This window comes from Alnus glutinosa, chromosome 12 (genome assembly GCF_958979055.1).
Source record: "Alnus glutinosa chromosome 12, dhAlnGlut1.1, whole genome shotgun sequence".
Taxonomy (NCBI): domain Eukaryota; kingdom Viridiplantae; phylum Streptophyta; class Magnoliopsida; order Fagales; family Betulaceae; genus Alnus; species Alnus glutinosa.
In genome coordinates this window covers 2,326,676-2,393,180 of record NC_084897.1, presented here as the reverse complement: position 1 = coordinate 2,393,180, position 66,505 = coordinate 2,326,676, and the positions used below count along the sequence as shown (strand labels likewise).

The 66,505-nt window shown below is 35.2% G+C and overlaps 10 protein-coding genes across 10 annotated transcripts; 3 read left to right on the top strand and 7 right to left on the bottom strand.

Moving 5' to 3' along the window:
* The first annotated feature begins 20,326 nt into the window (after nt 1-20,326).
* LOC133851011 (putative GTP diphosphokinase RSH1, chloroplastic) lies at nt 20,327-29,555 on the top strand. The gene is made up of 24 exons (XM_062287298.1): nt 20,327-20,657; nt 20,981-21,171; nt 21,910-22,089; nt 22,646-22,711; nt 22,822-22,914; nt 23,006-23,137; nt 23,240-23,341; nt 23,427-23,504; nt 23,586-23,657; nt 24,554-24,661; nt 24,849-24,946; nt 25,468-25,528; nt 25,636-25,698; nt 25,794-25,850; nt 25,951-26,052; nt 26,213-26,371; nt 26,486-26,617; nt 26,734-26,820; nt 26,953-27,024; nt 27,745-27,831; nt 27,918-28,350; nt 28,677-28,738; nt 28,839-28,907; nt 29,025-29,555. Exons 1-24 carry the CDS (start codon nt 20,633-20,635, stop codon nt 29,127-29,129), a joined length of 2,634 nt encoding a protein of 877 aa, XP_062143282.1. The 5' UTR covers nt 20,327-20,632; the 3' UTR covers nt 29,130-29,555.
* A 319-nt stretch (nt 29,556-29,874) lies between these two features.
* LOC133851012 (uncharacterized) lies at nt 29,875-31,737 on the bottom strand. The gene is made up of 3 exons (XM_062287299.1): nt 30,801-31,737; nt 30,654-30,711; nt 29,875-30,573 (listed from the first exon to the last, which is right to left on the bottom strand). The coding sequence occupies exons 1-3, from the start codon at nt 31,091-31,093 to the stop codon at nt 29,965-29,967; spliced, it is 960 nt and encodes a 319-aa protein (XP_062143283.1). The 5' UTR covers nt 31,094-31,737; the 3' UTR covers nt 29,875-29,964.
* Nucleotides 31,738-32,090: 353 nt separating this feature from the next.
* LOC133851009 (protein DMR6-LIKE OXYGENASE 2-like) lies at nt 32,091-34,853 on the bottom strand. The gene is made up of 3 exons (XM_062287297.1): nt 34,351-34,853; nt 33,438-33,765; nt 32,091-33,319 (listed from the first exon to the last, which is right to left on the bottom strand). The coding sequence occupies exons 1-3, from the start codon at nt 34,824-34,826 to the stop codon at nt 33,071-33,073; spliced, it is 1,053 nt and encodes a 350-aa protein (XP_062143281.1). The 5' UTR covers nt 34,827-34,853; the 3' UTR covers nt 32,091-33,070.
* A 1,855-nt stretch (nt 34,854-36,708) lies between these two features.
* Nucleotides 36,709-37,386, bottom strand: LOC133883094 (protein SEED AND ROOT HAIR PROTECTIVE PROTEIN-like). Its single transcript, XM_062322300.1, has 2 exons — nt 37,174-37,386; nt 36,709-37,088 (listed from the first exon to the last, which is right to left on the bottom strand). Exons 1-2 carry the CDS (start codon nt 37,358-37,360, stop codon nt 36,781-36,783), a joined length of 495 nt encoding a protein of 164 aa, XP_062178284.1. The 5' UTR covers nt 37,361-37,386; the 3' UTR covers nt 36,709-36,780.
* Nucleotides 37,387-39,428: 2,042 nt separating this feature from the next.
* LOC133852239 (protein SEED AND ROOT HAIR PROTECTIVE PROTEIN-like) lies at nt 39,429-40,480 on the bottom strand. The gene is made up of 2 exons (XM_062288950.1): nt 40,130-40,480; nt 39,429-39,982 (listed from the first exon to the last, which is right to left on the bottom strand). The coding sequence occupies exons 1-2, from the start codon at nt 40,440-40,442 to the stop codon at nt 39,642-39,644; spliced, it is 654 nt and encodes a 217-aa protein (XP_062144934.1). The 5' UTR covers nt 40,443-40,480; the 3' UTR covers nt 39,429-39,641.
* A 4,588-nt stretch (nt 40,481-45,068) lies between these two features.
* On the bottom strand, nt 45,069-46,013 carry LOC133850989 (protein SEED AND ROOT HAIR PROTECTIVE PROTEIN-like). The gene is made up of 2 exons (XM_062287273.1): nt 45,680-46,013; nt 45,069-45,575 (listed from the first exon to the last, which is right to left on the bottom strand). The coding sequence occupies exons 1-2, from the start codon at nt 45,966-45,968 to the stop codon at nt 45,238-45,240; spliced, it is 627 nt and encodes a 208-aa protein (XP_062143257.1). The 5' UTR covers nt 45,969-46,013; the 3' UTR covers nt 45,069-45,237.
* Nucleotides 46,014-49,554: 3,541 nt separating this feature from the next.
* Nucleotides 49,555-50,550, top strand: LOC133852788 (protein SEED AND ROOT HAIR PROTECTIVE PROTEIN-like). The gene is made up of 2 exons (XM_062289547.1): nt 49,555-49,919; nt 50,028-50,550. Exons 1-2 carry the CDS (start codon nt 49,631-49,633, stop codon nt 50,366-50,368), a joined length of 630 nt encoding a protein of 209 aa, XP_062145531.1. The 5' UTR covers nt 49,555-49,630; the 3' UTR covers nt 50,369-50,550.
* A 2,028-nt stretch (nt 50,551-52,578) lies between these two features.
* On the bottom strand, nt 52,579-53,516 carry LOC133850994 (uncharacterized). The gene is made up of 2 exons (XM_062287282.1): nt 53,167-53,516; nt 52,579-53,050 (listed from the first exon to the last, which is right to left on the bottom strand). Exons 1-2 carry the CDS (start codon nt 53,477-53,479, stop codon nt 52,935-52,937), a joined length of 429 nt encoding a protein of 142 aa, XP_062143266.1. The 5' UTR covers nt 53,480-53,516; the 3' UTR covers nt 52,579-52,934.
* Nucleotides 53,517-56,411: 2,895 nt separating this feature from the next.
* LOC133883064 (protein SEED AND ROOT HAIR PROTECTIVE PROTEIN-like) lies at nt 56,412-57,304 on the top strand. Its single transcript, XM_062322258.1, has 2 exons — nt 56,412-56,703; nt 56,795-57,304. The coding sequence occupies exons 1-2, from the start codon at nt 56,466-56,468 to the stop codon at nt 57,130-57,132; spliced, it is 576 nt and encodes a 191-aa protein (XP_062178242.1). The 5' UTR covers nt 56,412-56,465; the 3' UTR covers nt 57,133-57,304.
* A 2,583-nt stretch (nt 57,305-59,887) lies between these two features.
* On the bottom strand, nt 59,888-60,880 carry LOC133852406 (protein SEED AND ROOT HAIR PROTECTIVE PROTEIN-like). Its single transcript, XM_062289160.1, has 2 exons — nt 60,522-60,880; nt 59,888-60,421 (listed from the first exon to the last, which is right to left on the bottom strand). The coding sequence occupies exons 1-2, from the start codon at nt 60,808-60,810 to the stop codon at nt 60,084-60,086; spliced, it is 627 nt and encodes a 208-aa protein (XP_062145144.1). The 5' UTR covers nt 60,811-60,880; the 3' UTR covers nt 59,888-60,083.
* Between the last annotated feature and the right edge of the window lie 5,625 nt (nt 60,881-66,505).

Genomic DNA, 66,505 nt, shown 5'->3' with positions numbered 1-66,505 from the left:
AATATTAGCTTTTAACCCTGAATAAGAAGCCTGTTAGGGCTCATTCTCGATGTAATAAACCCAAACCCTTGAACACACATAGGGTTCGATCTTTTGACTCTATATTAATGCATACAGCAGAGAGTGATTTGATCTATGAATCAAAGTCCAACATGACTTTATTTATTTCCGAAAAACAATTCCAAAATTGGATAAATGCTACTTATCTTCGCACCTATTTTATATCGGCCGAAATGACTTGTTTTGAGTAGTCTTTCATATTATTCAATTATAATATTAGTCATGTCAATTGATGTGAAATGAGTGTGAATATCAATAACATTAATACTTTTTATAATTCTATTTCATTCCAGTGATCTGACAGAAACAACAGAATTAACCCCATATTCTCCTCTACATGCATTAAATCCCGTAATATATATTCTAACAAGGTTAATAGTATGAGAAATATGATTTTTTAATTTTTTGAGTTTGCCACCGGCCACAACATGACTGGGGATGCCTATAGCTAGAGCTAGCGCTGTCTGGTTTGTAGAATCCAAGCTCGAAATTGGAGGTACATAAATTTTGTGTGGGCATTCGATGGAACAGAGAATTAATTCATGTACATATATAGCCGAATTTCCGTGATATGTACAAAGTTGTTACAATCTGAAGTAAAATATTGGTTGATTCTATGTTGAACACCCTGTGAAGTGGCAAATCGTAGAAAAAAAAAAAAAAACACCAAAAAAGAGAAGGAAATCTTCCGGATCAATCAATGCTGGATGTGTGTCACTATAGTATATCATGGTGAAAACAAGGATCAGTACGAAGACCTAGAGGTACACCTTTTCTTGTATATATATTAAGAATGACGTCATATGTTAGTATGGACATGGTCGCTTGCCAGAACAGCTACCGGCCAGTCAATAAACCTTTTTTTTTTTTTTTTTAATCCTAAATAGGAAAAGGATCTAGGGAGAGCCAGGTGGCCTGATGATCATCATTTGGACAACGCCTCTATATAGAAGAATAGCGTTTGATGTAGCAGACTTTAATTTATGAGAAAAACAGGAGAAACGTGCGCGTTCAAATGCAAACTCAGGTCCGTTCGAACGCTAGGGTTGTACAAGCGGTTATAACCGGCGGTTATTGGCTAAAATCGCAACCGTTAACCGCCTAACGGTTATTTTCATTTTACCAACCGCAACCGCTAACCGCCTTGGCGGAGGCGGTTATTTTTATAACCGCCGGTTAGCGGTTATAACCAGCGGTTTGAAACCGCTTTCGAATTCCGGTTTTGGGCCGGGTTTAGACCGGTTTTGGGTCGGGTTAAAATCAGTTTTGGGCTATTTTTACACCTGTTTTGGGCCAGGTTTACACCTGTTTTGGGCCATTTTTTGTACAGATTTTTTGGGCCTTTTTTTGTGCATATTTTTTGGGCCATTTTTTGTACAGATTTTTCAAGAAAAAAATTTAATACTTTTTGAGCCTTTTGTCCTTTGTTACAAAATTACTAATCCAAACATATTCTAAATCCAAAACCAAACAAATCCAAATAATCAAATACTCAAAGACATTACAAATCCAAAATAACCAAATTCAAAAGCAAAAAATTACAAATCCAAATAACCACATAGGCACATACTCTAAATTCTAAAACCAAACAAATCCAAATAAACAAAACAAATACTCCAAGACATTACAAATCCAAAATAACCACATAGGCACATACTCCAAATTCTAAAACCAAACAAATCCAAATAAACAAATAGTCCAAGACATTACAAATCCAAAATTCAAAAATTACAAATCCACATAGTCACCGTCCAAGGATGCTTCGTTCCTTGATTGAGCGCAATCTACAAAAGAAGAAGCTTTAGTTAATTGAAAAGTAACTAAGTAAGTTTCAAAAATAATAATTGTACAAATGAAAAGTTACAACTAATTTACAAACATTTACCTTCTTCATCAAAGCTTTCCACAAATTCCTCCAACTCCCGAATGTCAATTGGAGTATTCCTTATCCAACATTCAAATCCCAGCAAATCCCAGCAAGCCCACACGCTACCTCCCATTCCAACATTCAAATCCCAGCAACTCTAACAGTCAAAAGTAAAACAACCATTAATTTTTCTCTTCTTCTAATTTTTATGAACCACCCTTGATCACTAGAGATCGAATCAAACATGTTAAATGTGAAAGATGGACTTACATCTGCTTAGATTCGATTTCTTAGGTTTACAAATTTTAGTTCACTTACATATTTGTGTGGACTACTCAAACAAATACTAAAATCCACCAAAATTAATTCACAGGTAGATAATGGCCTGTAATTGTTTGTGCAAGAGACAGGCTATCAAATACTGAAACAGTGATGGGCTGGCTATAAGAAATAGAAACAGAAAAAACTAAATAGACAAAAATAGATGCTCGTAACCCAATTGAAAGAAACAGAAAAAACTAAATAGACAAAAATGATAATAATAAAGAGATGAACATCTAGTATAATATGGAAGTCCTGAGACTCTGACCGTCCAAAAACTACTCAACAAACCAGATCTATACGACAGTGATGACACTACCAGAGGAGAGGAAATCCAAAAGGAAAAATAATAATAAAAAAAAAACACAGAATAAAGATATTTGTGCATGAGTCTACAAGGATTTCATTTCACTAGTTCTATATCCATATGCTCAATGGAAAAGAGAAACTCCCAAGCTGATAGACAACAGAGTTAAACAACTAATTATAGCACTGACATTGAAAAATTCAGGCATTCTGATGTCACATTTTGACCATTCAAGATTTAGACTACATAATTTCCTCTATCTTGTCAGATTCCAGTAGAGTTGCTATATACAGTTTTTTTTTTTAATCATTAAATTAAATCTACAAATATATTTATTCACAACAAAAGGAAAAAGGACTATCTAGTATCTACCAAAACTGAGAGAAACTTACAGTGTAGTGGCGGCGGAGACGACCGGAAGCGGAGACGAGCGGCGGCTGAGACGAGCGGCGGCTGAGACGAGAGAGACGAGAGGGCAGAGACGAGAGAGACGAGAGGGCAGAGGGCAGAGACGAGAGAGACGAGAGGGCAGAGACGAGAGAGATGAGAGGGCAGACTGCAGAGAAGCAGAGACGGCGTCGGCGAGAGGAAAATGAAATGGAAAGTTGGAAACCTAAACCTAAACCTCAGAAAATATGGTTTATATATATTACCAAAACGGCGTCGTTTTGGGCATTCAGCAATGCCCAAAACGACGCCTCTCAGGTCAGTTTTTTTTTTTTTTTTTTTTTTTTTTTTTTTTAATATATATATATATATATATATATATATATATATATAAGCGGTTAGCGGTTATTTATAACCGCTTTTAAAAGCGGTTAGCGGTTATAAGCGGTTAGCGGTTTTAAAGCGGTTATAACCGCCCCGTTTGAACACCCCTAGCGACCACTAGATGAATTCAAGATGGACTTTTAGGAAGTCCCAGTCTCCGATTGTTGTCGGTTCGATCACAAGGACTTTTTGAGAGGCTCGGTCGATTGACGGTCGATGTCCATTCGATCGAATGCTACAATTTTCGACAACTCGAGATGTTTGGTCTATAGCTAGTCAAAACTCGTTCAACCAAGAGATTTCATTGCAAGGTTTCGTTCGAACGAAACTTTTATCCGTTTGAACAATACTTTCATTTTATTATTCTTTCAAAGTAGGGTTTGGACTTGTTTTTCTATATAAACTTAACTAAGACGGCTTAGACTATAGCTGATGTGACATATATTTTCTTCAGTGACTTAGACTTCAAGGAGATGCTTGATGATCAAAAAGTGGCGACCAAGTTCTAGTTATCGAATAGCTACTATATGTAGGGCTGAGCATGGGGCGGTGGGGGGGGGGGGGGGATACCGCTTTTTTGGCATTTAAATGAGATAGATATTTTGTTAACGAAGTGAAAATTCAATTAAGAGAAAAATCACTCCGAGACAGTCAAACCTAAGAATTTTACTATTCAGAAGACAAAACTAGTGACAAGACAGTAACACTCACGCACTCCTATGCAGCGATTGTATCTTGCACTCTGACACGTAACCCAATATGAACGCTTGCCAACCAAGTCACCTACTTGAAGGGGTTTTCAATGGAATCATTTACCTTAATGCTCTTCCCTAAGATAGATTTCACACGAACAAAGTAACAGCACACCGGCAACAGCTAGAAAGCTAGCAGATCTTCACAATATCTCCATAAACACTCTCTCTAAGCTATGGAGAATTCAATACTGAATTCTATAAAAACTAAATGCCTAGAGGCCTCTATTTATAGGCTTAGAAGACCTAAAACGAGTCTGTTTCTGATTTCTCTAGGCCCCGTCGGATGGTGAACTGTGCAATCGTCTTTCCATAACGCGCTTCATGTGTTTCCATATTAAGGTTGCGTTTGGACTGTTGCAAATTGTCTGCACATAATTTCCTTATCAAGGACCGCGTCCGGACAGTGTTGCCCTGTTGTCCGGACATATGCAAGTTGTCTTCTTAATCCGTGTCTGCAAAAGAAATCTAAAATCTTCTCGAACTCTAAAGAGCGTCCGGACGTGTTGTCACGACGTCCGGACTGATGCAACTTGGAGTTGTTCAGAAGTTTCTCGACACTGATGGGCGTCCGGACGCATCACTAGGCCGTTTGGACGAAAACAAAGGATCCGACTTTTGATGAGTTAGAATCTGCACAGAATCTTCCTAGAACTCTGAAATAGCCTTCTTGAAGCTTGTGGCACTGAAACTTGTCATAATATGACTTTTTTCGTATTAGATACATAAACTCTAATAAACTGGAGATTCTGAATGAAACGACATTTCCGATAAAACGGTAATATTACATAATAGTGATTTTATCAACATAATGCAACCAACAAAACTAACAAAATATAACATATCTCAACCGGTGTAAAATAGGTAAAAATTGGTACAAGCTTTTGTCCAAAAGTTATATATCATGACAATCAAGAAAGGCCAAAAACACAAACTCAAGTAGAGACATCTGTCCTTTCTGTTTTCCAACTCTCTATTCTCTCTCCACCTGTATAACCCCTTCCTTAAACAGCCATTGGAGCGAACTCCCCTCATTTTCTCTTCTCTCCCTATTCTTTTTCCTTTTGTTTTCGACTCCTTTGAGGTCTCTATCTTGCTAGATTTTATTCTAGCTTCCTTTCGGAGGTTTATCCACTCCTGGGTTTTCAACCCATGGAGATATGTTTACAGCTTTCCCTCTGCAATCATCAGCCATCTGCTCTCCTCATTGTGTTGTTAGCCGGTTTTGTCAAGGTTTGTAAATCTTCGTTTTTGAAATTAGATTTACTCTCCTCCGCTAGGATTAGCTCAACACGCACACTCCCGCCGTGCTCCCTAGTGTCTTTTGCCTCCACCATCATCACCGGTGTCTCCATCAGCAGCCTACTCACCGGTGCGTGGTTTGCACGCGCCAGCTAGTGGATCTCACTCACTGGCGCGTGTGGCTCATGCCCTGCGGCTACTTGCGCTCCTCCGCCTCGGCAACCTCCTTTGATTTGCAATTTTAATTACTGTTATTTTGTGTTTGTTTTGTTGTTTTAATTTTCTAGTTTGGGCTTTAGACTCTTTGTTCCTGTTGGGATAGATCTAGTTGTGGAGTCTTTTGTTTTTTGGTTTCCTTCTTTTGTAATTGTACTACTTCAGCTTTTGGTAGTGTTTGTTCAGCAACAACCATCTTCTGGTAGTTGTTGTTTTTACTGGTTGGGGTTCTTTGAGCCATTTTGCCATTTTAAACCGCTTCATGTGGCCCCTAGGAAGGCCCGACTCATTTGTGGTTCTTCTTGAATCATAGGTGACAACCATTGCCTACTGTTACTTTGTGCTTGTATTTTGCTGCTATTTTTGTTGTGGTTTAGTTGGTGTGGGGAGCCCACCCCCTTTTCATTTTTAAGATCAACCATTTCTTCTTCTTTTTAGATCAGGAGTAGTAAAGATCCCTCTTTGTAACCTTTCCCTTCAATTAATTAGAAAAAAGAAAAAAGAAAAGAAAAGAAAAAAGAAAAAGAAAGGCAAAAATGCCAAATCCACTTGGATTGTAATGTACATATACGTACAGGTCTCTTTCTCTCTTTTTTCTCATATGGATAAACTACTAAATATATATATATAGCCATATGATAAGTTTATTTAACAACAAGTTGCATTGCTTCTATTTGGTGGGTAATAGCAAAGTAAAAGTGAACTAATTAATCTAGTAGTCATAGCTAGCAACATGAGCTTATGATCTCAAATTTCATGACGTCAGAGTAATCAAAAGGAATTACAAAGGTGCCGACTACGAGGATTCTCAAAATAACCGGCCGTTCTAAACAAGAATTGCTTAGCCTCAAGTCCCAACACTAAATCATATAACTTCTAGTTGTCTTTGCAGGCGGTTTGCTATAAGCATGAATCTTCCAGTGAGCAGAACAGGTTGCAAGATATCTTTTGTGAGTGATGATGGGGAAGCCTGGATTGATCATCACTTGGTTGTAAATGATCATTCGAGAATTTCAATTGTCATCACAGAAGTAAAACCACAAGCAAAATATCCGAAACTCATCAATGGATCAATATCCTTAGAGGAGGTGCCTATATATAATTACTTGGGAGTATCTCAACCTTATCCTGCGCCAGTACTTATTGCGAGTACAAATAGAGGAGGAGATAATTTAATGATGTCTGATCAGCTACATGGAGGAAGAGAAACTCTTAAAGAAGTGGAGCTTCCTAGAAAGGAGATTTCTGATCTTCGTGATAATATCTCCACAGAGAAATCTTGTGCCAATTTTGTGCTGCGATTACCAGTGCAGCTAAGCCGGGAAGTAGTTAAAGAAATAACATGTGGATTCAAGAAAAGGAATTTTGCTAACAGGAACAAGAACTTTATCTTATGTGATGGATTCCTGCCGGGTTATAAGGCCCGAGTTTTGATAAAGACATTCACAGGAGATTGTGGTGGCATTCTCGAAGCAGAAAAAAATCAGCCGTGTCTATGCACCATAAAAATATACTCCGGCTCATAGAATACCACAAGACTGAAAATACTGCCGTACTGGTCTTTCCCTTTGCAGAAAGAGGGAGCCTCGACAAAAATCTTCCGGGTAAGTTCTTGCTACCAGTAGTTTTCAAAAACTTCAATTCATCTGGTAGTAGAAATAGCTTATGGGTTTTACATGATGCTAGCTAGCAACTTCTGGCGAATATTTCCAGATTTTTCTTTCTCGATTTTGTTTTTTTTTTTTTGTTTTTTATAACTGGATTATTCGGTTTCATCCCGACTAGATTCCCGAAACACTGTGCAAACCACACCCTCCACACGAGTCGAATAAATACAGACTTTTGTCAAACTTTAAACCTGATACTTTATGAAACATGGAGGCTATTATGACAGTTTTTGGTACAGTGTGAACTGCGCGTTCTTTAATGTTTTTTTACACTCGCCAATGGGTTCTCACTCTGATGCTTAAATTAGCTTTTGAGAGAAAAGTATGCTCAATGCATAAAATAATCAATCTCTCATTCATACTTGTGGTATGAGCCTGTTTATAGGCAAAAATGTAGAGTCAAACCTGAACTAGGTTTGCTATTCCCACTTAAGCTAGAAATGCTTGAAGTTTGATTTGTTTTGGGAGTCTTATCTCCATTCAGTGGGAGTTGGACTGTTGACCAAATTTTTTAAAGAGTCTTTATTGGACCTAGATTGGGACTACTATTCCAATTTGACTTGAAATAAAATTATTCCCAACACTTTCCCTCCAATTCCCTTATTCGAGACATGTTCAGATAATGAGAATTTTATGTATCAGAAAATTCGAGCCTTAAACAATCTTTAGCTTCCTACCTTCGAATGTCTCGGGTTTAACTGCTGCTCTTCTTGGGGACATCGGGCGTGTGGTCACACCCGAGACACACCTTTCTATCCTGATGGATACCGACCTACCCCTTGCCTTTGAATTCCGAGGGTGGTGCTCCTTTGTAAACTTTGTTGAGAATATTTTCTGAAAATGTGTGATGCCTTTGTGGTTTCTGAAAACCTGAAAACTATAAACCCAAGGGTTAAATTCGACTCCCCATGCCTTCTTATTTTTTTCTTAGGTTTTTCTCCCTCTTTCCGAGGTAGCTCTATGCCTTTTTGTTTTTCTTAGGGTTTTCTCCCTATCTCTGAGGATGACCCATGCCTTCTGAAAACTTGCTAACCTGTAAACACGAAACCTGCAAACTAGGAGTTACCTGAAAATCGAGGGTTGTCTCCCTTCATCAGGGGCTGGATCTTTGCCTCTTGAAAACCTGCTAACTACAAAATAGAATCTTGCAAACCGGAGGTTACCTGAAAACCAAGGGTCGTCTCCCTTCCTTGTTTTCTCTGTAGGGTCGTCTCCCTAGATTTGCCTTAGGGTTTTCTCCCACCCTTGTTTTCTCTGCAGGGTTGTCTCCTTGGATTTACCTTAGGGTTTTCTCCCATCATTGTTTTATCTACACGGTTATTTCCCTAGATTTGCTTAGGGTTTTCTTCCATCATCATTTTCTCTACAGGGTTGTTTCATTGGATTTGCCTTAGGGTTTTCTCACATCCTTGTTTTCTCTACAGTGTTGTCTTTCTGGATTTGCATTAGGGTTTTCTTCCATTCTTGTTTTCTCTGCAGAGTTATCTCCCCAGATTTGCCTTAGGGTTTTCTCCCATCATTGTTTTCCTTGTAGGATTGTCTCTTTGGATTTGCCTTAGGGTTTTTTTACATCATTATTTTCTCTGTAGGGTTGTCTTTATGGGTTTGTATTAGGGTTTTCTCACATCCTTGTTTTTAATAGGGTTGTCTCCCTGCCTTGTTTTCTCTGCAGATTTGTCTCCCTGGATTTGTCTTAGAGTTTTCTCCCTTTCTTGTTCTTTGCACTTACACAGTTATAAAATGCTATATACTAACATGTTAATAAAAGTAAGCACTTTTATTTATTATTTATCTCGATAAAACCTTCAAGTACTAGTCTCATAAAAGACTATGTTTTGGCTTCTAATAAGAAAGCATTCAAGAGATAATACTTATCTCATTCAAACTTTTGTATTTTCTCGTAAAACCAACAGTCATAAATTTTACAATCCTCAGAATTACGGAAGGCATGTATTTGAATGGAAAGTCACAGAATAAGACAATAAACTGCTAAAATTGCTAATTGCTACTAAGAACGATGAAAAGAAGAACGTAAACTTATCTCACATGCTCGGTGAAGACCAGTATCGACTTATCCATGCATGGGGATCATTCCAAGTCCTTGCATTATCTTGAGTAGTCCCAATTCTTCTAACATCTTTTGAATGCGTGTTCATCACATAGATGGCGCCAAACAGTTTTTTTTTTGTATGAGAAACGAATAATTATTCCCATAGATGGCGCCAAACTGTTGGGACAGTTTCCAATACGGTGTGAACTGCATGTTCTTCGATGTTTTTCACGCTCGCCAAGAATACTGCAAAACAACTAAAATGAAGAGACCCTTCTGGGGGTCTCACTTTGATACCTAAATTTGCTTTTGAGAGAAAAGTATGCTCAATGCATAAAAGAATCAGTCTCTCGTTTATACCGTGGGTATGAGTCTATTTATAGGCAAAGCGGTGGAGTCAAACCTGAATTAGGTTTACTATTCCCACTTAAACTAGGAGTGCCTACAGTTTGATTTGTTTTGGGAGTCCTATCTCCATTCAACTGAAAGTTGGATTGTTGATTAGATTCTTTAAAGAGTCCTTATTGGATCTGGATTGGGACTACTATCCCAATTTGACTTGGAGTAGGATTATTTCCAACAAAGGTCAAGTGACTAACCACTCGAGCAAACCCTTTGAGGTTGATTTTACATTTAATTTTATTGATTTAATTTAAAGCTATTAATGGAAAGTATGATTGTCTTCTGTTTATGCATTGAAAGCACAGGCTACAGAGGAAATCAGTTGGAATTGAGATTTCAAGACAAACTAAAGATAGCTATAGAAATTGCTCAAGGTGTTAGATATATGCATGAAGAATGTCCCACAAGTCCTGTTGTTCATGGTGAATTAATCCCAAGCAATATTTTTCTGAGACATGACTTACGGCCAGTGGTATGAAACTCCTAAAACTAGAAGTTCTTCGAGGTTTTCATGTTATGATTTAGAGAAATGTTGTTTATTAGACTGCTATATAATAATCATATATAATTAATTAAATGACGTAATAATGAAGATAAAGGTCTTATTAATTTAAAGGCTAATTTTTATTGTCACATCATTTAATTATATAATAATCGTATATTAATTTATTAAATAACATTTCTCTTGTGCTTTAATTACATCTGCCTGTTCTTACTTGTGATTTGATGTGATAGATCTCTAGATTTGGACAAGCTAGGCGGCTTCATCTAAGAAAAGCATTGAATATAACCCACAATAGGTTTGCAGCTAAACTACAATCCAAGTTTTCAAATCCAAGTTTGCAGCTAAACTAAAGATAGCTATAGAAATTGCTCAAGGTGTTAGATATATGCATGAAGAATGTCCCACAAGTCCTGTTGTTTATGGTGAATTAATCCCAAGCAATATTTTTCTGAGACATGACTTACGGCCAGTGGTATGAAACTCCTAAAACTAGAAGTTCTTCGAGGTTTTCCTGTTATGATTTAGAGAAATGTTGTTTATTAGACTGCTATATAATAATCATATATAATTAATTAAATGACGTAATAATGAAGATAAATGTCTTATTAATTTAAAGGCTAATTTTTATTGTCACATCATTTAATTATATAATAATCGTATATCAATTTATTAAATAACATTTCTCTTGTGCTTTAATTACATCTGCCTGTTCTTACTTGTGATTTGATGTGATAGATCTCTAGATTTGGACAAGCTAGGTGGCTTCATCTAAGAAAAGCATTGAATATAACCCACAATAGGTTTGCAGCTAAACTACAATCCAAGTTTTCAAAGTTTTATTTGATATTTCACATAAGCACAAGACTTTACAAGCGAATTTTGGTGTCAAAAGGTGCTGGCTTAAGAATTTCTTAGACCAAGAAACAATGACTCAAGTAAAATCCGACGTGCTATCTTTTGGAGTTATGCTCTTAAGGCTGTTTTGCAGAAGTTCTGCACTAGAAGACGACACAAATTTGATTGAGTGGGTTAGTAGATTGTTGTTATTATGAATAAGACATGCATGATCTCTCTTTATTCACATGCTTATCTGTATTGGGTTTTGACAGGCTCGACCATTTTTGTAACGACCCACCCCTAATGACACAATATTGTCCACTTTTGGCTCCCTATACCAGACTTCCCAGGAGGTCACCCATCCTGGGATTGCTCTCGCAGAAGCACGCTTAACTGCGGAGTTCTGATAGGTTCGTGACCATCACGACTTTAAAACGCGTTGTGTCATAAACGGTGCATTTATACATATAAGCACATCCTCATTCCCATGCGATGTGGGACGTCACAATCACCCCCTCTTTGGACCCAGCGTCCCCGCTGGCGTCCCTCATTGGCTTGTTCACGCTCTCACCATCTCAGGCTGGGCAATGGCTTTGATATCATTTTGTAACGGCCCACCCCTAATGACACAATATTGTCCGCTTTTGGCTCCCCATACCAGACTTCCCAGGAGGTCACCCATCCTGGGATTGCTCTCGCAGAAGCACGCTTAACTGCGGAGTTCTGATAGGTTCGTGACCATCACGACTTTAAAACGCGTTGTGTTATAAACAGTGCATTTATACATATAAGCACATCCTCATTCCCAGGCGATGTGGGACGTCACAATTTTTGTTAGAAAGAGCATTCCCCGAGTTACTGGGTGAAGATCACTCGGAGGATGTTGACCCGCTTGAAAGTTATAGGATATTTTGTGCAGCAGAAAAATGCACAAAGACTAGACCAGATTCACGACCATGTATGAGTGAGGTAGTTAACTTGCCTAACCCATTATGAATATATTCCTTCTTATGTTTTTTTGATGACTCACGTTGGCCTGAGTATGTGAATGAAGATATTCTTATATTAACATAACGCGTTTAAAAGTCATGATGGTCACGAGTTATTAAAACTCTGTAGTTAAGCATACTTATATGAGAATAATACTTAGATAGATGACCTCATGAAAAGTTTGATTCGAAAAGCAAAAAATGAACAATATTGCATCGTTAGAGGTGAGATGTTACATTTTTTCTTTGTATTCTGCAGGTAATCTCCATTCTTAAAGGGCATAAATTTTGTGATATGCAACCATCTCCATATTGGACTAAAGAGGAAGCTAAGACGGTTCACGGGCTTGCATCTAGCTCATCAACTGAGTGGGATTCGTCACTTAACCTTGGGGATGCTATATATTATGCCATAAGGGAAGACGAAAGTCTCACGCGGAAGATAGGAGGAAAAAGTTGAAAAGGAATGAAGAAAGCATCTCTGAGATCACGTATTGGTAGAAAAAACTTGGAGAACAATAGCTAGCGTGCACCATCTACTAGATTTGCTATATATTGATAAAATAAGAAAGATATATGATTTTTTGCCACCCCAAGACACAATTCTTGATTACCTTACTCATGTGGCAAGGTGGTCCCCTACCTAGCTTTAGAGTTTTTTTTCTTTTTTTATTTTTTTTTTCTAAAAAAAATAAAAGTAAAAGTTGCCACGTGTGCAAAGGTAATCAGGAATTGTGTCTTGGGGTGACAATGTATCATATCTCAATAAGAAATGCTAATTTGTTAGACATTTCCCTAAGTTTAAATGCGGACTCTCTCATGTGTGATTTTATTGACAAATTGGCTCCGTTTATTAATGTTGTTAATTGGTACTTTTGTTTTTTGTTTTTTAAAAAAAAAGTTTTACGTTATGATGCATGTTATGTAAATGTAAAAATAGTCTTGAGTGTTTCGTGTTTTATGTAGTGTGTTACAAAATTAATAAACACAAAACTCACAACTCTTCCCAAAATCAAGGATTTGAGACAAAATAATTAAGAGAAAGCTCAACGTTTAATTTGAGTGTTTCTTGTTGGAAACTGAAGAAAATATGTCATAAGCAGCAGCCTAAGTTGTTTTAAGTGAGTTTATATAGAAAAGAAAACTCCAAACCTTACTTGGAAAGCAAAATAAAACGAAATTGCCAAATCGCGTTCGAACAGACAAAAGTCTCGTTCAAATGAAACCTTGTGATGCAAGGCTGCGGTCGAATGAGCTTCGACAAAATATCTTGGGTTGTTGTAAATTGTCGCACTCAATCAAACAGGCATCAACCGAGCCTCTCGGGAAGTCCCTATGGTCGATTGAGTCTTGGCTAGCCATCGATCAGGACTCTTTAGAAGTCTATCCCGAACTCATCCAGCTGGCTCTTTCAAGCGGGCTTGGGCTCTCGTTTGAATGCACATGTCTCCACTTGTTTTCTTCAAGAAGTTGAATGCGGTTTGATCTACATTAGTGTTTTTTTTTTTGTTGTTTGTTAATGCTTTTGTTTTGAAAAGTGAAAATAAAAATGAACAAAATAAAGAGTGTTATCAAATGTAGCCAATTATATCTTTCGGTAGGCAATTGGATTGAGCATATCGAGTATGGTAGCTTGAGTCAATCTCTATTAGAATATTAATTAAATCATGAAATTCACCATAGTCTAGCGGTCAGGCAATCCTTATTAGGCTTAAATAGAAGTATGATTGTAGCCTTGAAAAATAATTTCAAAACTACGTTGCCGTGATCTTGTTTGAATGAAGAAAAAAAAAATTGCATTTTTGTATTTCTTTTGACTAGTAGTTTTGACTTAGTCAATGTTGGAATTTTATTTTATTTTATTTTTTTTGGTGAAATACAAATTTGTAGCCTTTTGAATAAACTTTCAAATGTTACTAAGTTTGTCTCCATATGATGTCGGGCTCACAAGATATGGCCTTTTACCATATATAACAAGTCCGCTTGTAAAGTCGCATTCATCATCCTCCCTAGGTTGGAGAAAATTTACCCTTGAATTTGAATCGCTTTTCCTCCATCTTTCAAATGCCCAATTAATCCATTTCATCATGTTCTTCTCAATAGCAAAAGTATTTGAAACCAAAAGAGAAACAATTTGTAACCAATCACAACATGACTTTAAATAGTAGATCTGAAGTTCATCACACCAACTTGAGAGATAAATTAATCTTCACAAGCTTTTATTTATTTTTATCAATTCACTTTCCATAAAATTTTTGCCAAAAACAACTATTTCTCGACTACAAAAAATCAAAATTTTCATCTAGCACGTTGAAGCCAACATCAAAATTTTTGTTAGGAAAACCTGATAGAAGGTTTAAACCCAAAAAAAATCAACATAATTAATTTTCTCAAACTTCACTCTTGAGTCTTTAGATTTTCATCGAGCGCATAATGTATACCTCCAACTTTGTCAGCTTCTTGATCATATGAGAAAGAACTTACCTCCACTAGAATTTTATCATTGACATCATTATTATAGATTGGTGGAGAATTCTTTTGCCCGAAACATTGAAACTTAGGATCTTCAAAATTCTCTTCATGTTGGAACTTTTCATCAATGCTATCCACATCATCATCCTCCACGAAATGCAGATTTGGTTGATGGTAACAACTGTGAACAATGGCCATGGCAAAAATTTGATCGGCCAATGCATCCAATCCATCTCCAAACTACTCAAATTGATCCATAAGCCAATCAAATCACTCATTTATTCGCTGTACACATGTTATCAGTTGCTCATCACGTGTTGTCTCATCGCATTAATGCAAGAGAAGTACCTGGTCTCTGATACCAACTGATGCGGCATTGCGTGGTGGAAAGCTAAATCTGCAAGCACAATATCTCACAACTCGTCCCCAAATCCAAGAAAAATCAAGGAATTACATGAAAACTGAAGAAAATTATAAATCTACCTTGTTGCAATCTCGTTCGAACGAAACAAAACATCATATTTTTGTAATTCTATTGGTGAATAAATTTGACTTAGTAAACAATGGAATTAAGAAATATTTGTCTAATATAAATTTGAAATCTTTTAAATAAGATTTTCAACGCTGCCAAATTCTTCCATATGATGTCTGAATTACAAGATAGGATCATTTTATTTTGATTGATCTGATCATAAATTGGCCGGTATAAGAAGTCTTGAATTTAAACATTATCTCTTGTCTTAATCTTCTCTAATTTTATTTAAATATTATTCGTGTTGATGATTTAACAATCCCTCTACGCATGAAATTTTATTTGATGGCTTATTTAATTCCCATTCTGTAGCCTATATATTATTCCCCTAATGACTAAAGAAAAAATAACTATATATACATGTTGTGTAAAACAGTTCACCTTGCCAACTTTGTGAATCGAGAACCACGTGGCAACTCCTTTTTCCCGTTTGCCTAATACTAGGCCAAACTCTACCACCAAAGGGCAGGCTGTTGACATTTACTAGCTAGGGTGACCCACGTTAGGTAGGGATAAGGATTCCTTTGAGACCATGAGATTCAATTTTTATTTTATTAAGAATGTATATGTTATTACGTTATTTAAAATTTAAAATCCTATTATGATAGAATACGAATTATGCATGCAAGGTTACTTCTTGATAATCTCTCTCGCGTAGAGAGAGAAAGTCTGAGAATCTTCTAGTCGGAGAGAGCTTAGCGAAGGAAGCCTGTCTTCCGGGGGGGGAGGCCTCATGCCTCCTCCTCCCGGCTTTGTTTTGTTGGCTCTGCTTTCCCTTGGCCGCTAAGGCCAGGGTTTTGTCTCCAAGCCATCAGGGCTGTTGGAGTTCTTTCCTCCCAGTGTTTGCACTGGTGGAGGTTGTTTTGTTTTTGTCTTTCTTTCTTCTGTTTTCTTTGTCTTTGTTGGGAGCAAGCAGAGGTTTTGGTTGCTGGTTCGAGGAGATAGACGGGTGTTGGAGAATGGCCGGCGGAGATGGTGTTTAAAGTCAGATCTGTTAACCTCGGTTGGTCCTTGTTCGACATGAACCTTCCTGTTGCGGTCTTCGGCCCTCTCCGGTCTTGTTGGCTTCCTGGCGGGTCGTGTAGATCTTTCCTGGTCGGCGCGTGATCAGCACACGCCGGGGGTCTCCCCTCCTGCCCCCGCGCGTGCGGGTTGTGGCTTGCTTTTCCGGCTTTGCAAGGTGCCGATCTGGACTTGTTGGGGGTCGTCCGTTGTTGGGGGGTTCCCGGAGGAGCCGTGTGTTCTGCACGCGCTTGGTTTCTCCGGCTGTTTGTTTTCCTGTGCTTGTATTCCAGAACTTTTCTTGCTTTGTTTGTAAATTCTTACCCTGTAATCACAGTCTACCGACCTTCGGTAGCTGCTTTAAGCTAGGGTTTTCCCTTGCTTTGTGATTAGAGGTTCTTTACCTCTACTCACTACCATCGGCCGCCGGCCTTGTTTCAGCTTCGCCTACGGGCGTTTGTAATGCCTTCTGTTATTGTGATTTGTTTTTTTCTGTGTAATGTTCTCTGTAACCCTTTGGGTGGTTTCCGGGCGTTTTGCTCCGGCAATGAAGAAGGTGTTTGTTCAAAAAAAAAAAAAAGAATACGAATTATGCGTATAGGGCATTTATCTCCCTATAACTTATAATTCAAACATATGAAGAAAAAAAAAAAAACGTAAGAAATCAAGATGGGTTTTTAAAAGGTGAAGATGATGTTAAGTTGTTGCGCCCTTTATGCCCTATGCTATAATGGACGGGGTCGCAATCTTTGAGGGTGAGAGCTAACCTTAAAAACGCATCTTCAGTTCAGATTGTAGGCTATAACTTCAGTTCGAATTGTAGGCTATAAGCCTGTAACTTGCATGCATGAAGTCAAAATCACTAGTAATTGCTGGAGCTCGCAGCGAGAGTAATGCCAATTATCGAGGCAAACTCTAAACGCTAGATATGACATCAAAATAACATGGGTCAAGGATTAACAAGTGAGGAAAAACGAAGTCTTTGATTAAAGAAATGCCTTTAGAAATGGTAGAATTTAGGAGCTATAGAGATAGTTATTAAAACGTTAGCACCGCATAAAAAACCATTTTGTTTCTTAGTTCAAAGAGTTTTGAGAAAAAGAACCTTTTTTTTGTTTTTTTTTTTTTTTTAAAAAATGCATCAAAAGAAACAAAAAAAGAGAGGCTTGCCCTTGAATCTGGTTACATTGAATTGTGAAAATAATCTCTCCTAACAAGCCATCTTGTTACTTTGATTTTGTTTCGACCGAGAAAAAACGCTTACAATTGGACTTCGTTTGAATCACTTATATATACTTTAGTCTTATATCATATAAGTGGCTTGTTAATTTAATTTTGCGATGACTCAAAAAAATACGCCTACAATTTGATTTCGTTAGAATTGCTTATACAATTTAGTCTTATATATATAAGAAGGAAACAATATGAAACTTAGCATCCATACAACGTACACTTTTTTAGTCTGGCCATAAACCCAATATAGAACTTAATTTTCTAGAGTGTCCCATATTCAAGCTTATTGTCCCCTTTAAAGAACTTTTTTTAATTTAATTTATTATTATTATTATTATTTTTAATTTCCGAGCAAAACTGCAAAGCTTTTAGCATGGAAAAAGCATCCCACTTTGCACACTATGTACAGATTATTGTTACATCCTTGACCTAAACAACGAATTGATAATACTTGTGTCAAACATTTGATAAAATTCCTCCTGGTTTATCCTTTTCCTTCTTGACTAGCTTGCCCAAGTCTTTGCTGCCGTGACGACTCATTTGGCTCCCCAAGAGGCAAGAACCACATATATATAGATGATACTTTTTTCTTGGTGAATAAAAAAAGCACATTCCCATGCATTTGACATTAACAAAAAGAAGTGATAATTCCATTTCCAGCAGACACAAAAGACCACACACGTATATATATATATATATAGCTAGATGCTTTCGTTACAGTACTGAGGTATATTCCTACTGTAGCAGCCAAAAATGAAACTGAGGTATATTCTTACTGTAGCAGCCAACAATGAAGGGACAGTGGGGCCAGTGAACCTCGTTCCTTTTCTTTTGGTGGAATCTTCTTAATTAGTTTATCTTTCATTTCCTAGTGCAACCAAAGTGCAGCATTAGCTTTTCCCACTTAATTAGCTTCAACACTTCAATTATAGTCCTAATTTCCATCCCCCAAACAAATTGGCTGCATCCGTTGATGATGCGTGGTATAGGGAGTTGAATCTATAAGTACAATAACTCACAATTCTTTCACAAAGTAACAAAAAATCAAGAAAACTACGGAGGAAAAAGCACTTTCTAAGTGTTTCTTATTGATCTCTTAAGAAAACTACTAAAGTCTGAAAATGCCTAAGTCTTTCTTATTAAGCTTAAATAAAAGTATGGTCTTAACCCTAAAATGTAAATTACAAAACTACCTTATTGTGCTCTCGTTCGAACAAAATTAACGAAACAAAACAATGCATATATTCTCGGACAAACTAAAATTGATCCGAAATGTCAATTGAAGCTCTCGAGAAATTAATATATACTAACAGATAGACTTCGTCACATTGAAATTCTGACCAATCTAGTGACCGGTGGACTCATTCGAATGGAACGAAACTCTTTCCCTCGAATTTCTTTAGAAAATTATTGGCTATTTGATTTTCATCTCTACGCTTGGTCTTGGATTGCGATTGGAACAATATGCTGAATATGCCAAAATTATGTTAGTTAATGCATACTACTGGGATTATGGAAAGTTGGCCTTACTACAAAACTGATTACGCGTTAAGCAACTTTTAAGGTGGGGCATTAAGCCCTCTTACCTAAGCACTGACGTGATAAATTCCCAACAAGTCAAGCTAGTGCTTTCATACTAATTTTGCATAAAAGTCTTTTGCACGTCCATAGTAATTACCAACCATTTTTATTTATTTATTATTATTAATTGTTTTAATGTTAGTCTTTACCAACCTGCACTGAGCAAGCTAGAACACGTACTCAAAAGATAAGAAACAAAAAGAAGAGGCTCGGAAAAAGAAGAAGAAAAAAACAAACAAAAACAAAGATACAAGAATGTACTTCTTGGATTTGGACACGAGCTGAATGCTAAAGTCAAAATTGAGCTCATAATCATGTTGTCATAATGTTGGTATAGTGCTCTTAAGCTATTTTCAGTGTTGCCATGCCTTTTTATTGACGGGTTTGCCCACAAGAAAAGAAGAATTAAGGTTGGTAGACTTGGCGAGACTACTTTTAACGCTCAAATTAATCTAACAAAGAATGAGATAATTTTGGTAGAGTGATAGAATGTTTAATTAGGTTTATCTGAACAAATGCCCCCAGGCTTGCTCCTTTCATAGGGGCCTTTTTTTTTTTTTTTTTTTTTTTTTTTTTTTTTTAAGGGTTTCAAGAATTTTTGCTAATAATATGTTATGGGCATGGAAATTATTTTCCAAATTTTTGTTAAGAGAGTACATGACGTGAGCAAATGCTTGGCTCATAACGCTTACCATCGGAGTTTAAGGATAACACTCCTTTTCTCACCTGCTTTTCACACTTGGTGAACAGTGAACACCAAGGAAAGATCATATCCTTTAAGATTAAAATAAAATAAAATAAATGTGCTCCTTCAAACTACAATTTTTATTGTTAATCTCCTTCTCAAGTTATCAATTATACGTGTTAATATCTCCTCTAAATTACTAAACAAATGCTAATGTCGCTCTTAAAAGCCAGCAAAAAGATGTAAAAAAAAAAAATGGACTATAAAAAGTTTTAATAAGACAAAAATAGACTGAAAAAAATAAAATAAAAAATAAAAAAGATTTTATTTATTTATTTATACAAATAACCCCTTGGTTTTTTTTTTTCTATTTTTTTTAAATTAAATTTTCAGTTTTTATTTTTATTTTTTAATTTATGAATGATATTTTTGTCTTTTGGAAACATTGATATTTATTTGGTAGTTTATGGACATATTGAAATAATTAATAATTTGAAGAGATATTGACAATGAGATAAAAGTTTTAGGGCACGTGTATTCTTAAAAAAAGAAAAGAAAAAAAGTTATTACATTAATAATATTTTAGGGATATACCTGCAAAATCATAAGTTTTATTAATCTTATTTGTAAATATTAAAAAAAGAAAGCGAAAACGTATTAATTAAAAAAAATTTATTTAAAAAGATTTCTTAAGAGAATGCTTTTACATTAAATATATTTTCAAAGAAAAGAACCCTAATAAAATTAAAATTAATCAATTTCCAATTTCAACCTCTCAATTCTCAAATATAAAACACAGAGAAAAAAGAGAAAAAATATCTTTATCGAACGGCATTTGTGTGGCGTTGGCTCAGCTCCATATCTCTCTCTCTCTCTCTCTCTCTCTCTCTCTCTCTAAATTATCTTTTCGCCTCCTTCGTTTCAATCCCTCGCTTATTTGTCCGAAACCGAACGTTTGGCCTCCACACGAAACGCTTTTCTGATTCTCCTAAGCTCAGCTCACGGAAACTCCAAGTAATGAGCTTTTGATTGTGTCCCGCTTTGGTTTTGGTGAATTCTTGGTGAGCTATTCTGGGGTGTGTGTTTTGTGGGTTGTTTAATGCTGAGCTCGATTCAATGAGATTGCTCTGTTCCCTTACAAATGGCCTCTGCTTCTTCCTTTCCAGGTCTGTATGTCTACTCTGTTTGGTTGCTGAGAAAAATGTGGGAAAAATGAAGGAAATTGAAATTTCAACTAGTGGGTTTTCGTTCTTTGGAACTTGAAGCAATAAAGGAAAGAAAAGATGAAGGCCTAGTGAACTTAGCCTAGTACTTCTATGTGGCTTATTTGAGTCAATTTTTTGTTTTTGTTTTAGTTTGTGTAGTGTTTTCTCAGCAACCAAACGGGTAATTAAGAATTTAACTTTTGTCATTTTGGTTTTCTGAGTTTTTATATTGTTGGTGAATTGGGGCCCTGATAATGTCCAAAATGTGTTTTTGAATCTTGTAGTTTCGTTAGAACGCGTAAACGCGTGTAAATCATCAAAGTGGGATGGGAGTGGAAGATATGATTGTAGTGTTCTATCGTGTGCGTGGAAGGCGCCGAGAGCCTTGACCGGTTTCCTTGCGTGCACAGCTCACCCACCTCAGTGCTCCTCGTCATCTTACGGGCGAAATGGAAGAAGAAACCGGAGTAATTCTGTAAAGTTTCTTGATCTGCCTTAGAATATTTAGCATTTGAATTTGGTTTCTGCGATTGTTAATGCTTTTTGTCTGTCATTTGTTTATCATGTTCAAAACTTTTGAACTGTACGGCATTTTATGCAAGAGAAATGTTCATTTATCTAAAAAGAAAAAAAAAATGCAAGAGAAATGTTTAACTGAGGTCAGAATTCAAGCTAAAGTTGGGATGCTGGTTTGATGCGTAGGAAGCCTCCAAGCATCTCATGCTTGTAATTGGTTAAATCTTTTGCAGTGTGCTAAAACAGGATTGAAATTAATTTTGGGTTGTTATTTGGATCTTAATCGTCATTGAGAAATGAGAAGTCTTGTGGATTTTGTATAAGATTTCCCATATTCTTTTCAGATATCAGTAACTGCAGAAAAAATGAATTATTATATTTACTCACGATCTTCTTGACAAAACTTTTAGGCCTTTCCCCCTTTTTCCAAAATCCCCAATATATTTTTTAAAGAATTATTTCTAAAATGTGGAGTCGAATTGTCTCAAGCAAGTTCATGGTTTTATCATAACGAAGTTACAATGTTTGCAACAAAACTTTTATCAAAAAAAAAAAAAAAAATGTTTGCAACAAAACTGTGACTTGCACAATTAATTATGGACCTGTAGTATGTATCCAGTATTACTGGTCTGTTGTATACAAACTAGGTTCCATAGTTGGTTAATAACAAAATCTGTTCAATCTTCTCCTCTTTCAGAGATGTGATGCCTTTAATGATAGAGGTTGGTATTCAAGTGAAGCTTCAGACTTTTTTCTTCTTGGAAGACTCTTTAAACCAAGATTGCTTCATGTTGTTGGTAAGAGATGTCACAGGTGCTGTTCTTCTTCCTTCTCTTCGGATGCCTTCAATGAGGTTTCTCCTGAAAGGTTGTGGGAGGTATGATTCGGTTATTGCTCAACGTGACATCTTAATAGTAATGATAACGATAATAATATTTATGGAAAACTTTTCTTAACCCCCATGAACTTCCATCATTTTTGCAATTACCCTCCCAAAGTTCAAAAGCTCTCAATTTAGTGTATTGAACTTTAAAAAAATTTCAATCTGACCCCTCCATTAAGATTTTTTGTTAAATCCTAACGGAGGCGGTTGAAATTCCTAAAATATCCTTATTTATTGTTTTTAAAAAAAGGTAGAGGAAAGGGTATGATTTAAGTATAATTTTATAATTTTATAACATTTACGGGGATATAAGGGTCATTTTACCCTTTGACCGTCTGGTTTAACCCCAAATTCTATCGTAAGAGATGAGATTGCAAAAAAATTGAAAGTTTGATATACTAAATTGAAAGTTTTTTAACTTTAGGGGGTAATTATAAAAGTGATGGAAGTTCAGGGGGATTAAGTGACGTTTTCCCTAATATTTAATATAGAGAAGTTTGTTTCCTGCGGTTCAAGCTGTAGACTTAAACTGGTCCTTCGATTGCCTCAGGATCTTAAGCCCAGTATTTCATACCTTTCATCTAAAGAGCTTGAATTCGTCCGGAAGGCTCTTCAGGTTAGCTCTCTGCTTGGCAAGAAATCCTAGTATTCTCATTCTTGCGGGCCTTTTTTTTTTTTTTTTTGAAAAGGGCTGGATATCTAAAGGTAGCTTTACTGTTGGTATAGCTGGCTTTTGAGGCTCATGATGGCCAAAAGAGACGCAGTGGAGAGCCGTTCATTATTCATCCAGTTGAAGTTGCTCGTATACTAGGAGAACTTGTGAGTCATACGAACTTAAAAAATAAGTGCTCTTTTGGAGTAATATTTTTCTTGCAGTTTCTATCAAAATTGATTCCAATTGTTCTTCTAGGAATTGGATTGGGAGTCCATTGCTGCTGGATTACTACATGACACGGTTGAGGATACAAATGTTGTTACTTTTGAAAGATTAGAGGAGGAGTTTGGTGCTACCGTGCGCCGCATAGTAGAAGGAGAGACTAAGGTACTTTATATCTTTCTTCTTCAGTAACTTGTGAAATGTTGGACAAACACCAGATTATATTGGTTGAGCATTGGTTTTCATATTCTTCTCTTACCTGATTAGGTATCTAAACTGGGAAAACTGAAGTGTAAAAATGAAAATGATTCAGTACAAGATGTAAAAGCTGATGACCTACGTCAGATGTTTCTTGCCATGACAGAGGAGGTGACCTATTATTTACAATGTTTGTCAATGCTCTGCCTTGATTATATTTAAAATCATTTTGAGACTGAAAGAGCTACTGTTTCAGGTCCGTGTTATCATTGTTAAACTAGCTGATAGATTACATAACATGCGAACTCTTTCTTACATGCCTCCACATAAGCAGGTAGTGTGTTATCAGTGTTATATTAGTTGTTTATCTACTCTTTTCTTGATATTGGTATTCAGATTATTAGTTTTCATGCAGTCCAGCATAGCAATGGAGACTTTGCAGGTCTTTGCTCCTCTGGCGAAGTTGCTTGGGATGTACCAAATCAAGGTAGACCATTATGTTTCCTTACAAGCTTTTCTTCTGTTGATGCTTTTGAGTTCCAGACAATTTGTTCTAATTCTGCCTCACCTTATGACTGTGACACTAATTGTACTCTCTCATTTTCAATGACTTTCACAATTTAATGTATTTGCATATTATCAAAGTTTCAAAAATGATGAAATATGATAAAGTTGTACATTTAAGTTCAGTTCATTGAACTGAGTATGAAGTGGCTGAAGGTTGGTTTGAGGTAAGACCAAAAGAAAAATCTGGTTATGTGGGTTGAAAGTTCCAAGACTCTATTTCAGATTCAGAGTTACTAAGAGTTTAAGACATCACATCTTATATGGTGCTGAAGCTAAGATACTGTGGCTGATGCATCTTTTAAGGAGGACCATTAAATTTTCTCATTCTCATTGGGAGCTACTTTGTTGTATTTTGATTTTGAGTTGTTCTTTTGACATCTTTCATAATTGCTGAAGATGCACCACCTGTTGTCTAAAGCTGCAAGTATGCCACCTATTTCTATGTATCTTTCCTTGGGTTGTTTGCACTTGTTTTTTGATAAGTAATTTATTTATTTAATCATCTTTGACAATTGCTGAAGATGCACCACCTGTTGTCTGAAGCTGCAAGCATGCCACCTATTTCTATCTTTCCTTGGGGTGTTTGCACTTGTTTTTTGATAAGTTTTTTTATTATTTATTTATTTACTAAGTAGGTGTTCGCACTTGTTTACCCATGTTTGATCAAGATTAGCAATGATGATCCCTGACTGTCTTTATTGCCCAAATTTGCAACCATTGAACATTTATAATTTAAACTGCATTTTTATATCCCATCTTTTGTTTCTTTGATGGTTGTTGTCCTGTATCCAATAACAAATTGGTATTATAATGCAGTCAGAACTTGAAAATCTATCCTTCATGTACACAAATGCTGAAGATTATGCTAAAGTCAAGAGAAGAATTGCAGACCTCTATAAAGAACATGAGAAAGAACTTGTGGAGGTGATGTTTTTCTTTGTTTAAACAAGAAATCTTGAATAGAGCTCGAAACGATCGTTATCAATTGCATGGTGCCTTTCATAACATGTGACGTCAGAATTTAACTCTTGGAGAATCTTAAGTTCAGGAGCTTTCCAGGTGTTCTTGTCATAATGGGATTTACTTATCAAGCATTGTCTCTTTGAATCAGGCAAACAAAATTTTGATGAAGAAGATTGAGGATGATCAGTTTCTAGACCTTATGACAGTGAAAACTGAAGTTCGCTCTGTATGTAAGGAGCCATACAGGTCAAACCATACAACTTACTGCTTCCACTTGTAGATTACTTATTGGCCTGCTTATGATATGTTTAAACTCATGATCCTTGTGTCTGGTATTATAACATGGTTCAAATTTGCAAGTTTTATATCCATCATTTGTGATTGAATAGCCAATCAGGTGGTGTATTACTTTGTGGAGAATCTCAACATGCAAATCAATCACATACTTCACATTAATGTCTTACAAGTTATGTGCATGGATATATTTTACAAAAGAGCCCTGTCGGGATCTCAACAAGTGTAGGGAAACTCTCTTGGGATCCGACTTGAGTAGCTGTTTAAGTGAGATATCATTTTCTTGTCATGCTAAGTGCGCCCTATATGGATTGGGATATTGTATTTTCCTATTTGAAATTAATTTAGCTATCTTTTTTGATGCCCTGTTGTAAGTGTTGTTATAAAGGCCTTTTTTTTTTTTTTTAAATTATTATTATTATTTATTTATTTTTACAAGCCTTTAAAGTCAGATTTTTGTTGTTTACTTGCAGTATATATAAATCTTTCCTCAAATCTAAAGGCTCTATCAATGAGCTTAATCAAATTGCACAGGTTTGTTGTGGTATTATTCGTGCACTAAATTGAATTTTTGGTGAGGCAATATACATAATGTTTCATATTTGCTTATTCACAGACTTCTTCCTGTTTGTCATGACCAGCTTCGTATTATCATTAAACCAAAGGCAAACATTGGAGTTGGGCCATTATGCAATCCACAGCAGGTAAATCCTTGCCCATGCCAAAGTGTTTGAGTGTCTTTTGCTATACTCTATACTTGGTAAACTGCTGCCTTTTCTGATTGTTGCATTTTGCACAGATTTGCTACCATGTTCTTGGGTTGGTCCATGGAATCTGGACCCCTGTTCCCCGAGCTGTGCGTATGCTTCTGTTTTTTCTCTTTGAAGAGCAACAGTTATATGATTAGAAAAAATTATTTGATATATCTTAAGTTATCAGTTTTTCTTTCGTAACAGGTCAAAGACTACATAGCAACCCCAAAACCTAATGGCTATCAGAGTCTGCACACAACCATGATTCCCTTTCTGTATGAGAGCATGTTTAGGCTAGAAGTTCAGGTAGTCTTGGATGATCATTATTGAACAGCTCCCTTTTCCTTCGTAGTTTCGAACAAGGCTTTTGTTAAGTTATTGATTTCTATTTTTGAGTGCCTTTAATTATTTATATAATTACTTCTGCGGTGTTTGTTCATCTTTGGAGTTACTGACTTTTTGGCAGATAAGAACTGAAGAGATGGACCTTATAGCTGAGAGAGGCATTGCTGCTCATTATACTGGGAAAGTATTTTTTAGTGATTTAGTTGGACATGCAATGCCTAATGGTAGAAGTTCAAGAGGAAAGACTGTCTGTCTCAACAATGCAAACATTGCTCTCAGGGTATTTCACCATTTTTTTTCCTTGAAAAATTGTGATAATTAGCAATCCTTCTTGAAGGGCTTTCATGGCAAACCATTTCAAGACCCTATCTTCAATGCTATTTGTTACCTCCAGGTTGGCTGGCTCAATGCAATCAGAGAATGGCAAGAGGAGTTTGTTGGCAACATGAGTTCTAGGGAATTTGTTGACACTATCACCAGAGATCTGTTAGGTAGCCGTGTCTTTGTGTTTACGCCAAGGGGAGAGGTAAGACAGTGGATTCTCTTACATATCAGTTTTTCTTCTCTCTTTCGAATATTGACAATAAGAAAACATAATTAATCTTAACATATTAAAACATCTTGGGTTGACATTATGTGCAGATTAAGAACCTGCCTAAGGGGGCAACGATTATTGACTACGCATATATGATACACACTGAAATTGGCAACAAGATGGTGGCTGCAAAGGTAATTTTTTAAATCCTGACTGACATTTCTTCTTTTTTCCATCTGAGTGTTACTCCTGAAAAAACAGAATCAACCGGGGAAAAAAACAAAATAGAAAATCTTAGTTGTGGTGCATGACTTTCTTTTATGCAGGTCAACGGTAATCTTGTTTCTCCTATGCATGTTCTTGCAAATGCGGAAGTTGTGGAGATAATCACCTATAATGTTAGTATTATCATTGTCTCAATATAATTTCCTTTTTGTTGAACTTATCTTTATGGAATGTACAGAGTTCCTTGTATATGATTACTTTTTGGAAAGAAAGGGAAAAAGAAAAATTTCCTTCAATATGATTGGGTAAAATGGTATTTTAATTATTTCCTTTACATTAGAGGAAGTGTTAAGAGGCCATGATTCTTCACTCAAATTTACAATTACATACGAAGATAATCCGAATTTTATCAGCCAGGTGCGGGGTCTTTGCGCACTGCATATCTTGTCATGCTAAGTTGGTCCCACATTGCTTTTGCTTGAGCCACCGAAAGAAACTATGGGAACCAGTTCTTCTAAAGCTTTTCACTAAAGTTTCAAATTCATTTTGATTATTCCAAACAAGCAAAATTTAAGATGCATATCCATTAAACATAGATTTTTTTTTTCCCTTTTTTTTCTTTTTTTAAAGGTACTGATGAAGTGGTAATTCATTTTTCTTTTCTTAAGATCTTTTACTTTCTTAATGATGATATGATTTCTTTACTTTGAAATATCTTGCTTGGTAAATTTTTCCAGCATGTTGTGTATTATTCAAACAAGTCTAACTTGTCCAGCAGACTATCTCAAACACATAACAAGAAGCAGCATCCTAATGTTTTTGGTGGTCTATGTGCAATACTCAAATCGCCTAAACTGCTTTCTTGATGGCTCACAATTCTCTTGATTTGCCAGGCACTCTCGAGCAAATCAGCTTTCCAGAGGCATAAGCAATGGGTGCAGCATGCTAAAACGCGTAGTGCCAGACACAAAATTATCAAAGTAAACATTTTTATGTGGATGGATGGCACTTTGTTCCTACTTCTAGTTGCCTTTCCTCAAATAATTATCATTTGTCTCGTGTGTAGTTTCTGAGGGAGCAAGCTGCACTATCTGCTGCTGAAATAACTGCAGATACAGTAACGGACTTCGTTGCTGATTCTGAAGAGGAGAGGGAGGCAGAAGAGCTCCCAGATCCTTCCAAGGGGAGCAAACCTATGTGGGAGAAAATCCTTATGGATGCTGTGGATATATCATCCCCACGAAGAAAAAATGGAAGCATTTGGGCCCCCAAGGTTAATGGAAAACATAGTAAGCATGTGCAGCATGTAAGTTTGAAGGTCAAAGGGGAGTTATTATCAGAGGGAAATGGTGTTGCCAAGATCATGCAAGCTAACATTCCACTGTACAAAGAAGTCTTGCCTGGTTTGGGAAGTTGGCAAGCCAGCAAGATTGCCTCTTGGCACAGTCTTGAAGGGCACTCCATCCAATGGTTTTGTGTGGTGTGCATAGATCGAAGAGGTAAGTTTTATTCGGTAAATATAAACCATGCTTTCTTTTTCCCCTTGCTTTGCCAGAAGGTTTGAAACATTAGTGGCATACAAGGCTAGAGTACATATGTGGCTCCTTGACTCTTTCCCATTTTAACTGGCCATCCATATAAATCTGATGAAGATGCTCATGCTATATATAACATGTAATTCTTCTATAGATTTTTATGTGACACTTTTGTGGTGAATCCACCACCCAGATTCTAGACCGGAATTTTTAACCACTATTTTGTTAAGTTTAGATTTCCTTCATGAGTGTCACTTTACCTAGTTATTATTTTTTTAAAATTATTTCAGGCATGATGGCTCAGGTCACAACAGCATTGGCAGCTGCAGGCATTGCTATATGTTCTTGCGTGGTGAGTGGTTGAAATTGATTCAACAGATGGTTGAATGTGTCTATTAATATCTGTAAACTGTGCTATTTTATTATGTGACGCTTGCACTTTCTTTGACCAGGCTGAGATTGATGGAGGAAGGGGAATGGCTGTCATGTTATTTCACGTTGACGGAAACGTGGACTGTCTGGTAGTGCACCAGATCCTTTTCCAGACCTGATACAATCACTACCTATTTCTATGTTTAATTTCTAGTTTTACTGTCTTGAATCTGTAGTCCTTATATAAAATATTGTTTCTACCCCAGGTTAATGCTTGCTCAAGCATAGATCTAATCCTCGGTGTTTTGGGATGGTCTACTGGTTGCAGCTGGCCTAGCTCAATTGAGACCCATCAATTTCTTGAATGCTAAATGATAAGCCGAGCCAATGAGCCCAAGAAGTTTACCCAGCAACACCTGGGTGTGAAGTTTTGTCCTCAGAAAAAATCTGATTCGGGTGTGTCATATCTTAGTTTTTGAGTATATAGTTCCTTAGTTGTCATCTATTGGTTGGATATTACTTCACAAATAAACCTGCAGCAGCCAAAGAGCTTAGTCTGTGGATTGAGGGCACTGTATATAGAAACAAAGAGTGATAGAGTAAGAGGAGGTATACACTATAAAGATTTTGAGACGACAGTACAGAAAAACCATTATAGGAAGGGTTGTGAGAATCTCTTGCTATATAAATTTTTTCCCTTGATATACACTATGACTCTATTATCTTCTCCCCCCTTGTGTATTTTCTTACAATTTTTTCTTGATGCATTATTGGAAGTAGATGCTTTATTTTTCTCATGGGAATTTTGTTATAATGGCATTGCTTCATGATATGGCTGACTAGCACAGTCCCACTGAGCATGCATGATAAGCTCCTCATATGGGTCATAGACTAGTTAGGGGTGACAATTTTTGTTCGCGTGTCGAGTTTGAGTCGTATTGAAGCATATGTATAAAACTATATAGGTTAATTTTAATCCGGCTCATTTAATTAAATGGGTAAAAACATTTCAACTCTTGTCTGCTAATGGAAGTCATTTAAAAAATTGTCAGTTCTAAATGTTGCTAGTTTTAAATGTCGCGTTTCAGGTTCGGGTAAATAATGATCATCGAATGCTTCTTTTGATAAGTTTAATGCTCTTATTTGTCCTCAACTTGTTGAAAACAAATCTAGTGCTTCTCTAGACTTTCACGGATAATGAAAGAATCACGATACAGTAGAGAATACAGCTTTACTATGGGTGAGAGAAAGCGACAGCAACAGCATCAGCAGCACGAACAATAACACACAGAAAATCCAATTTCTCAACTTCGATGAGCGTGCTGGCTGATGGATCACCATAACTGGCTCCTGAGTTTCCTTCGTTATAGTGATTGGTTTTTCAGCAGCTTCATTCTTGAAGGCATCACCATTTTTGCTGCTCTCAAAGTAACCATGCTCTTCTATTTTAACTGTTCTATCTTCTTCCTCCGGCTTTTCCGTAGTACTTATAAAAATGGAATCTGTTTGCTTGTGTTCTTGTGATGATTTCTCTGCAACGCATTCGTCATCCTCATCATCATTCTCTTGATCATCTTCCGCTGCCATCTCTTCGGCATGAACAATCGGAGACGCTTCATCCGCTTTCTCATCCTCCATTGTTTCTTGAATAAAAATAGGAATCTCCGTCGAGAAAGATTCTTCCATGACCACTCCACAATCATCGCATGATGCAATGCTTCCTGGTTTAGAATCATCAGAGAGCATGATCTCTTGATGACCACTCAAGGAATCCTCTTTTACCTTGTTGATCATTTCAGGCATCGGATTCCCTTCCTACAATAAGAAATTAATCACGGCATCAATGTTTAGCACATAATGACTACAATCAATTGCAAATTTGCATAAACAGTCACCAGGATCAAGCTTTTGGTGAAGACTTCGCTCATCTTCGACCTTCCACGGCTTGGGAAACTGCAGATTGATCATAGCTAGCCTAAAAATTAAGGAACACAATCATAGAAAAACAGAGTCATTCGACAGAAACAACTACAAACGCTGACCATGAATCATCAGGAGTAGTGGTTGTCGATGAAGTTTGAGAAAGAAAGCTCAGCCCTTGATCACTGCCTTCATCTTCTCTTTTGCAACTCAAGTTTTTCTTCGATTCTTCGGATCCACAGCTAGGCTTCTTTGAACTTCTTCTATTCTTGATTGCGAAAACTGCTATCAAACCTGCAACAGCCAAGGCTCCTCCCGACACAACCAGCCCTCCAACACCATCGCCGCCGCCAAAGCTTATCTGGGTCGTCTTCTTATCTCGCTTGCAGCTTGTGCTCTTTTGCCCCTCTTCCATGTAAATTACTCTCTCTTGGACTCTCTGGGTCTGTCAGTTTAATTTAGTTTGTTGAGCAATCAAAGGAGTTGTTTTTCTTAAGAGAAGAGAGAAGAGAGAAGGGAGAGCGGTTAGGAATATAGGATTGACTTTGAGAAGGAGTGTAAGTATCAATATCGGAGGTTGAATCGGGCGTACGTGGCTTTGGAAAAAGAGAAGTCACTGGCATCTTATTGCCTTGCCACACCTCCGGCCTATGAGTTTTATTACTTGTCACCACCAACTAGGGCGGCGGAAGAAGTTTGGTTTCAATTGCACATTTATTTATTTTGATGAGTAATAATAATAAAAAACATAACTAACCAGGGGTCTTTCTCAGAAATAATAATAATAAAAAAAAAAAGAAAAAAAGGAAAAAAAAAAAAAAACCCATAAAATCACAATCATATCAAGCGGTTGTTTTACAAGGTTTTATCGCAATCATATTATAGTCATGTTGAAATCACAAAAGATGGAGGGTTTTGGCCTCCACTTTAAACGTGTTATATTTGCAGATCAAATGATAAATATGTTGTGCTTAGAGCATTTTTAGTAGCCTCATCAAATTTTACTCACCAAAAGTAGCTAAAAATCATTTTTCTCTATTATGGTGAACCACTTTTTTAAAATTCTCCTATCAGTCTCACCATTTTAACTATTCACTATTCCATTTAAATAATATTTTTTTTTCCAGATTTCTTTATTTGTTTTCTATTTAATCTTTTTATATAACAAGCTACCATACACCTTCATTTTAAAATTAGATCATTGTTAAGAAATTCAGAGAAGTTTTCATTTTTTTTTTTTTTTTATTCAAAGTTCCTTCCGATATAAAAATTCACAAAAGTTTTTATTTGCTTCTCAACAAAATTCAAGAAAGAAAGAAATAAAAGATAAATGAAATAACCACAAAGTTTATGTCAGGGACAAATAAACTTTCATGTCCATGAAATAAGGACATCATCGTGTGAGGGAGATGAGAGAAAAAAATGGGAGAAAAAAGAAAAAAAAGTGTGTTAATCATAAGAGAGAGACTCTGGACTTCTATGGCCTTTAAGGCACATTCCGGTGTGTCATGCGTGATATAGCTAAAAACTATCATGAGCAGGCCAGGTGTAAAAGTTAAAAAATTTTAGTGCTAAGAACCTAGTAAGTTAATTTTCTTTCTTGGAAATTAAGTGGGGCCATGGCCTATTAGAAATCCCCCCATTCCTCCGTTCATTATATGGGTTATTGTCTTCGATGTGTGAAAAAGGCCATTGAAGTTGGTGGCCATGAGGTGGTTATTTGGGGTGGTTCAAGCCACCTCCCATTTAGTCAAATTGGGTGGCGAATTTGGTTTTTTTATTTTTTTTAATATTTTTTGTTTCATTATAAGTGATATATATCACAATATGATTAGTGCTAACGTGATAAATAACGAATTCTATTAAAATTTTTAACGCCAAAGACCTATTTAATTTGTTGTTTTCGCTTACCCTATGAAATGTTTTGTCACTTTTTAAACTTTAGGGAACTATATATTTGTCAAAACTAATTTTTTGAATGACTTTTTTTAAAAAGAATTATTGCCACCACCGTTCTGATGTCGCGAAGCTGTCCAATAGGGCAACCCAAAACGGTGGTAGTAGCAAATATATTAAAATAAAAATATTATCATTATTTTTTTAAAAAAAATGGAAAAAAAGGAAATGGGTGAATTTCTATTTTTTTAATTAAAAAATTATAATTTTTAAAGTTTTTAATTTCTTTAACTTTTTGTATTTTATTTTATTTTTGTTTAAAAAATAGTTTTTATTTTTTGTTTTTTAGAGGATAAGGGTATTATCGAAAAAAGTGGCATTTTTGAAACATGGTGATAATTTCATGGGTCACTTTAGCACACATGAAAATTCAGGGAGCTATTCTAAAATCGGTTGTTAGTTTATGAAACATTTTTATATTTAACCCTTTAATTTTTTATCGTTGAATCTCAAAAGCTTCCTTGACTCTCCTCCTCCTTCCTTCTTGCCTACGAAATTCTTCCATATAATCTCTGTAAGTATAGTTTCGGTACATTGCGGGGTGCTCCTCGTCAATAAAATCCTCAATTGGACCAATCACGGTGTCATTATTTGGTGAATAGAACATTGCCACTGATACTCGCGCCAACCGGTCGTTGGTTATAGCCCTGTGACCCACACTCTTGTACCTTCCATTACTCAGAACCTGCACAAATGTGTATATATATATATATATATATATATATATTTCTTTTTATAAGAGATAAAATAAAAAAAAGAGGAAGAATTTAAGGATATGCTTGTTAATGTACGTGTTTTGGTACCTGAATTTGATCAGCCAGATTGACGACAAATGCATTGGGCACAGGGTGAACGGAAAGCCATTTCCCATCTTTTATGGCTTGAAGGCCAGTGACCCCCTCTGATTGTAGGAGTATCGTGAGTGCACCAAGATCGTTATGGTCAGGAATCCCCATGGTGAGCTCCGGGTTCGGACATGGTGGATAGTAATTTGCTTGTGAATAAAGGGCAGGCCTCTCACCTAGTTTTCTCTTTAAATAATCCTTCTCTAGCCCAAGCCCTCGCGATATCAAACTCAAAAGCCTATCCATCAATGCTCCAATCTCCCTTGCATATTCACCAAATACTTCCCTATAACAATCGTCAATCAAACAAAACATGAATGCATGCATGGCATAGAACCTAGCTATGGAGCTTGTGCCTGCCAATCAAACATAGGCCATATGTAATGATCCACCCCCAATGACACAATATTGTCCACTTTGGCTCCCCATATCAGACTTCTCAGGAGGTCACCCATCCTGAGATTGCTCTCGCAGAAACACGCTTAACTGCGGAGTTCTGATAGGTTCATAACCATTACGGCTTTAAAACGCGTTGTGTCATAAAGTGTGCATTTATACATATAAGCATATCTTCATTTTCAGGCGATGTGAGACATCACACCATATATATAGGGCTGTAAATGAGCAAGTACATTCGATAGCTTTATGCAAGGAATGAATAAATTAACTAAACAGCCCATAGACAAGTTTGTGTATCTTTGAAAAATAAATTAACCAAGCTGAACATATTATGTAACTCGTTAATAAGATCAAGCCCGATTCGTGTTCAAATAAAATTAAATTAACTGAGTTTGAACAAGACAGAGATCGAGGAAGAAGAAAAAGATAAAAGATAAAGAAAAAAAACAAAAAGAAGGTGAAGTGATCATACCGATACTGAGGAATACTTGTGGGTAAGAATTGAGTGAAATCATCCAAAGGATGCCAAGGGTGTGTGAAGGTTTCACTCCACATTGTGACCTTCCCATGTCCTTCAACCTTTTGGTAATAGTTGTACACTTTAACTTGCTTGGTGTGATCCGTTGTAAAAAACTGTGCCCTTTCCTCATGAGGCAACTGGAAGAACTCCGTCACCACAGCCAACACTCTTTGGCATAATTCTTGGGGGACTCCATGGTTGACAATCTGAAAGAAGCCGTATTCCTCACAAGCTCGCGATATATTCGAGACTAACAGGGACGACGCATGACCATCATCGATATTATTCTCATTTAAGTTAATAATCGGAATTGAATCCGGATTAATTACCTCTGAGAGGATAGGCCTTCTGTCCTTTGGGAGAATGAAATTACTATCAGAAAGGGAGAGAACAGTGTTATTAGCTAATTGAAATGGTGTCACCTCCATGAAAAATATATGGGATCAGGAGCTCTGGTTTAGAACTTCAGACAAATATCAGTTGATCAAGATTGCCTTATATATTACTAGAATTAAAATCGAATTAATTAAGATCTCTATATAGAATATAGATAGGAGGAAACAAAGAATATATTCTAATTAGAATATATTCTATATAGATAGGAGGAAACAAAGAATATACTCTAATTAGAATATATTCTGATTATATTCTAATATTTTTTATTCACGCATCTTAATTTCCACAGACATTATCTAGAGCGCAGGCATGCAGTATTGATCCAAACATCGAATAAGATGCCAATTAATCATCGAACAATATTATATTCATTTCCAAAGTGTAAGTCGTTTCCAAAAATGTATTACGTCGTTAGTGTTGGGGAATTATTATTCCCCACTCGGGATTATATGCTATATCGGTAATGACTACTCGGATTATATGGTTACTCGGGATTATATACTATGTCGGTAATGACTACTCGGATTATATGGTTACTCGGGATTATATGCTATGTCGGTAATGACTACTTGGGTTATATGGTTGGTCGGGAATGACCAAGATCCTCAGCATTTATTAGGATCTCCAACACCTGTCAAATCAAGTCAGAAGTTGGTATGGAGCACCATGTCTGATATCTACACATCTTATCGGTCATTATTCACACTGTACAATAATAAGATTTTTGCTATGCATCAACAGTAAAATGGAGCCTATATATACACATCATCTAAGAGGTATGCATCCCATCTAATATAATGATCATTTTTCTCTCTCACACTTCCAACTAACTTGGGCGTCGAAGGAGGCTCTGCCGGCCAACCCCCGGCGGGTCTTGGCTTTGTTGTAGGTTATATGTAAAGGGACGAATCGGAGGCTGCCACATCACCAAGCTAAAAATTGCATCCACAGTTAGATTGAATTTGATGATCCTCTACCCATGCAAGTCGTTGCAGAAATGTTGTTTTTGTGCCAACTGTTTGTGTCTCAACAATTTTAGAGTCCGTTTAAGATTGCAGTTGTTTTTAATAATGCTGTGAATGTCAAGCTTCGTGGTAATTAGGGCGGTATCCTGGGAAATTTAAGAATGAGAAGCTCAAACTTGGAAATGATTTACGAAATTTAAAAATGGATATCATTTTCAGAAATTAAATAAGCTTTTTTGGTCAAACCAAAAAATATTTTTGGTTTGACATTTATTTTCGGTTGCACCAAACATCGAAAAATAAGAAAAACATTTTTCAGGAAATATTTTATGTCGAAACAATCTGGGCCTTAAACCCCTTATCCTTCCTATCATGTGTTATAATAAAATTATGAAGGATTGCAATAGCATCTACAATGAGCGTTTGGTTTTTAACATCATAAGATGGCATTAACTAACTTTAAAATTCATTTGTCACCAATTTTTCCACACACCAAAAGTTCACTCAATCATACTTCTAAGTGATTAATGAACATAGTTAAACCTCTCTTCTATCCCATTTTCTCGACCAACTTGTCAAAAATCAGGAATATGTTATTTCTCCCATGGCAAGCATGCATCCTTTAATTAAGGAGTATTCAACATTAACCAAATAATATTTTCCTAGGCTCGATAGTAATAACCATATGAGAAGTATGCATAAATAGCCGTTCATAACCAAATAATATTTAAAATAGTATGTTTCGAAAACACACCTCTAAAGGTGCTGTGTTAAATTAAATGTGATTTAATTTTTTAAACGTTTTAAATCTTTACTTTCTTCAATCGCAATCTCAAACACAATACTTTCTGCTCTCTCTTTTGAAATGGCAAGTTGCTAATTAACAATCTTCAGAAGCTTGTGGGTGACCCTTCAGTTTCAAAATAAACTAAAGATAAAATTTGGTTATTTAGTTTCATACTATAAAGCCAGGTATATCTTAGAAACCATTATATATATATAATGATTTTGCTTAATTATATTATGATGTGAAAAGGAAAGGCCCCACAGTGTACAATTTCATCTTCTTGTCATTGAGGAGGCGATAAGAAGCAAGGAGAGCACCACTAATCCCCTTGTTTACATCTGTTGGAACAATACATGTCTCTGACGGAGAGAGCTCAAGGAAAGCCCTGCACTCGGTAAGCTTCCTGTTATCTTCAACCTCCGCAGGAGATAATGTTGCAAAGAAGTAACCCTTTGGATCACATGCATCACTCAAGAAGGAGAAAGGAGCTGCCTCGAACCCATTCTCATCAACAGCTACACATGTTATCCTCGCCAAAGCTCCTACAAAAATTTCAGTGAAAAATAGAACAGCAAATCAGACATAATCACTAGTTTACATATACACGAAATGCTTAGAATAAATTACCTTCAAGTGGGATGAGTTTGGAGCCGGATTTGCAATAAACAAGCCCTTGGATGCCTATGATTGTGGAGAGAACGTTTTCTTCTCCTACAGAGATTTTCTTTTCACCACTAGCAGATGCAATAATCACAAGTACTGTGAAGAGAAGCAAAGAGGCAGCAAAGAAGAAGCGGTTTAGAGCCATTATCATGTAATGTAATGCATACACAATGATATGATCAGGAGCAATGGATGAGGTGTGGAGGAATATTATTATCATGGCCTATTTATAATGATTGTGATCTATTCGTGTTATATTCTTTATGGAATTAAATATACGAGGAAAGAATTCTTACTTGGTCGCACGATAGCTAGGCCTATCAAATTATTTGAATGCTGAGGGGGCTCAAATTATTTGCACTCTCATGACATGCAAAGGCGCAAAGTCAATTACCCGACAAAAACATTTTATAATTAATTCTCAATCATATATGTTATTTAGTCCTTTTGATCAGGAGTTGATAAACCAATTATCAGATTATGTATAACAAAATTTTGAGGAAACTTCACAACCCTTTTTAATTGTTGTCGTTTTCGTAATTATTCTCCTATATAATAAACTTTCAAAACTCTCAATTTAGTGTATAAATTTTTCAATTTTACTTTTCCGTTATGATTTTCTGTTAAATCCTGTCCAAATTTTCAAAATACCATTGTTTTGTTTTTCTAAAAAAAAAAAAATAAATAAAAAAAATCCAAAATTCAGGCGTAGGTATTTTTACAAATATCGTTAAATCTTGACCAACACCTAAATACTTGCAATTTTTTTTCTTCTATAAAAATGGGTTATTTTGGAAATTTTGACACCCTTTTGTTAGGATTTAACGAAAAATCTTAACGGATGTGTGAAATTAAAAAAACAAATTGAAAATTTTTGAAGTTTAGGGAGATATATAAATGTAAATATAATGAAAGTTCAGAAGGTTAAGTGAAATTTCTTCTATTTTAAACCTTAATTTGTGATATTCTAGTACAGTGTAGATGAAATGAAATTATTTTTTTTCGGAAACAAGTAGTACTAAATTAAACAATTCGGCTAATGATCGATCGAGGTCCTGTATATAACGGAATTGACATGGAGGATTCTATTTATAACGGGTGGGGTTGTACGTTCTTATGTCCGAAAATATGTACCAAAATCTACGCGTACTTCGTTCGTGGGCCTTTCAATCGTGTCTTCGCAATTTGACAAAGACGGGAATGTTTACAAGCTGAAATAACAGTCCACATCGACCACTAAAATATAATCTGCCAAACGACACTCATTTCTATGAAATCTAGACTACCACATGAGTTTGTACGTGTAAATGAGAAGTTGTATGTAATATTATTCCAAGCATTAATTTCTTTTGTGAAAGCTAGATCGATCACTTTAATTATTTTCACTAATATTTATGAATTGTCAATCAGTAAATGCCCACCCTCGGCCACTGATAAGGAGCAGACGTTACCTTCAGCCACTCGCTCATCAGGCATCAGGGCAAAGCACAAACACTCACAGGGAGCCTGGAACTATTTTTTCTGTCACAATTTTCAGCCTTTCTGGTTTTTAGGTTAGACGAGATATTGAATACATTGACACTTTATTTTGCTCCAAAATGGACCGTTTGTTGTTAGTTGACCTGCGGGCTACGGCTTCCAGGCCGCCATGCTAGTTTGATTTAATTCATAGAATTAATCCAAACGCTTCATTTAACGCAGTAGTGGTCGGGCTGCGGGCAATTAGAAAGGGGAAAGAAAAAACAAGACGCATATGTGGGCGGATTTAATTCATTTTATAAAAAATATTGTTTTTTGGAGTGGATTTACTTCATTTTATAAAAAATGAAAAAATTTTACCCCCCGTAATATTCTACAATACTGGCTTCGTCACTGCTCCTACGTACGGGTGGTTCATCACTCCAACCGAACCTCTCGAAATTATGTAACCACCCTCGGACCCATTAAGGCCAGGTGGTCACAACCACCCTTAACAATTAATCTGGTGGTTGCGACTACTAAATTGGGCATGGTCCGATCATGACTAAGTTCGCGTAATTGTTGGAGGTGTCCTGTACTGCGCAACTAGAAGATGGGGGCAAATTTTTTGTCTAACGTGCCAATGCTGCTACATCAGAAAATAGACCAGAGAATGTGAAATGGGAATATTGCACGTAGCTTTACTATCTCAATTGAAGGATAAGGAAAGTTGCATAAAATTAGAGAAACATGCCCTCAGCTTATTAATTCAACATGCAAGTCTTAATTATTATAAATCTCCCAGATGGTAGAGGCTTTAATCTCCTACCACCAATAAAAATCTGTAATAAACAGCAAAACTCAATCCCCCACCTTTCACAAAGCTCCACTTGAGAAACTAATTAAAAAAAGAAAAGAAACAAAAACAAAACAATTAACATATAGCCTATATATAGGCAAATAATATATGTTCTCTAATAACCACCACCACCACCACCGGGGGCTGACTGGGATTCTGAGGTGTAGAAGAAAGGCCCCACAGAGTACAACTTGGTATGCTTGTCGTTGAGGATGCGATACGAAGATAGGAGATCACCACTTATACCGTGATTAACGTCAATAGGAACTTTACAAGTTTCCAATGGAGAATAATATTGGAATGCCTTGCATTCCTTAAGTTTCCAATTATTTTTAAGCCCTGATAATGTTGCAAAGAAGTAGCCGTTTTCATCGCATCCATGAGTCAGTATAGAGAAAGGAGCTGTCTCGTAGCCTTTCTCATCAATACCTAGACATGTTATTCTTACAATGGCTCCTGCAATATTTACCAAGAACAGATCAATTAATTAAAACGAATAAATTTAAACAAAGGCAATATTCTTCTTAGCAATCTTCTTAATTAAATGACGATTGTAAATTTCCCAAACAACATTAATCAGACATAGAGAGATTACGTACGTACCTTTAAGTGGGAAGATCTTCGAGCCTAATTTACATAAAACAGTCCCTTGAATACCAATGATTGTCGGGAGTAGCGTATCCTCTTTTTCTGGGTTTGATTTCTCAAAATATGGTGTTTTAGGAAGAGGCTTGTTAAACCATTCGGGTTTTGGTTTCCAATGATAGTCTGGTTTTGTGGGAAGAGGTTTATTTTCGGGTTTTGGTTTTTCCTCATAGTTTGGCTTCGGGGCATATCCATAATCGTTTGCAGAGGCAATAACTATGAGTGACAGGAGAAGCACAGGGGTCACCAACAAGAAACCTGTGGAAGCCATTTCTATTTTATGTGTAATGTATGCACAAAGAGATCGAACGAAGGGTGGATGAACGGGCAACATACAATTGCATGGCCTTTTATAACGATGTGGCTCAATAATGTTATAATATATATATTTTTATATAATTAAAGGAATTACTTGGTTGCACGATAGCAGATAAAGTAATGGAGTTTGATGGGGCAAGATGATCGTGATTTTTAATGTTTAACTCAAATTGGAGAGCTCTTGTCGTCAACAACGTGCATGACATGCGAGAAGAGCAGTCCAATAGCATACATCAAATTTTATAACTTTTCCAACTAATTAATTAATATTTTGACATTAAATTGAAATTATATTCACGTATTCATAAATATTGGATGATTAGGCGATCGAAGAAATGAGATAATCGACATGCCTACAGCAATATGTTTGAAGTTCATCAAATTTCAGTATGTTTTCCTATTTCGACAGTGGGTACGTGGCTCATTTGCTGAGATTTAATATAAAAGTGTAACATTCATATCAAGTATATATTTTGAATGTCTTGATTTCAAAACGTGCATTGTACGTAGGTTCGATGTTGTTGGTAAAGATATTGAAAGCGGGAAAGTTACTCCCCAATTATGTGGACAACGAAACTATTTAAAAAAGAAAAATCCAATTATTAATTATTACAACCTGCAATATGCGGAAGGGGACAGCTTTGTGTTTTACAAAACCATGCTTTATGTTTTACTACTTATATCCAAAAATTTATAATATAATTGTTGGTTTATTTTTATTGGCTACATTCTGGTTGACAAAAACACTTTTATAACATGGACTTTCATTTCAAGGACTGCTATAACAAAGACACCGTAATTCAGAGTATTCTAAAAAAATATTGCAGAATATTAATTACAAATATGGAATGGATTGATCAAGACACGGTATCTGCACAGAATATCCCTAAGAAGGCAATTTCCTGTTGAAGGAAATATTCTGAAGACTTTAAAGCTCAAAAAGTCGGTTTTTCCTATGGCCCGTCTGAACGCCCAAGTGTCAGAGTTCGGACGCTCAACACCAAGAGCAAAAATCCTATGAAGGTCCGAACGGTGCAGCAGATGCTGAAGTCCGAGAGCAAAGTGTGGAAGGAGTCTGGACGGCCCAGCAGACACGAGCCACAAAGAGAAAAAGTCTGCATGAAGGTCTGAACACAAATGCGTTGACTGCGAACGCTGAAAATACTTTATGCAACCTTTCGGACACTAGGGTTGCAAGTTTGGACACGCTTCAGTATTTACTTGAAGTTTTAGTTATAACTTCGGACGCTAGAAGCTAGATCTGGACGCTACCTATACAAATCCAAATTTGAGTAGAATGAAGACACTCAGCCCTTTGATCAATTCCTCCCAGTTGATCTAAACTATCCAACTCACTATAAAAGGAGAGCAGCCCCCTTTCATTCGAGCGCAACCCCTTCTCGTTCTTCCTTCTTCGATCTTCTCTGTTTTTCTCTTGCAGGAACTCTCTCCTTCTCTGCATCTTAGTTCTATGTAAGCAAGAAAGGTAGTAGGAAACTTAGGAAAAAAAAAAAGGACCATAAACTTCCTCTCCTTTCTCTCCCTCAGCCTGCAGCGGTAGAAGACCACCTATTTTCTCTAACTCTCTCTTGGTTGACAGGGTTTGAAGAAAAGAAGAATAGAAGAATAAAAAAGAAGAAAAGAAGAGAGACTCTCTCTAGAAAGGTCTCTCTTGTGAAAAAAAAAAAAAAAAAAAAAAGTGGGGAGGAGAGCTTTCTAGTGCCCTTTTTGGTAAGTTTTCTTTCCTCTTTCTAAGTGTATTTCGGTTCCTCAGCATTTTTAGTAGCCTCACCAAATTAGTTTTTTAGCTATTTTGGTGAGCCAATTTGATGAAAACTCTTAAAAATCACTCCCAGCAGCCTCACCATTTTAACCAAAAAAATTTGATGACTGAAATTACTAGTCAAATTAGACCAGGCATTTTCACTCAACAACCCACTCACCAAATTTTGTTTCACCTTTCTCTCTCACATGATTAGCACACTTTTTTCCTTTTTTCTCTCATTTTCTTCTCCCATCTCCCATCTCTCACACGATATTGTCCTTATTTCATGGATATGAATGATTTTTTTGTAAAAAAGATTATATAAAAAAAAAATATATATGAAAAAATTATTATTTAAATGGAATAGTGAATATTGACTAGTTAAAATGGTGAGGCTGCTGGGGGAATTTTAATAAAGTGGCTCACCAGAATAGAAAAAAGTGATTTTTAGTTATTTTGGTGAGTAAAATTTGGTGAGGCTACTAGGAATGCTCTAAGAAAAAAAGAATATATTTTATTCCTTGTTTCTAGAGTATTCCTAAAGAAAAGGATAGAGATAAAAGAAAAGAAGAAGATAAAAAAGAAAAGTAGAATAAAGGAAAACAAATCTCTCTTTACCGGTCTATGGTGTTTTAAAAATATCCCACTTAGATATTTTGAGTAAATTTTATGTCTTGCATTTTATAAAGCTTTTATTATTTTAAGTTAATAAGTTATCTAATGTTTGAAGTGGTGTTTTGAACAGAGCTTTTACAGCGGTGCATTAACTAATAAATCACGTACTCTGTTGTAATGCCCGAGTAAAATAAATGTTTTATAAAAGTGTCGTTATGTTGCCAAAAATTCTAAAAGTATTTTTAGGCATTAGTGACACTAATGCTGTTATTCTACCCAAATTTTATAAGATTAAAATAAGAATGATTTATATTTATGACGTTGTGCTATTCGGTTATTTTAAAACATAAAACTCATTGTTTATATTAATGAAGTTGTTATGTTTATTTGAAAGGAAACTATATAAGCTTTTAATACTATACCGTAGTAATGCCCGTTTTAATTTAAAGATATTTTATACGTTAATTAATAAACACCTTAATAATGTTCGTATAAAATATATGTTAATATAATTAACCTATTTTATATGCCATTATAATATTTAAGCGACATTAGAAATTGGGTTGAGTGGTTTAAAAGTCAAAAGTAATAAAAGTGTTAAAATAGGTTCGTATACTAATATATTATCACATGAATATAACTGTGTAGTTATTATTTCTACGAATCTCTCTTTGAAACAAAGAACTGTGAGTATTTCTTACTCACTGGGGATGATACGTGATGGTTTTTGATGATGCTCCAATTTCTGTTTTATTTAATTGTATAGGAGTTATTTGGCATTTTACATGTGTTGCTTAAAAAATAGCATAAATCACTGTTGTGAGTATTTCTTATTCACTGGGGATAATGCGCGATGGTCTTTAGTAATGTTGTGATTTCTGTTTTATTTAATTGTATGCGAGTTGTGTGTAACATGTTTTGTTTGGAGTATTATGTATTTTATTGTCATGAATTAATGAACTTATTGATAAATTGTCATTGTATATTATGTTGTTAGGGATTATGAACTTGTTAATTAAAAAGACCAAGGGTTAACGTCCCAAGGGAAAGACTGCGAGTTATAGTCCTAAGGCATCATTGATCAGGCACTGAAGACCAAAGGTTAATGTCACCAATCAGTAATCACCAGTCGCTAATAATAGGCTAAGACTGGTTTGGTTAGAGACCCACAACACCTAAATATCTCTATTTATGGTAAGACCGGAAATGGTAAAAGACCCACGGCACTAATAAGATCGTATCATGTATTAAAGTCTCACAGCATCTATTGATCTATCTATCTACAGTAAGACTAGAAATGGTAAAAGACCCACGGCAATGATAAACTTATATCATGTGTTAAAGCCTCATGACATCTATCTATTTATCTACACTAATCAATAAATGAGACTGTGTTTATAGAATTGTTAATGAGATTGTGCATTTGTATTTATAACTGTCATCATATTGTTGCATAGTGTACTTTTAAATAGATTAGTATTTCATTATGTTATTGAAGATTGTTGACTCACTTGACCACAGCATAGGATTGTGGTTATCAATCACCTCAATCACATACGAGTTTGTGCAGGATGGATGTAAGGACGGAACCACTTTCTAGTATTTATGTTAATATGTAATATTTGTTATGTTAGATAAAACAATGATTGTTTATTATTAAGTACTGCATGTAGTACATATGTTATTGCTTTGAGCGTATTTATTATATTAGAACGCATTATTCATATTTTAATATAATGAGATAATTCAGTCAGCTATGAAGTGTTATATTCCCAGTTGTTAAGGAAAAAAAAAATATTTCATTGTCAATTCTTAGCTCCGATGATGTAGTAATGTCACGTCGAAATTTTTACTTACGTTTTTTGTAAAAAGCGGAGTGTTACACCACATATAAGGAAAGACATTCATCTCTACGATCTCTTCAATAGGTCCATTTCGACGGCTAGGTCCACACATAAGGAAAGACAATTGATCATCTTTTCATCAATATGTCCATACGTTCATGCACTAGTTATGAAATTGTCTTCAATGGCTATCGTGTCTAGATACACACGTCTATGCCAGTTATGGAAGCCTTTAACGGTAACATTGCAATATTTCGGAATATATTCCTAAACCAATCTCTATCTTCTCCCATAATTTTGGTAATGAAATCGTTTAAATCTTTTGCTTTATCAGCCTCAACTTAATAAATATTGAACAAATTTTTTTTATTACAATGAAATCAGTACGTGATAAACAACATAGTACTCAATCCCACAACTTCAATTCCCAAAGCTCAAAATAATGAATTAATTTGAAAAGAAGAAATAATAAAAAATAAAATAAAATAAAATTCAAAACAACATATATAGGCAAATAATGTTCTCTAATAACCACCACCACCAGGGGCGCCTGACTGGGATTCTGAGCTGTAGAATAAAGACCCCAAAGAGTATAACTTGGTGTGCTTGTCGTTGAGGATGCGGTAAGAAGATAGGAGATCACCACTTAAACCTTGATTAGCGTCAATAGGAACTTTACAAGTTTCCAGTGGAGAATAATATTGGAATACCTTGCATTCCTTAAGCTTCCAATTACCTTTAAGCCCTGATAATGTTGCAAAGAAGTAGCCGTTTTCATCGCATCCATTAGTCAGTGTGGAGAAAGGAGCTGTCTCATACCCATTCTCATCAATAGCTACACATGTTATCTTTGTAATGGCTCCTGAATTTACCAATTAATAACAGATCAATCAAAACGAACAAAATTTAAACAAATGCAATCTTCTTAAAAAAGAACAATCAAACGTACGTAAAGAGATTACGTACCTTTAAGTGGGAAGATGTTGGAGCCTAATTTACATAAAACAGTCCCTTGAATACCAATGATTGTCGGGAGTAAGTTATCCTCTTCTGCTGGTTTTGATTTCTCAAAATCCGGTGTTTCGGGTTTTGGTTTCTCCTCATAGTTTGGTTTTGTGGGGAGAGGTTTATTTTCGGGTTTTGGTTTCTCCTGATAATCGGGCTTCGGGGCATATCCATAATCGTTTGCAGAGACAATAACTATGAGTGATAGGAGAAGCACAGGGGTCACCAACAAGAAACTTGTGGAAGCCATTTCTATGTTGCGTGATATGTATGCATAAAGAGATCGATCGAACCAATTAAGGATATCGATGAACAGGCTAGAATTGCATGGCCTTTATAAGGATATAAACCAAGAAATAAAAATACGTATTGTTTAAGGAATTACTTGGTTGCACGATCAATAATGTGCAGATAAAGCAAAGGATTTTGCTGATCGTGAATTAATGATTACCACAAAGATCGAGGGCTCGATCTTGTCGTCAACAACGTGTAAAGTAATGGATATTGCATGATTTGGGGAAGAAAAGCGATAATCAACACATACTCATCTTTGTTGAACAAAACCCAAAACTACGACCTAGTAATAGATAGCCAGAAATTTTTTTCCATCCTTTTCTTTCAAACAGTTGCCTATAAGCAACATGTTTGAATTTCAATTTTATTAATTAGACAATCGATGGCTCATTAATTTTGCACCAATTCATGTAATTGTATATAGAGATTCATATATAGGCTGTAGCCAAACTAGTATATACTATCTTCCTTTTAATAAGGTGAAGCCATTGGTTGGCAAGGATCGATAATATTGGAATGAGAGGGATATTGATCACTCCCTATATATGTAGATCGACTGTGATTTCGATTTTTCTTTTACTTTTTTTTTTTTTTTTTTTTTTTTTTTTTTTTTTTTGAAAAAAAAAAAAGAAAAGAAAACTACTTCACTCTTGCTTACACAGAAACCATTATTAGGTCGAAAGAAATTTCTCCAATCTAATTTATTAAAGTGACATTTGTCTTTAGATCATGTGATTCTTACATGCATTTTTAAAATACTTCAGGACAAATGTCAATTTAATTAAAAGAATTTCCTACGACTCAACTCGTAAGAAAACTTCATGGGAAAAATATAAAAATGCGCCACTTTAACTAATAGCCGATTTTAGAATAACCTCCTAAACTTTGATCAAGTGCACTAATGTGAACCATCAAACTATCAAAGTATGCGAAAAATGTTAATTTTGTCAGAATATTCTTATAATACCCTTATTCTCTTGAAAACTAAAAGTGCATTCAATTCCTGATCAATCAAAGTTTCATATAAGTGTATTCAATTATACGTACTTTTTATCATTTATGTTAATTTTTCTCTTCCAACAACCTCATAAGTAATAACCTTGGCTAACGAACCCTAGTTCAAATATCATGATAGTATAGTTTTCTTAATGAAAAACGTTTATCAATAAGATTATTATAACATGAAATGATGGGTATTGTTCGTGGTTTCAAGCCGTGTACCCTAAAAATTCGTTGTTTGATGAAGAGGGTAATTAAGGAAACTCTTAATCCATACCATGTCAGTTGGAATAATTAAGAATGACCAATATCTGCTAAAATATTGGATCAATGTCACTCTCTGGAAAATTATTGTCCATTGTTTATGGACTGATCAGTACGTACTTCTAAGCAAGTGTGGCGGCTCACAATCTCTCGCACCCATTAACCCAAAGTTAATTAAACACACAGTGACACTCAACGCCAGTACGGTATTGAACACAGTAATAGCTAGTGTGATAGACTCTTGCTATTTTTTTTTTTTTTGTTTAGATCTATGGCTTCTACTTTTTTTTTTCTTTTTCTTTTTCTTTTTTCATTTTTTTTTTTCATTTTTCTTTCTTTCTTCTTTTTATTTTATTTTATTTTTATCTTTTGCATGCGCTGAGAGAGACGATGGCTGTGGAAAGATGAAAAAGGGTAAGTCATGCACCCATTTTCTTTGTTTAATTTGGGTTTTGGTCAATGCAATTTCATTGACTTTTTTTTTTTTTTTTTTCAATATATATATATATATAGTATGCAAAAGGGGGTGATCGAGTTCATTGATTCGGAATGATTCATAATTAGGGTGTGTTTGAAATTGCGATTTCATAGACAATAAGTACGATTTTAAATCAAATTGCAAAACATAAATCGTTTGGGAACTATATTTTTAAAAATTGCGATTTGAAAACACAGAAAATCTGTTTTTTCAAATCCTAGATAAGATGATGTTTTTTTGAAAACGCTGAATTTTAAAGGTAAATTCTTGATTTTAAAGGTTACACTGCAATTTTGCCAAACGCTTAACTGCGTTTTAAAAAATCACTTTTTTCAAATCGCATATTTTAAAATCGTTATTTTAAATTGCACTTTTTAAAATCGCAAACTCAAACGGACCCTTAATGTACATGTTAAGGATAAGCATCATACTCCAACTCTAACCGATCATGATCCACATTAAAAGCTACATCTTATATAATGATATAATGATGTATACATGTTAAGGATGTTAATTAAGGATGTTTTCAAGTTTTCAAGTTTATTGGTGATGTGGGCATTGGCACAAACTAACGGCAAACCAATGTTGATCATCATAGGCAGCATTGATTTGAGCTACCATTAATGTTGTGATCTGCATGTATGGGAGGGTGTTTGCCTTGCTATTATTATATTAGTCCATTTGATAGAAGCAGTTAAGTGTCTGATATGTCTCCAAGGAGTAGTTCAATCGGCTGGAGACCACTCTTCATAAAGCGGATGTCACTAGTTTGAATCTCCCCTCCCTCCTCTTGTGTGGACATGTTAAAAAAAAAAAAAAAAAAAGTTAAGTGCCTGGTATGAGTTAGAGTTGATGTTTGATGTTTATGTTTTTGTACAAGAATTTAAAATTTTAGTCATGAATTAATTCTTAGAGAATACATACATACATACATATATATATATATATAACTTTAGATTTATTATAGACTTATCTCTTGCCTGCCAAGACAAACATATATCTTAACGCTGTCAACTTCCATATTGGTTGTAATACTTAATATGTAATTGGTTTTTGGGTAAGAAAGAGTAAAGTATTGGATTTTTCTTTCTTTTTCTTTTGTTAAATTGTTTTAGTAGTCCACAAAAACGGGTAGATACTATCTTTACCAACAACATTGAACCTACATATATGTTAAAAAAAAAAAAAGGGTTATTAGTGTCCCTTTTTTTTCAACCTGAAATATATATATATATATATATATATATATATATATATATATATATATATATATATATATAATATGGCTTCCCCTAATTAAAGGGGAGATCGATACTAATATATCTTAATTGGCTACGTACGTACAATGCACGTTTTGAAATCAAGACATTCAAAATACTTATATAGTGAATCTCTGCAAATTACTTTGATGGAAAACATACTGAAATTTGATGGAATTCAAAAATATTGCTTTAGGCATGTCGATTATCTCTTTTCTTCACCTAATTAATCATCCAATATTTATGAATACTTGAATATAATTTCAATTTTATGTCAAAATATAAATTAGTTGGAAAACTTATAAAATTTGATGTATGCTAGGACTGCTGCTGGCATGTCATGCACGTTGTTGACGACAAGAGCTCTCTAATTCGAGTTAAGCATTAAAAATCACGATCATGATCATGTTCCATCAAAATCCATTACTTTATCTGCTATCGTGCAACCAAGTATTTCCTTAAATAATACATATTTTTATTTCTTGGTTTATAACATTATATATTGAGCCATGCACATATATCCTTATAAAAGGCAATGCAATTGTAGCCCGCTCATCCATATCCTTAATTGGTTCGATTGATCGATCTCTTTGTGCATACATATCACGCTACATAGAAATGACTTCCAAAAGTTTTTTGATGGTGACCCCTGTGCTTCTCCTGTCACTCATAGTTATTGCCTCTGCAAACGACTATGGATATGCCCCGAAGCCAAACTATCAGGAGAAACCAAAACCTGAAAATAAACCTCTCCCCACAAAACCAAACTATGAGCAGAAACCAAAACCCGAAACACCAGATTTTGAGAAATCAAACCCAGCAGAAGATTATAACTTACTCCCGACAATCATTGGTATTCAAGGGACTGTTTTATGTAAATTAGGATCCAAGATCTTCCCACTTAAAGGTACATAATCTCTTTACGTACGTTTGATTAATTGTTCTTTTTTAAGAAGATTGCATTTGTTTAAATTTTGTCTGTTTTGATTGATCTATTATTAATTGGTAAATTCAGGAGCCATTACAAAGATAACATGTGTAGCTATTGATGAGAATGGGTACGAGACAGCTCCTTTCTCCACACTGACTGATGGATGCGATGAAAACGGCTACTTCTTTGCAACATTATCAGGGCTTAAAGATAATTGGAAGCTTAAGGAATGCAAGGCATCCCAATATTATTCTCCATTGGAAACTTGTAAAGTTCCTATTGACGCTAATCACGGTTTAAGTGGTGATCTCTTATCTTCTTACCGCATCCTCAACGATAAGCATACCAAGTTATACTCTTTGGGATCTTTCTTCTATACCTCAGAATCCCAGTCAGCCCCTGGTGGTGGTGGTGGTGGTTATTAGAGAACATGCATATTTGCCTATATATGTTGTTTAATTTGATTTCTTTTTTTTCTTCTTTTCAAATTAATTTATTATTTTGAGCTTTGGGAAAGTTGTGGGATATTTGATCAGTACTACATGTTGCTTATCACGTACTGATTTCATTGTAATAACTTTTGTTCAATTATGAAGTTGAGGCATGTTTCTGCATTCCCCTTGTTTTAAATATGCATGCATGGGACTTTCCTTGCACCTTTTTTTTTTTTTTTTTTTGATCTACTTTAGATGCACGTTGAAGTTAATTTTAGACACCAGTACCATTCCATTGTGATTTGCCATTACTAAGTGGTGTGAAAACCCCACCAAAAGATTTTGGAAAAAAAAAAAAAAAAAAAAAATCTTATTTGAAACAAACTTTGATCGCATACATTTAAAGTTTTTTTTTTTTTCAAAATCTTGCCGTGGTGTTTTCACTCCGCTTAGTAATTGCAAATCACAATGGAATGGTACTGGTGTCTAAAATTTACTTCAACGTGCATCTAAAGTAGATCAATTGAAAATAAATAAATAAAAAAGAGGGCTGCATAAACATGTCTTTGAAGAAAAATAAGAAAATTGGTTTAAGAATGACAAAGAGCTAATCAAAAACATGAGTTGCTCTAATGATATTGTTCTTCTATATATTGAGGAAAATACAAAAGGAAGTCATATACTACAACGTAGGGGTGAAAAGGTGGTTGCGGTTAGCGGTTATTAGCCAAAACCGCTAACCACAACTGTATGGGTGGTTAGCGGAAACCGCTACCAGCCTCCGTCAACCGCCAACCGTTTTTTTTTTTTGCCTAAACCATAATGGGTATTTTTGTGGTAAATGATTTCCAAATCTTTGCTGTAGATACTGGCCGGAGACAATAACAGAAAACAGAAAACCCAGATCGATCAAGCTCATCAACATACAAAACTCACGAAATTTTCTTTCCAAAAATCCATGGAAAAATTAATCAAGCTCATCAACATACAAAACTCATATCAATCTTCTTCAAAATTTAACATTAAAGCATAAAAACTCAACTAACCCAAGAGAGGAAACAGAGGAGAGAATAGAGATTTAGACCTGAACTTAAAAGTGATACATGGATGAGGGATGCCCAGATCTACTAACAGCGTCGACGGCTCTAGCGGCGAGAGAATCTACGTTGATTGCGCATGACATTCCGTTGTTCGGCTTGAGGAAGAAGCTAATTAAGGAAGGCAAAGGAAGAAGCAAAGGAGATCGCAAGGGAAGGGTTTGTTGTGGCAAAGAAGGGGATCAAGTCCGTGGAGAGAGGAATTGTGAAGGCGGAGAAGGGAATCGAAAGGGCAGAGAAGGGGATCGAGACGGTGGAGAGGGAGATCGAAACGGTGGTGAGCTTCGGAGGAGTAGTTGGGTTTTTGGCTGATGAGCTTCGGCGAAGGGAGATCAAGTGAATCTACTTCGATTGTGAATGAAAGAGTGAGCGGCCCACACTAAGAGTGAGAGAGTCAGAGAGATTTTCACATTATTAGATGTGAAAACCTAGTCCAAAACGACGTCATTTCATATATATATATATATATATATATAATAAAAAAGGCGGTTATTTCACCGCCTTTAACTGTAAGATTGTAATAGTAATTTTATAAGTCCTTCATGTGTTACTCTTGTGTCCCTCTAAAAATAATGTGGCTTTGAAAATCACCATTTAATTAAAATTCAAAAATAATCAATCACAAGCCCAATGATAATTTTTAAATACCATCACATTTTTGCAGAAACACATGCAAGAGTAACAAAGAGGGACTTCGATTTAGCATTACTCCATTGTAATATATAGGAATATCTTCCTAAACCAATCTCTTCTCCCATAATTTTGGTGAAGCTCATCTTGTAATGAAATCGTTTAAATCTTTTGCTTTATCAGCCTCAACTTAATTTTTTTATTACAATGAAATCAGTACGTAAATAACATAGTACTCAATCCCACAACTTTCTCAAGCCAAATGATAATTTTTAAATACCATCACATTTTTGCAGGAACACAAGAGTAACAAAGGGGGACTTCGATCTAGCATTACTCTATTGTAATATATAGGAATATCTTCCTAAATCAATCTCTTCTCCCATAATTTTGGTGAAGCTCATCTTGTAATGAAATCATTTAAATCTTTTGCTTTATCAGCCTTAACTTAATTTTTTTATTACAATGAAATCAGTACGTAAACAACATAGTACTCAATCCCACAGCTTTCCCAAAGCTCAAAATAATGAATTAATTTGAAAAGAAGAAATAATAATAAGAAAAATCAAAACACAACATATATAGGCAAATAATGTTCTCTAATAACCACCACCACCACCACCACCACCAGGGGCTGACTGGGATTCTGACGTGTAGAAGAAAGAACCCAAAGAGTATAACTTGGTTTGCTTGTCGTTGAGGATGCGATAAGAAGATAGGAGATCACCACTTAAACCTTGATTAGCGTCAATAGGAACTTTACAAGTTTCCAGTGGAGAATAATATTGGAATGCCTTGCATTCCTTAAGCTTCCAATTATCTTTAAGCCCTTATAATGTTGCAAAGAAGTAGCCGTTTTCATCGCATCCATTAGTCAGTGTGGAGAAAGGAGCTGTCTCATACCCATTCTCATCAATAGCTACACATGTTATCTTTGCAATGGCTCCTGCATTTACCAATAACAGATCAATCAAAACGAACAAAATTTAAACAAATGCACTCGATCTTGGAGCCTAATTAACAAATTAAGAACAATCAAACGTACTTAGAGAGATTACGTACCTTTAAGTGGGAAGATCTTGGAGCCTAATTTACATAAAACAGTCCCTTGAATACCAATGATTCTCGGGAATAGGTTATCCTTTTCTGCTTGGTTTGATTTCTCAAAATCCGGTATTTTGGGAAGAGGCTTGTCAAACCATTTGGGTTTTGGTTTCTCCTGATAGTTTGGTTTTGTGGGGAAAGGTTTATTTTCCGGTTTTGGTTTCTCCTGATAGTCGGGCGTCGGGGCATATCCGTAATCGTTTGCAGAGACAATAACTATGAGTGACAGGAGAAGCACAAGAGCCACCAACAAGAAACTTGTGGAAGCCATTTCTATGTTGCGTGATATGTATGCACAAAGAGATCGAACCAATCAAGGATGGATGAACAGGCGGCTACAATTGCATGGCCTTTTTATAAGGATGTGGCTCAATAATGTTATAAACCAAGAAATAAAAATATGTATTGTTTAAGGAATTACTTGGTTGCACGATCAATAATGTGCAGATAAAGTAAAGGATTTTGCTGATCGTGAATTAATGCTTACCACAAAGAGGGCTCTTGTCGTCAACAATGTGTAAAGTAATGGATATTGCATGATTTGGTGAAGAAAAGCGATAATCAACACATACTCATCTTTGTTGAACAAAACCCAAAACTACGACCTAGTAATAGCTAGCTAGCCAGAAATTTTTTTCCATCCTTTTCTTTTAAACAGTTTCCCTATAAGCAACATGCATGGCTGTTGGTTCATTTTGCACCAATTCATGTAATTATATATAGAGATTCATATATAGGCTGTAGCCAAATTAATTAACTAGTATATACTATCTTCCTTTCAATAAGGTGAAGCCATTGGTTGGCAAGGATCGATAATATTGGAATGAGAGGGATATTTATCACTCCCTATGTAGATCGACTGTGATTTCGATTTTTTTATTTTTTATTTATTTATTTATTTATTTATTTTAAAAAAAAAAAAACTACTTCCCTCTTGCTTACTCAGAATCCATTATTAGGTGAGAATAAATTTTTCCAATCTAATTTATCAAAGTGACATTTCTCTTTAGAGCATGTGATTATTATATGCATTTTTAAAATATCTCAGTACAAATGTCAATTTAATAAATTTAATTAGAAGAATTTCCTACGACCCAACTTGTAAGAAAACTTTATGGGAAAAATATAAAAATGCGCTCCTTGAACTAACAGTCGATTTTAGAATAACCTCCCCTAAACTTTCATATACACTAATGTGACCCATCAAACTATCAAAGCGTGCAAAAAATGCTACTTTTGTCGAAATATTCCTATAATACCCTTATTCTCTTAAAAACTAAAGTGCATTCAATTCCTAATCAATCAAAGTTTCACATAAGTGTATTCAATTACTTTTTATCATTTATGCTAAGTTTTCTCTTCCAACAACCTCATAAGTAAGTAATAAGCTTGGCTAACGAACTCTAGTTCAATATCATGATAGTATAGTTTTCTTAATGAAAAACGTTTATCAATAAGATTATAACATGAAATTATGGGTAATATTGTTCATGGTTTCAAGCCGCGTAACCTTAAAAATTCGTTGTTTGATGAAGCGGGTAAGGAAACTCTTAATCCATACCATGTCATTTGGAATAATTAAGAATGACCAATATCGATCTGCTAAATTGGATCAATGTCACACTCTGGAAAAATTATTGTCCTTTGTTTATGGACTCAGTACGTACTTCTAAGCAAGTGTGGCTCACAATCTCTCGCACCCATTAACCCAAAGTTAAATACACGGTGACACTCAACACCAGTCCGGTAATAGAGAGAGACGATGGCTGTGGAAAGATGAAAAAGGCAAATTAAGTCACCCATTTTCTTTGTTTAATTTGTGTTTTGGTCAATGTAATTTCATTGACTTTTTTTCAGAAAAAAAAAAAAAAAATAGTATGCAAAAGGCGGTTGAGTACTTCACTGATTTGGAATAGCCACAATTTGTGTTTTTTATAAAATAGCTAGTATTTTTTTTTTCCCAACAAAAACTTAAATTCATAAACTAATATTAGGCATACGATACTATTAAAGGAGGCCAGGCTAGTCTTTTATCATAGATTCATAATGTATGTGTTAAGGATGTTCTCCAAGATGTTCTCCAAGCATCAGACTCCCAACTCTAACTCATCCAAATCAAAAGCTACTTCTGATATAATGATGTATATATGTTAATTAGGATGTTAATTAAGGATGTTTTCAAGTTTTCAAGTTTATTGGTGATGTGGGAATGCATTGGCACAAACTAACGGCGCCAAACCAATGTTGATCATCATAGGCAGCATTGATTTGAGCTAGCATTGTTGTGATCGATCTGCATGGGCGGGTGTCTGTCTTGCTATTATTATATTAGTCCATTTGATAGAAGCAGTTAAGTGCCTGGTATGATTTAGAGTTGGAGTCTGATGTTTATGTTTTTGTAAAAGAATTTAAAATTTTAGTCATGAATTAATTCTTAGAGAATACATACATACATACATATATATAACTTTAGATTTATTATAGACTTATCTCTTGCCTGCCAAGACAAACATATATCGTAACGCTGTCAACTTCCATATATATATGTATTGAACCTACATATATGTACAAAAAAAAGGGTTATTAGTGTCCCTTTTTTTTCAACCTGAAATATATATATAATATGGCTTCCCCTAATTAAAGGGGAGATCGATACTAATATATCTTAATTGGCTACGTACGTACAATGCACGTTTTGAAATCAAGACATTCAAAATACTTATATAGTGAATCTCTGCAAATTAATCGAGCCACCCACTTTAGAGATAGGAAAACATACTGAAATTTGATGGAATTCAAAAACATTGCTTTAGGCATGTCGATTATCTCTTTTCTTCACCTAAGTAATCATCTAATATTTATGAATACTTGAATATAATTTCAATTTTATGTCAAAATATTAATTAGTTGGAAAACTTATAAAATTTGATGTATGCTAGCTAGGACTGCTGTTCTGGCATGTCATGCACGTTGTTGACGACAAGAGCTCTCTAATTTGATCGTTGAGCATTAAAAATCGATCACGATCATGATCATGTTCCATCAAAATCCATTACTTTATCTGCTATCGTGCAACCAAGTATTTCCTTAAAAAATACATATTTTTATTTCTTGGTTAATTTATGACATTATTGAGCCATGCACATATATCCTTATAAAAAGGCAATATAATGCAATTGTAGCCCGTTCATCCATATCCTTAATTGGTTCGATCGATCGATCGATCTCTTTGTGCTTACATATCACGCAACATAGAAATGGCTTCCACAAGTTTCTTGTTGGTGACCCCTGTGCTTCTCCTGTCACTCATAGTTATTGCCTCTGCAAACGACTATGGATATGCCCCGAAGCCAGACTATGAGGAGAAACCAAAACCCGAAACACCGGATTTTGAGAAATCAAACCCAGCAGAAGAGGATAACTTACTCCCGACAATCATTGGTATTCAAGGGACTGTTTTATGTAAATTAGGCTCCAAGATCTTCCCACTTAAAGGTACGTACGTTTGATTGTTCTTAATTTGTTAAGAAGACTGCATTTGTTTAAATTTTGTTCGTTTTGATTGATCTGTTATTGGTAAATTCAGGAGCCATTACAAAGATAACATGTATAGCTATTGATGAGAATGGGTACGAGACAGCTCCTTTCTCCACACTGACTGATGGATGCGATGAAAACGGCTACTTCTTTGCAACATTATCAGGGCTTAAAGATAATTGGAAGCTAAAGGAATGCAAGGCATTCCAATATTATTCTCCACTGGAAACTTGTAAAGTTCCTATTGACGCTAATCACGGTTTAAGTGGTGATCTCCTATCTTCTTACCGCATCCTCAACGACAAGCATACCAAGTTATATTCTCTGGGATCTTTCTTCTACACCTCAGAATCCCAGTCAGCCCCTGGTGGTGGTGGTGGTTATTAGAGAACGAACATGCATATTTGCCTATATATGTTGTTTAATTTGATTTCTTTTTTTTCTTCTTTTCAAATTAATTTATTATTTTGAGCTTTGGGAAAGTTGTGGGATTGAGTACTATATGTTGTTTATCACGTACGTACTGATCATTAATTTCATTATAATAACTTTTGTTCAATTATTAAGTTGAGGCATGTTTCCGCAGCCCTTTTGTTTTAAATATACATGCGACTGCATGTCCTTTTTTTTTTTTTTACTAAGTAGTGGGGGTTGGTCTAAGTAGTAACCTTATGCTAATTATAACAAGTTTGACACCATAAATGGATAAAACACATATTTACTAAGTAGTAACCTTATGCTAATTAATTACGAACTCCAGTTCAAATATCACTTAGTTTTCTTAATGAAAGCACTAATATGGTATATAGCATTACTCCATATATATATATAATATGTTAATTTAAATGAAGAAGTTGTGGAATACCCCCAAAATTTATCATTTTTAAAAAAAATAAATAAATAATGACAATTGTGATATTAATTGACACATAATGATTGATCTTTTACACTTGCCATATCAGTATACTAGAATAATAAATAAAATAAAATAAAGTGAATTCCTTAAACGTACGCTGCACTTAATCGATCTAGTACTCTATGTCATTTAGATTAAGAAGGACCAGTTAATATTTCCTAAATTGGATCAATGTCACTCTCTTGGAAAAAGTATTGCCCAGTACTATTTATGTACTAAATACTTCTAATTAAGCAAGTGTGGGCTGCTTAATTTGGCTAACCGTTTTGCTTCAAAGTGCTGCGTAACTTAAAGAGATAGAGAACCTCATGTTGGTAACTTAAAGAGATATAGTTGGAGAACCTCAGGGCTCAAAATCATGCACAAAATACTTCAAATTGCCGAAGTATGGGCATATAAGTCGTTGGTTAATGTAGGTAAACTTCTCTCGCTGAGGATTTGATCTTGTTCATCATTAGTTGCCTTAATCCCTTTTTTATATATCATTATCTCTTAAAAACACAATAATGGTCAATCTCCTCGATCACTTTTGTAGACGTGTTTTAATATAGAGAATGAGGATCTAGCTTGCTGTAAATTAAAAACTTTAAATTTTAAATTTTTTAATTAAAAAATAAATAGAGAAGAAGAAGAAAAAACCAAACCTCGGCCACTTCTAGGGTGGCTCGCGAGCAACCCGAAGTGGGGGTTGGTCTGCACGCCATACCAGTGGTGGATCTGGGGTGGCCTTCAAGCCACCCTAGAGGAACTTGAAGGTGGCGCTTGGCTACCCCCATGGGCTGGTGGCATAATGGGGTGGCGTGCGCCTTGAATTAACATTAGATTTTAGAATTAATAGCCCCCGTATTTTCAAGTGTACTAATATGACCCATCAAACTATTAAAGTGTGCAAAAAATGTCATTTTTGTCGAAATATTCATAAAATACCCCTATTCACTTAAAAAGTTAAAAAAAAAAAACAAAAAAAAGGATTAATGAAAAATCAATCCATGTTGTTGGTCTAAACTACAAATCGCTCATTACGGAATAAAAAATAATTCAAAGGTCTTCAAGGTAGGCAAAAAATAACAATTTAGTCATTGTAGTCAAATTCCGTCAAAATACTTGACAGATTCTATTAGTGTCAACGTCAACACGAATAAAATGATGACATGATGATATGTGTCACTCTTACTAAAAAAATTTCAATATATTAAAAATATATATTTATAAAACTAAATTATTTATTGCAGTCAGATTCTGTCAAAATACTTGACGGATTCTATTAGTGTATCGCATTAGCATCAATAAAATAATGCATGACACGTGTTACTGTTATATATAAATATATATATAACTAAAAAGTTAAAGAAAATTAAAAAATTAAAATTTTTTAATTTAATTTTTTTTAATTTTTTTTTTTTTTAAAAAAAAAAAAAAAAAAAAAAAAAAAAGAAGAAGAAGAAGAAAATGAGTGGCTCACGAGCCACCCCCAATGGTGAATATGAGGTGGCTCAAAGGCCACCCCAAAGGAAGTTGGGGGTGGTGCACGCCACCATCGGCCCATGGTGGCAGCCGCGGGCCACTTCGGCTCCTTCTGGGGTGGCCTTTGTGCCAACCCAGATCCACCATTGGGGACCTAGGGTGGCCCGCGAATTACCTCAGAGGTAGCTGAGGGTGAATGCAGAACCACTCCTTTTGTTCATGTTTTTTTTTTTAATTAAAAAATTTTAATTTTTTTTTTAATTTTTTAATTCTTGAACTTTTTAGTTTTATATTAATAGTTTTTTTAAAAAAAAAAAATTTTAATATTTTTTTATTTTAGTTTTTAAGAGAATAAAGGTATTATAAGAATATTTTGATAAAAGTAGCATTTTTGGCACACTTTGATAGTTTGATGAGTCATATTAGTACACTTGAAAATTCTGCGGGCTATTCTAAAATCGGCTGTTAGTTCAGGGGTTTTTTTTTTTTTTGATATATTTTCCCTAAAAAGTAATTGAATACACTTACTTGAAACTTTGATCACATTTGAAGTTTTTTATTTTTTATTTTTTCTCCCAAAATCTTTTGGTGGGGTTTTCAAGCACTCCACTTAGTAATGGCAAATCACAATGGAATGGTACTGGCCGGTGTCTAAAATTAACTTGAACGTGCATCTAAAGTTTAAAGTAGATCCAAAAAAAGAAGGGGGGGGGGGGGGGGTGGTGTGGAAAGTCCCATGCGTGCATATTTAAAACAAGGGGATGCAGAAACATGCCTCAACTTCATAATTGAACAAAAGTTATTACAATGAAATCAGTACGTGATAAGCAACATACAGTACTGATCAAATATCCCACAACTTTCCCAAAGCTCAAAATAATAAATTAATTTGAAAAGAAGAAAAAAAAAAGAAAAGAAATCAAAACAACATATATAGGCAAATATGCATGTTCGTTCTCTAATAACCACCACCACCACCACCAGGGGCTGACTGGGATTCTGAGGTGTAGAAGAAAGATCCCAGGGAGTATAACTTGGTATGCTTGTCGTTGAGGATGCGGTAAGAAGATAGGAGATCACCACTTAAACCGTGATTAGCAATAGGAACTTTACAAGTTTCCAGTGGAGAATAATATTGGAATGCCTTGCATTCCTTTAGCTTCCAATTATCTTTAAGCCCTGATAATGTTGCAAAGAAGTAGCCGTTTTCATCGCATCCATCAGTCAGTGTGGAGAAAGGAGCTGTCTCGTATCCATTCTCATTAATAGCTACACATGTTATCTTTGCAATGGCTCCTGCATTTACCAACAACAGATCAATCAAAACGAACAAAATTTAAACAAATGCAATCTTATTAACAAAGAACAATCAAACGTACGTAAAGAGATTACGTACCTTTAAGTGGGAAGATGTTGGAGCCTAATTTACATAAAACAGTCCCTTGAATACCAATGATTGTCGGGAGTAAGTTATACTCTTCTGCTGGTTTTGATTTCTCAAAATCCGGTGTTTCGGGTTTTGGTTTCTCCTCATAGTTTGGTTTTGTGGGGAGAGGTTTATTTTCGGGTTTTGGTTTCTCCTGATAATCGGGCTTCGGGGCATATCCATAATCGTTTGCAGAGACAATAACTATGAGTGACAGGAGAAGCACAAGAGTCACCAACAAGAAACTTGTGGAAGCCATTTCTATGTTGCGTGATATGTATGCACAAAGAGATCGATCGAACCAATTAAGGATGGATGAACAGGCTAGAATTGCATGGCCTTTTATAAGGATATATGTGGCTCAATAATGTTATAAACCAAGAAATAAAAATATGTATTATTTAAGGAATTACTTGGTTGCACGATCGATCAATAATGTGCAGATAAAGTAATGGATTTTGATGATCGCGCGTTGGCATAATGCTTACCACGCACAAAGAGGGCTCTAGCTTGTCGTCAACAACGTGTAAAATAATTAATGGATATTGCATGATTTGGCCGGTGAAGAAATTAAAAGCGCGATAATCAACACATGCATGCTCATCTTTTTGAACAATATTACCCAAAACGTAGCTACAACCTAGTAATAGCTACCCAGAAAAAAATTTCCATGGCTTTCTCTCAAACAGTTGCCTATAAGCAAAATTCAAACATGTTTGAATTTCAAATTTATTACACAATGGATGGCTGATTCTGCACCAATTCGTGTAGTTATAGATCGAGATTCATATATAGTACGTACTTTTGAGTGTAGACTGTAGTCAATTTTTTTTTTCTCGAGAATTTTGTGTGTCATCCTTGCACAAAGTCCCGTATAGGTTGTAGCCAAATTAAACTAGCTAGTATACTATCTTTCCTTTAGTAAGGTGAGGCCATTGGTTGGCAAGGATCGATAATGTTGGAATGAGAGAGGGATTATGATCAGTCCCTATATAGACTGTGATTACAATTTTTAAAAACTTAAAAAAAAAAAAAAAAAAAAAAAAAAAAAGTACTTTACTCTTGCTTACACAGAAACCATTATTAGGTGGGAGAAAATTCCTTCAATCTAATCTATTAAAGTGACATCTGTTTTTAGAGTATATGATTTTTACATATTTTTTAAAATACCTTAGAATAAATGTCAATTTAATAAATTTAATTAGATGAATTCCTCTGATCCAACTTGTAAGAAAACGCTATTGTTATTAGTTTTTAGAACTAATTAACATAGACACGTCCATGAGTTAGCTAGCTATATAATATTAGAGGTTTCTCTCTCTCTATATATATATATATGGTACTATGGTGTGCGTACACGGGTAATTATTGATTATAAATAATTAGTTTAAACATTTTCCTAAAACTTTTAGTTAAGATTGACCAAGATTTCCTAGATAACGATCGGAATTCCTGCAAGATCCTTATTTGAATATAACGAGATTAGACCTATCTCTTAAAAACACAACAATGGTACGTACGTCAATCTCCTCAGGTTTGTAGACGTGTATGCACGATGGGAATTAATATTGAAGGCTTACACAATCTAAATTTATCAAACGTGGAAAATTAACTGCTATTGTATCCATAACATTAAGTAGGGCTGTTAAAACGGGTTGACATGACCTGTTTGACCCGTCAACCCTTTAAAGGTCAACCCTGACACGACCCGTTTAAATAAAAGGGTCAGATCCTTCAACCCTAACACGACCCACTTAAATTATATTGTATTCCACTTCCACTATCCAGACAAACTAAAAAAGAAAATCTATTACTTTCAAGTTTCATTACAAAAAATGTCTATCATAGAGCCAAGTCAGCCAACTACATGTGATAATCTTTGATTCTTTGTCATGGAAATGCTATACAAATATTACAAAAACTCAACTATACTTGAGTTGCAAATAAAATTTACATTAACATAATAAGTAAATAAATTTCCAAAATGTTGAACTTAATAACATCTTTTTAAAATTTAAGATGGTTTCCACAAAATTTAAGCTTAAGGATGATAAGCCTTCATATCATATCATAACAATATGCCCAAAATCAGGTTTTAATCATTGGCTAAGGCTCAGCCAGCTAACTCTACAATTGACCGGTTGGATTGCCATACTACTTACTGGCTTACAACACTTTCAGAGTTGAAATTGTATCTTTGAGAACCTAAGTGAAAAAAAGACACAAGAAGAGAATGTCTATCCTAAAAACAAGCCCAAGTATGAACTCGATCTTCCCTGAAAAAATGTGGGACTTAAAAGAGACACAACAATACAAACTTGTATAAAAATTCAAGTTTTTGATAAAACTTGAATTTGGTTTGATTTCATTTGCAAAATAAAGGGAAAAAAAATACAAATACAAGTTCAAAAACCTGTGTTCCCAAACAAGGCATGTAGGTTGCAGGAAAAATTATGTTTGATTATAGAAACTAAACACATTTGAAGCAAACAGTGACACAACAAGTTTGTTATACACTTACACCAATAACTTGTATCAACTAAAACTGAAAACTGAAAACTTACAAAGTTAAGGAATAATAACATATTTGGAACTAGATGAAATGTCCTCTGAATTGATATCTATTGTCAGAATATCTTCTACTAGCTCATCCAGCTTCATTTGTGTGTTCTATATCAAAAGAAAAGAGTTAGAGTTTTTATTTTGTGTATTAAAAAACTTCTACAAGTTAATAAAGAAATTAAATATGCAAATAACTAATAATAGAAATAATATTACCTTGCTCTCCATATAACCAATCTTTAGTACAAACTAGTGCCTCAACGACATCTGGCTTGAGCGAACTCCTAAATTGATCAATTACACGCCCACCAACACTAAAAGTGGATTCTGAGGCAATTGTAGAAACGAGAATACTCAAAATATTACGAGCCATACAAGCTACATCAGGATAACGAAATTCATTTCCTTTCCAAAATGCAAGAATGTCCAATTTCGCATTCCTATCCGGCCTAGGTTCATCTAAATAAAGTTTCATTTGAGTATTTTGTATACCAATATCATCACTTTCAAATATATCAAACTCCTACATAAAAAAGAGAGAATATAAACATAATGTACTAAAATGATATATACTAACAATGTCACATAATTCGATAAATAAACATATAATTGTACCTTCATCATTTCTGTAGTCTCCAGGGAATATTCTTAGGAATCAACAGGTTTTTCAACAGCTATGTTGCTTGAAGTTATAGGAGACATACCATTATATTCCATAAAAAGAGAGAATAATTTAGCACGAACAAGCAAAAACTCTCTAGAACTACTCTCTCCATAAAGCTTCTTATAGCAAAAATCTATAAAATGAAGCTTGAAACGAGGATCCAAGATAACTGTAATGGCTAACATTATACTGAATTCTGACCAATATTTCTCAAACATAGAGAGCATTCGATTTGCCATTAAATCTCTTATATTCATCTTCATTCTCTTTATGTTGCTTCAAGGTCACATAGATTATGAAAACTGCTGGAAAATACAAGTTGGTTGTGGGATACTTAGTTCCAGAAAAGTCACAAGTAGCATGATAAAAACAAGCCAAGAAAGTTCTAATACTATCCATCTTTTTCCACTCAAATACACTAGGGCAATGCTTAAAGTTAGAATCAATCAACTCTAAATGACAAAAAGCACGCCGATAATAAACAGCACTCTCAAGCATTAAAAATGTGGAATTCCATCTAGTTGGAACATCTTGTCTCAACCCTTTTCTACCATCCAAAGACATTTGATTCACAGATTCAAGAAACCTCTTTTTCCTCCCTTGTGATCCTTTAACATACTTAACACTCTCACGAACCTTATGGAGAGCACTATCAATTTCTTTCAACCCATCTTGTACTATAAGATTAAGAATATGTGCACAACAACGAAGGTGAAAAAACTCACCAGTACAAGCAAGAGCTTTCTTAATATTCAATTGATTTTTTAATAAGTCAACAGAAACATCATTAGAAGAAGCGTTATCTAAGGTTATAGAGAAAACCTTGGTCTCAATCCCCCACTCTTGTAGCAAATTATAAATTTTTTCACGCAGAGAGATACCATTATGTGGTGGGGGCATTAAAGAAAAATTCAACACCCTTTTATGTAAGACCCAATTCTTGTCAAGAAAATGTGTTGTGAGGCACATATATCCATCAGTTGTCAACGAAGTCCATATATATCCATCAGTTGTCAACGAAGTCCATAAATCAGACGTTAAACAAACCCTTCCAGGAGAAGCATTTAACATAAATTTAACCCTTTGCTTTTCCCTTTGATACATCTTAATCACATCAAACTTAGCAGTATTTCTAAAGATGAGTGGCACATCATTTCCCAAGTATTGCAACATTTCTCTTATACCCTCATATTCAACAAATCGAAATGGAAAATCATGCTTAATAATTGAAGCAATCCATAATTCTCTAAATTTTTCAGTGTCAAATTTAGAGGCACTTACAAACAAAGACCCTTGATTTTGGGACATGAACAGCTGCCCAACATCACGTGTGTTTCTCCTCGAGCATTTTTTTATGTGACGCTTTAAATTTCCAGTACCATGTGCATCTAGAACCACGTATGTAGCATCACAATACTTGCATTTGGCCCGTAGCTTGTTATCATTTGGACACGTACGAGGAAGAGGATCAAAATAATTCCAAACATTTGATGTCTTCCTACGCTTCTGAGGCTTTTTTTTAAAACTCCCCATACTAACAGGTACGCCTTCTATTGCATCTACTTCTATCAAATCGTGATAATCTTCTACTTCATAAAGATCTACCACAGGTTCTTCGTCACTCATCTGCAAACATCATTGATTGTTTAAGAACAAATAATCTAAATATTAGAGGCAGTAGAAAAAAAGAAGCCAACACCCAAACTTTCCTATCATTACGATGCATATATATATATGGCAGCTTCTACGGCTTTGTTTTGTTTTTTTATAAAAGCAAACTAAAGTGAAGTCCAAATGTTTTTCCATTTCAGAGCAACAATCTCATAAAAGAATAGATATGTTTAGAATTTTCTTGACAAAATTTTGCTCAAGATTTGATGAGCAAGTTTTGGGAAAGGAGAACCAGAAAAAGAACTTAAAAAAATACACGATGTACCTTGAGTAGCCTGGTCAAACAGTCACGGTGAGTGAGAATGAGAGTTTCCTTGCAAGTTGCGATCAACTTTTCAGATGCTGAATTTTGAGTTTTACTGCATTTGCAAGAACCTTGAAATGAAAGTGTAAACTACAAAGGAGAAGATTGAAGCTAGAGGCAGAGCCACAGAAACTAAGAAAGAACAAAGACAAATACTTGAAGAGTTGAGATGAAAGTGTAAAGGAAGACCGAAGAGTCTCGTCTAGCTAGGAGACTGTGTATTGAATTTTGAATTTACTGATCGATGTGCGTGCGTGAAGTGAAACAAGGCTCCAGGTATCAGAAAGATTTCAAGTAACGCGTCACCCAAGTCCCAAGACTCCAACAGGTTCTGCCATTCTACTTGTGACATGCAATCATGCAACTCATTACTCATGCAAGACTTGAAAAATGTAAGTTAAAAAGTAAAAAGTGAAAAAATCTAGTTTGAAAGGAACGAAATTGGGTGAAAAATTGTAAACTAAAAGTAAACTTTTTCTAAAAGAAAAAGAAAAAGAAAAAGTGAAAGACTTGAAAGTCAAATTAGTCAGATTACTTTGTTTTATGTGTTACAATGGTATGTCTTGCATTTTGAATTTTTGATCGTTTTGTCCGTGATGCATTGATGGAAGTTATGCAATGCAGGAATGGTAATGGTTGAACTAAAACTTGTTGTTTTTTTTTTTTTTTTTAAAAAAAATAATAATAATAATTTACGGATCAATCGGGTTGTCCCGTGGGTCAGACGGGTTTACCCTTTATTGACCTGTTTAT

What these genes read in the sequence shown, in the direction of transcription:
- LOC133851011 (XM_062287298.1), top strand. Translation starts at nt 20,633, where the DNA reads ATGGCCTCTGCTTCTTCCTTTCCAG. An exon ending in ACATGCCTCCACATAAGCAG is followed by an intron (nt 23,505 to 23,585) that starts GTAGTGTGTTAT and finishes GTTTTCATGCAG; the next exon opens with TCCAGCATAGCAATGGAGAC. An exon ending in TGGAGATAATCACCTATAAT is followed by an intron (nt 27,025 to 27,744) that starts GTTAGTATTATC and finishes TTGATTTGCCAG; the next exon opens with GCACTCTCGAGCAAATCAGC.
- LOC133851012 (XM_062287299.1), bottom strand. Translation starts at nt 31,093, where the DNA reads ATGGAAGAGGGGCAAAAGAGCACAAGCTGCAAGCGAGATAAGAAGACG. An exon ending in ACTACTCCTGATGATTCATG is followed by an intron (nt 30,712 to 30,800) that starts GTCAGCGTTTGT and finishes ATCAATCTGCAG; the next exon opens with TTTCCCAAGCCGTGGAAGGT. An exon ending in TCACCAAAAGCTTGATCCTG is followed by an intron (nt 30,574 to 30,653) that starts GTGACTGTTTAT and finishes TTCTTATTGTAG; the next exon opens with GAAGGGAATCCGATGCCTGA.
- LOC133851009 (XM_062287297.1), bottom strand. Translation starts at nt 34,826, where the DNA reads ATGGAGGTGACACCATTTCAATTAGCTAATAACACTGTTCTCTCCCTT. An exon ending in ACAAGTATTCCTCAGTATCG is followed by an intron (nt 33,766 to 34,350) that starts GTATGATCACTT and finishes CGATTGTTATAG; the next exon opens with GGAAGTATTTGGTGAATATG. An exon ending in ATCTGGCTGATCAAATTCAG is followed by an intron (nt 33,320 to 33,437) that starts GTACCAAAACAC and finishes ACATTTGTGCAG; the next exon opens with GTTCTGAGTAATGGAAGGTA.
- LOC133883094 (XM_062322300.1), bottom strand. Translation starts at nt 37,360, where the DNA reads ATGATAATGGCTCTAAACCGCTTCTTCTTTGCTGCCTCTTTGCTTCTC. An exon ending in CAAACTCATCCCACTTGAAG is followed by an intron (nt 37,089 to 37,173) that starts GTAATTTATTCT and finishes AAATTTTTGTAG; the next exon opens with GAGCTTTGGCGAGGATAACA.
- LOC133852239 (XM_062288950.1), bottom strand. Translation starts at nt 40,442, where the DNA reads ATGGCTTCCACAGGTTTCTTGTTGGTGACCCCTGTGCTTCTCCTGTCA. An exon ending in GAAGATCTTCCCACTTAAAG is followed by an intron (nt 39,983 to 40,129) that starts GTACGTACGTAA and finishes TAAATATTGCAG; the next exon opens with GAGCCATTGTAAGAATAACA.
- LOC133850989 (XM_062287273.1), bottom strand. Translation starts at nt 45,968, where the DNA reads ATGGCTTCCACAAGTTTCTTGTTGGTGACCCCTGTGCTTCTCCTATCA. An exon ending in CAACATCTTCCCACTTAAAG is followed by an intron (nt 45,576 to 45,679) that starts GTACGTAATCTC and finishes TGGTAAATTCAG; the next exon opens with GAGCCATTACAAAGATAACA.
- LOC133852788 (XM_062289547.1), top strand. Translation starts at nt 49,631, where the DNA reads ATGACTTCCAAAAGTTTTTTGATGGTGACCCCTGTGCTTCTCCTGTCA. An exon ending in CAAGATCTTCCCACTTAAAG is followed by an intron (nt 49,920 to 50,027) that starts GTACATAATCTC and finishes TGGTAAATTCAG; the next exon opens with GAGCCATTACAAAGATAACA.
- LOC133850994 (XM_062287282.1), bottom strand. Translation starts at nt 53,479, where the DNA reads ATGGCTTCCACAAGTTTCTTGTTGGTGGCTCTTGTGCTTCTCCTGTCA. An exon ending in CAAGATCTTCCCACTTAAAG is followed by an intron (nt 53,051 to 53,166) that starts GTACGTAATCTC and finishes TGGTAAATGCAG; the next exon opens with GAGCCATTGCAAAGATAACA.
- LOC133883064 (XM_062322258.1), top strand. Translation starts at nt 56,466, where the DNA reads ATGGCTTCCACAAGTTTCTTGTTGGTGACCCCTGTGCTTCTCCTGTCA. An exon ending in CAAGATCTTCCCACTTAAAG is followed by an intron (nt 56,704 to 56,794) that starts GTACGTACGTTT and finishes TGGTAAATTCAG; the next exon opens with GAGCCATTACAAAGATAACA.
- LOC133852406 (XM_062289160.1), bottom strand. Translation starts at nt 60,810, where the DNA reads ATGGCTTCCACAAGTTTCTTGTTGGTGACTCTTGTGCTTCTCCTGTCA. An exon ending in CAACATCTTCCCACTTAAAG is followed by an intron (nt 60,422 to 60,521) that starts GTACGTAATCTC and finishes TGGTAAATGCAG; the next exon opens with GAGCCATTGCAAAGATAACA.